The 71,478-nt window shown below is 44.0% G+C and overlaps 2 protein-coding genes across 2 annotated transcripts; one reads left to right on the forward strand and one right to left on the reverse strand.

The window, feature by feature from the left end:
* Positions 1–9,081: 9,081 nt before the first annotated feature.
* Positions 9,082–25,735, reverse strand: MTPAP (mitochondrial poly(A) polymerase). Its single transcript, XM_086614585.1, has 9 exons — positions 25,567–25,735; positions 22,977–23,149; positions 22,200–22,433; positions 21,640–21,864; positions 14,894–15,105; positions 12,681–12,907; positions 11,409–11,501; positions 11,230–11,303; positions 9,082–9,452 (listed from the first exon to the last, which is right to left on the reverse strand). The coding sequence occupies exons 1-9, from the start codon at positions 25,733–25,735 to the stop codon at positions 9,114–9,116; spliced, it is 1,746 nt and encodes a 581-aa protein (XP_086470711.1). The 3' UTR covers positions 9,082–9,113.
* A 2,135-nt stretch (positions 25,736–27,870) lies between these two features.
* MAP3K8 (mitogen-activated protein kinase kinase kinase 8) lies at positions 27,871–48,125 on the forward strand. The gene is made up of 9 exons (XM_086614648.1): positions 27,871–27,892; positions 30,813–30,937; positions 31,871–32,231; positions 35,010–35,174; positions 36,710–36,971; positions 39,543–39,649; positions 43,379–43,531; positions 44,142–44,388; positions 46,736–48,125. The coding sequence occupies exons 2-9, from the start codon at positions 30,903–30,905 to the stop codon at positions 46,867–46,869; spliced, it is 1,464 nt and encodes a 487-aa protein (XP_086470774.1). The 5' UTR covers positions 27,871–27,892; positions 30,813–30,902; the 3' UTR covers positions 46,870–48,125.
* The last annotated feature ends 23,353 nt before the right edge of the window (positions 48,126–71,478 follow it).

Raw genomic sequence — 71,478 nt, forward strand, 5'->3', positions numbered from 1 at the left:
AAGGAAAAGTATGATCAGTAGACAGCATCATGTCCAGCCATCAGGATTTATTTCCTTCTTTCCAGAGGGAAACAAAAGAGTGCATGATCTGATCCTGGAACACTGCCTCCAACTGCTTCAAAAATCTATTCAGCTCTCAAGATACGGGACAAAGAGAGCAGATTTTCCTTGAACATGCATGGTGTGGAACCTAAACCAGTACAGTTTTGGCTGTAATGTTTGCCATAACATATTCGATGGATGTTGTAAGGCATTGCACACTCTTTCCCACTGGTATGAGAAGAAGCCGACAGTCAGTTTCAAGGAGATGCTTCCATTGGGAAAGAGTTATTCTCCCCAGTACGTGCCTCAGCTTCTCCTATCTATAGAGCAATATTAGCTTAGTGCTGCTGTTTATGTAGATAATGGTAAGGGAGGATCAGAGGGACAAACCTGAAACTAGAGCCTGAGGTGCTTGCATGGGCACACATGGAGACAGGCCATGCTCTGAAGAGTGCATGATACCATCCCAACCTACCAAACAAAACCAGCCCCAGGTCCCTCCCTTGAAGGACTCACATAGGGAAAGACATAAAAACTTCGTTCTTCATCTTCAATAACCAGAGGCTTTCCTGGAAGGAAGAGATGTCAGAAGAGAGCTGGTAGACTCCCACAAGAAGACCTGTCGCCATGATGTGCAATGGGATGTCCAATCAAATGTTGTAATACGTTATATAAAATTATGTCCCTGACAACTTCATCTACTGCCAATTTGCAAAGCCCGTGTTGACCGAATAGGCAAAACCCAAACTGACAGGTGAACAAGTTTCTGAAGGACTGTTACAGACATTAAAGGCACAGGGCTGCAAGAAGAGTCCTGAGCTAACCAAGTTACCTGCCATTCCCCTCTGACTCTTCAGTACAGGAAATATCCACGTGAACATAAACTGCAGTCAGGAACTCATTCTGGGACAGCAGGACTGAGTATTTCTAAGGGCCTTCTCCTTGACACAGACCCAGACTTTAATCACAGAGCTTGGGTAAAGAGTAAACGAGCAGTTTAATCTGAAAAATTAAACCTCCTGGTGTACAGACAGCGTCCAGCTATGCCAGCTAGACAGCAACCATTTGACAGCAAATGGTTTATAGCCTACCTCTGCCAGGGGACCAGTCTAAGTAGTACCAGAACAGGGTTTTTCCTCGTCATGCTTCCCATTCCCAGACTTACTTGTAAAGTCTGCAAACAGAGATGCCAACATACCCCATTCTGACCTACATAGCAAACAATTGGACTTGTGTTCCTGCTGCGTTATCACCGAAATGAATCATTGTCGCATCTCCTCAACGGCCTGGCAAGACAGAGAGTTTTCTGCTGGGAAGTGTCAGTTGAATCCCGCACCTACTGCTCTCATGACACCAGCTGCGTATTTTGTGTTTATCACAGAAAAGAAAAACACCCAGCAGAAAAAGGCTCAGCTTTAAATTTTGCTCTTTGCCAGGACAAACATGGGAGCAAGTGAAGCACAACTCCGAAAGCTCTGGCTTATTACACTCCAGGGAAAAAAAAAAAAAAAATTGTTTCATCAATCTTTTTTTGAAAAACAGAATAAAAATGCTAGATAAAAACGTCCGCCCTCCCAACAAAATAAATTGCACAAATCTGAGGAATAGAAATGGCATGCTGTAACAACATTGTCCACTCTTTCTGTATCTGAGCAGAATTTTAGGGTTGTGTCCTGCTGTTATTGGAGTCAGGAGGAAAAAAACTTGCCAAGAACGGGGCACGAGGATGACAAACCGTTCTTTGCCTTCTCAGGCTTCCCAAGTCCCTGGGTCAGCCTTGCAATGAAAGGTCCCCACTGAAACAGAAAGATTAACTTCAGGGGAAGGCATCCCTACCGGAGGGAGCAGCTGGCAGTAGTTAATATTTATAGTCTTCTGCTGCAATGGTGAGTGGGGTCTAAAAAAGTGCAGGAGATTTGGACTAGGTGTCTTGGAATCAAATCTGCCTTAAACTATGTGATCTGAAGCTTCTCTCTTACCAGCATTTGGAGCATAAAATCCTATCACTTATGCCTAACTGCCACATACTTGTAACCCTATACATGTGGGATAAAATTAAATCTAGACAAACTGAGACGCCTGTATTCTCCCTTTATAATTTATAAGGATAAAAGGCAAGTTTTTTGCCAGGGCAGGGTTCAGGAACTTCAGATATCCTGCTAGAAAAAATTTCTTCTCTCCCCATTAAGAGATATCTTTCAGAGTTTGTCAGACATCCAAAATATTATTTCTGCTCTCTTCATTAGAAATCATGTTTTGTAAGCGATACAGACATACTCTTCACAGACCACCATTTACTTAAACAAATTATTAATCATAAAGTGATGCTGGAATGCAAGAAATGCCACATCTCCAACCATGACTCAACAGCAGTTGGTTTGACCTTTGTTTTGTTTGGAAAATCCCCAAGGCTAAAAACCTCTGTTGGGTGAATTTAAGCGGGCTGACAATCAGGGTGGCTTTCTCAGGGTTTTGTTCTCTTGCTCTTTTTGGTGAGCTCTATAGACATAGTTCCCTGGATGCTGAGGGGTTCAGAGATCAACAGTTCAAAACCACTGCTCTACGAAATACATCCTCATTCCAGTACGTAACAAACCTCTGCCCACATCTGAGGAAGGAAAGCACCAGATATTTTATTCTTTATCTCATCAAAGACTTCAACAGCACAATGGAACAGCAACTGACTGAACAAATACAGTGGGGATCTCTCTTATTTATCTCCTAGAAGAAATATAAATTTAACTGCTGCAAAACATTTCAAAGATTGAAAATATTATCTACAGTAAAAAAGGGAACTAAAAATCACAGAGCCTAAGTGGGAGAAGTGTGAAAGTCTGTTGCTATCTGTTAAGTATTTGCATTTTTAGGATAACTAAAAATGATAATATTCCACATTCCTAAGCCAACTGCGATGCAAACTTCCTTAAACATGGATTTCAGGGCAGAACTGTAATAGCTAAGGTCTTTAGTGTCTCGACAGAACAGATCATGGCCATTTCAAATGAGACCCTACTTTGCAAGCTCAGATGTCACACAATTATAGCAAACCCTCTTCTGACAGATGTCCAAAGACAATTTCCAAATGGAAGAAGTATGAATCACCTAAAGATCCACAGAACAATACTCTGTATTTTATTTTTGGAGTCACAAAATCTCTGAATCTCATTTCATGATGGAGTCAGTAATGCTTCTTTTTTATTTACTGCAGTGGCTAAATACTCACCCTCCCATGTACTGGATATTGTAATTTCCATTCAGTATATTCCCCAAATCCTATCCTTTTATAAAAGTAGTGTACCACTGGGAGGACTACAGAAAATTAAGGGAAGAAAATTGGTTCAAAGAGACAAGGCGGCGTTCCTTGTTATTGCTGGATTGTTACATGTATTACTTTCCACTATATAAATATTTTTTATAATTAATCTAATAGTAATTATCATTTATCTAATTGAAATATGAAGTCTTTAGGTATTCTCCCAGTTCTTTTTCTCCTCCTGAAAATCTTTAGCAATAGCTCCTAGAGAAGGCCTTTAGAAAACCAAACTTGAGATGTAAATACTCAGAAAGAATTGAAATAATACAGCTTTTCAACCTAACAATCCAACTTCTTACATACATACGTTTTCTCTGCAGGAAAGCCGAGTTTTGCCTGTGTCCCACATGAGAAAAAGCAATACAGAATTACGGGAATTGTTCTGTCCTGTAGAGTCAGTAACACAAACGAGAGGCTATGCCTTAGTAATTTGTGGGGCTTTTACCTCCCCTGTTGGGCTGCAAGGATAATACCTAGAAGACATATTCTGGGAGTTGTTCCATGCAAGATTCCTGTACAGGGCTGCATTGTTTACATTGACTACGAATCTGTATGCGCAAGAGAGCTCAGCATGGGAACAAAAACCTCTCTCTGAAGTCTTTCTGTGAAACAAATTGAACATAGTTTTCCCCACAACGACAGGGGAAAACAGAAATCATTTTGAAGGGTAAAGCGCCTCTCAAAAAATCTGCAGAGAACTTCAGCTTTCCAACACTGCGGACTGTGTTAAATAAGTCTCTCAAATGACCAGACTTCCTAAAAATACATTCTCAGTATCGGTGAGGCACATCAAGTCCAGCTAATTGAGCTCTCTATGAGCCATGGAAAAAACAGTATGGAGACTCAATCTACACAAGAAATTAAGCAGTCAAATAAAGTTGCATTGCAATGGGAAGAGCACAATTTAAAAACTGCTCATTTCTGAATGCAGCTGTATTCACTGTTGCTCCACAAAATACGATGGGTCAAGTGAAATACTATTTTTTACAGATCAGATGAGATGAGATATGATAAAAAGACAATGGGGAGGAGGGAAAAGAAGCAGGAAGTTCCTGCAGAAGAAAGCAAAACAACCCTCTACTTAAAGAAAGTACAAGAAACAGGTCTGCAAAAGCAGCGGATCAAGACTTTCAACTCACAAGGACTTACGGAGGAAGAGATTTTATCTCCAGGCACAGGTTAGCCTTGTATAAATCCTAACCTTTGTTTTAAACTAACTGACCCCAAATTTCCCATGATGTTTAAAGAATATTGTACTAGAAGAGAACCTTGGTGGTAATTTTGCAATAAAGAAGACAAAGCATTTGGAAGTGAGAGCTTTCCAGTGAACAGGATGATTTCACTTTGAAAACTTCCTAATTGTTGATTCATCAGATCTCCAAAGCAGCCCAAGCTGGAAATCCTAAACTTGCTTCAGTTGAACTTGGCACGGACCTTTTAACTAGCTTGTTGGCAGAATTATTTAAATAAAGGTTCTTTGTCTATCTTTCCTTTTTCCAAAGGTACAAAATTGTGTCAAGTAAAAACAGCTCATACCCCCCAGAGGGTATAAACTAAATTGAACTTAGAAATAAATGTGCAAGAATGAAGACACGCTGTTGTAAGAACATGTTTCCTCAACAACCACAGACCTAGCACAAGCACAGAGTACAGCTACGTTCAGCTGAGAGCCAGGCTGCTCTGGACCCAGAAGTAACAGAGCACCAGCAATGTGCCAAATCCAAGCTGACAAGCTCTGCTGGGCAGCAAAGTCTTCTTCCACACCTGCACAAGTGTCTCTGCGTGGTGTTATGTTATGGGACCCCAGGAGCAACAAAAAAGGATGAACAGTACCCACCTCAAGTGTACAGATACAAATGTGTGGCAGCCTGGGGAACAAGCAGGAGGAACTAGAGCTCTGTTGAAATAACAGATATGGTGGGAGAGCGTGCATGTGGTAGGAGCACTGTGATGGATGGATACACGCTCCTCAGGAAAGACAGGCAAGGAAGAAGGGAAGACTAGGGGGGCTCTTACATGAAGGAGCAGCTTGAACATTTGTGATGGATGGCAGTCTAATTTGAGGATCAGAAAAGAAGCCAGTAAGAGTGACAAGGATGTGGCAGTGTATGACAGACCAGGCCATTGGGGTGATGAGGACAGTCAAGCACTGGAACAGGCTGTCCACAGAGGCTGTGCAGTCTCCATCATTGGAGATTTTTGAGGCCTGACTAGATAAAGCCCTGAGGAACTTGGTCTAATCTCACAGCTGATCCTGCCTGAAGAGGAAGCTGGACTAGGTCCAGAGGTCTTTCCCAGCCTGAATCATACAGTGATCCAAAGTCCAAAGGACAGAATCCCAGGCAGGAACTGTAGTTGAAATTGAGGCAGAGGAATAGAGCATCTGCTACCAGCCAGTCTCAGTTTTGTGACTGTCTTAGCCATGAGCATCACACACAGATGCTCATCCAGCAGCTAACTGCAGACCAAGGCTGCAGATCCTCAGGAAGCTACAGAGGAATGACGGAGCAGTGGGAGTTGCAACAGAACCCAGTCCTGCAACTCTTGTGAGCATCAAACATCTAGAAAATAAAAAAATATCCCTGGCAACAAATGTTATTGTCCCAAAGAGCATATTCTCAGGGCAAGGAACTTTCAAATGTTTTCATTTTCCCTAACCAGTTAAGAGCCAGGGAATGTGAGATTGCACTAAAAAGTATTCCCAGTGAGGGGAAGGGGCAGAGGTGCAAAAATGTGTTTAATTCCCTGATGTTCCTTATGTGTGGCCTCTCCAGCAGTATCCTACAATATAGCACATCAGTGCCAAGTTTGAGAAGTAACTAAAACTTAGTGCCTCACTCTCACCAAGACATTGTTTACATGTTTTTGGACGATATGAACAAGTTCTGAAGTCCAGACTGTCACTATAGTGCTTTCTTGACAAATATCCAGCCTTTGTTTTTACTGACATAACCATATTGATTGTTTCTATCCATCTTCAATGTGACAAGGCTGCTGCCCTCAGGAAATTAGAATCACACCATCTCTCTTGATTTGCTAAATACACCCCGTCAAATCTTGGCCCTGCTCTTCTCTGTCTGGTTCTCTTCCCACAGGTGGCTTCAGTTCCACTAGTGTCACACAGCTCTTCTCCCAGACACAGCTCAAGCTCTAGAGAAGTTTATGGTTGGCTCTCCACCCCCAGCTCGCAGCCTACTCTATGAAAGCTGCCCGCCAGGCTTATTTATATCATCGATGACAGCTGCTCTTCAAAGTCAGCAGCTGGTCTCCAGATCCCTGGCCTTGCAGACTTCCAAAACAATCACCTGTGCATTTCCATTGCTACAAAACTGCTTTTGGCTTGTTTTTTTTTCTTTTCAGAAATTGGCCTGCAGCCATGACAGGGGTTCAGAATTATTCCCAAAAGGGACAGGCAGTCTGAACAGAAAAGTGATGCTGAAAGGCGCTGCACGTACTGTAACCAGGTTCTGCCCTGCCTTTTAGGGAATACTAAGCAGCTTGAATGCCTACACACATTTACACATGAAGCATGTGATTCAGCGTGGCTCAACTGTATAACCAAATTACAAAGTTTATTAGTATTTGACTACAAGTGTCCTGTGTCCGTATGTCAAAATTCTTATAAAATCTTTCCTACCTATGTCAGAGTGAACCACCGTGAACATAATGCAAGTAGGTCTACTCTGCCACAGTTCTGCTGTATGCTTCTGTCCCTGTTAACCCATTTTCTTATTATTGCACTGCAGTATTACCCATTTTGTTTAGCTGGAAAAAAGAAAACTCACACATACTCAAGTACTGCCCCAATCTTCAAAAAGCTTCAAAGTCTATTGCTGAGGAAACAGCAGAAAATGTACCGCTAGGTTCTGTAAAGATTAAGGTAGCAACAGACTCCTTAAGCACCAGTGCCAAGCTTGTTATCAAAGGCTTTGGGTTAGCACCAATAACAAGTTACAATAAACTTCATACCAGCCTCCAAAAAGAAGTTCACACACTAGCACCAGGATTTAGGTATAAAACTAAGTTTGAAATTCAAGGCTTAATCTTGTAGAAGTTGATACGAGAATTAACTCCTGTGACCAAGATAATGATTATGTGAGTCATTATTTGAAAAGAACATTTATGAATTAGAAATGGACACATATGAATATTATTTTAAATTCCACATAAACTAATAATGGAATTCATCTGTAAGAGGGTCTTCCTGCCACTCAAGGTCTAACTCTTTAGTCTGCCAGCTCCTGGAAAACACTTTTCTTTGTCCAGTTTTTACAAGTACTTTGGAAGTATGCATTACTGCCCATAGTATTTCCAACAAATAATACCTCAGGGAAGACACACTTTTTAACTGTTCAGACTACACCATTAGAAAGAAAGTCTACACAAAATCATATACCACTGCAACATTATAGAATCTATTAATACTAAAATGAAACAGTAATCATCAACATCGATGTTGCATCTGTATGATAATCTCTGAGTTACACTAATCTCCTGCATGGCATTTCTGTCAAGAATAAAAACAACAGTCTGTGGAGTTATCATCACCATTGCCATTTAGTTTTAATGCACAAGTGGCTCTCAAACTGGACAGGTAGAATACTCACAAACATACCCGGAAAATCTATCTGAGATTTGCCTTTCTGACTTCCTTCTTTCCTTCCTTCTTTCCCCTCTTCCTTTGAAAACACTCTCATTTACGGCAGATGGACAGAGAACTAGATGCTTAGAGTCAACGAGAAGCATTGACTCTCACTGACTCAACTGATCTGGAAAAAAGACAGTCTTCAGACTGTTCTGCTGAATATCTGAAAAACAGGGCACGAATGGGAACGGGACTCCAGCATGATGTATGATTCCCTATGGATCTCTGCAAGGGACAGATCCCTCTGCAAGGGACAGTGAAAGGAAGGCTCTGGTGTTGCCTAGTAGGCAGCAACTTTGAGGAGAGTGATGAGGCAAGAATGGTATGCAAAAGCCTCTGCCCAAACCTGAAATACAGGTTTAAAGTGAAGTTAAAGGCAAAATGAGAAACGTGAGTGTATATACAAGTGCATGTGGGAACCAGCCCCATGGTACAGAAAACAAGAGTTGACTGAAGAAATTTGAGATCAGGTGGTAAACACAACACCAAAATCACTTTTCCAACACAAAACAGTTGCACTATCCTTGGAGAGCAATACTTTATAAAACTGCAAACCTTACTATCCAATTCCATTCTCTTTATTTTGTCTTGGCACTATCTACATGAATGGAAAACAATTGCAAAAATAGATACATGCACTTTGATTTTACTGGCTTCCAGATCATGACGGGAATGGAAGCAATGGTTCTAACATTCATTTTCTTTTAAACTGTGGTTTCACTGAAAGGTGGCTGTTTCTTGAGCTTTTACTTAGACTATCAGTTGTATGTCAGCCAACAGAATCCCCAAAGGCTTTCCTCATGCTGCTCCTGTCAGTCTTTCTCTTTGTTTTTTTTAAAGACTGCCCAGCTGAAGGTTAGTTCCAAAATGTATCTGTAAAACTTGCATTTCAACACTCTTCATTCATAAAACAGATGGAAAAGTGAGGAGTAAGAAGGAGAAAAATGTACAGAAAGAAAGCAGATCTGTACAAAAAGCATCAGAATGGAAAACAGAGGTCATTTGACTCTACATTTCACCATAATAAAAATATTAAAAGTAACGTTCTTCGGACTGTGTGTCACATTCAATTCCTAAAACAGAATACCAGCTACTGTGTTTCTGTGCTGAAAGTCACTTTCCCACTGCTTTTTGTAGACTGTTTGGATTATTTAACTTTAAAGAGTCCAAGAGGCTTCTGATTGTTTCGCTCCCTATTCCTTTCATCCTATTCTTCATCTTGCTGGGATTACTTTTCCCAAATGGTATCAGCAGGGCTGCCAGTCCCCAAGGCTCTTTATTGATCATTCGCTGAGTTTTATCTTCCTTCTGTAAAATCCAGGCACTTTCTCTGGCCATAGCTACAAATTTCTCCAGCTGTGGCTGATTAACATTCTTGCTGATATTAAGGTCTTGTTCAAAGGGATTCCAGATATAAAGAGGAGACGACTCAGGTTTATTTACTTCCTTTCCCTGCAGACAGTGTAAAGAAAAAGCCAAAGTTGCATATATACATTACAAGCTGAGCAAATAACAAATCACTTGAGTTATTACATGAGCATTAAAAGTATTTTGACCTAGTAGAGAACTTTTTTGGAAAAAAAAATGTCATTATTAATCAAGTTAATTTTCCTGTTAACTTGACAGTATGACTCCTGTTCTCTGAATCCTCAGTGGTGGTTTTCCTTCCCACATTCAGCTTGGATTTCCTTCAAGGCAAAGAACACACAACTACAGCTTAGCTTGTCTTTTTGGCCATTCTCCCATTTGCTTTTCCACAAACCTCAGACCTCACTCATTGCAATCTTCTACCCCTATCTCCATTTGTGTATGGGTAGCATGAGTGTGTCACATTAACCTGCATAGCCCAGTCTGAGAAACTACTACAAGCACTTAAACTGTTCACACCATTCCTCCTACAGCATTCATGAAGAGCTGGTATAACAAAACAAGATTACTCACTTGGCTGAAATTCCTCCCAGTTCAGCCTTTTAAGTATAGAACTATTCAGGTCATGGTCCACTTTTGGGCACTTGGTATAGTACAATGCAAGTTGTTGACAACTATGTAGTTTACTATTTAAATGCACTTCCATCTCAGCACTTATCAGTGCCCCTTAGATGACCTGCTCTGTATTACAGAACCTCTGCAAGCCTTCCACGGAAAGCTCTAGCACGAACCTACCAGCTAATGCTACTCCAGGAAATGTCCATGTATATTCTACATACTCTTGCCCCAAGGCCAAGAGGACTGACTAGTTAAATAGGAAAACATCAGCAGCACAGACACTTCTCCTGACTAGCTCAGGCTCCAACGTGTTATGTTTTTGCTTGCCTTTTTTAAGGTTTAACGGCAAACAAAAGTTCTCTAGCTTAATGAATCAGTTTCTAGGATCAACCTGCAGCGGCAAAAAGAGCTCTTATGCCAGTAATCCATAGCGCCCAAGCAGGAAACAGAACACAAACAAGTGTCCACACAGCAACGTGGCACTGAAACGCCCCATCCTGTAAGCAGTCCAGCAGGAACAGGTCCAAGTTAAGGTGGTTACATTTATACGTATTTCTATTATACCTGTATGCGCACACACACGTATCCATAAACAGTATGACTTCAACACATAAAGTACAACAAAGTGACAGTGCAGACCCCTTGGCAAGCACAGAATGATCCTGTTATCTGTCATGCTTACTGAATTGTAAGTACGCTTACTGTAGGCTGATGCAAACTGCAGTAGGAAACTCAAGCACCAAAAGTGCTACTCAGCACACTAAAACCTACTCAGTCGTAAGTTTTAATGCAGACATTGTTTGGGTGTGGACTTCCAACTTTAAATGCAAAGCCTGTTGGTGTACAGAATTTGTCATAGACTTTTGCTATGACATACCTTGTGACATTTAATTCAAAAGTTTTCCCCTCACAGAGGGGAAATAAATAAATATTTAAAATAGTTTCTACTTTTTAAAACCGCCATTTTTATTACAGAGTTGTTAAGAAAAATCATACAGGCTTAGCATCAGAGTTTGTGCTTTCCAACAACTCCAAGTAACGACTCCGTAAATGTTCTTAATAGCGCTGTAAGTGATTAGGCTCCAAGAGGAAAACTCTCTTCCTTCACGGTAACTGATACAACCAATTTAAATGTACTTTGTATATACAATTAAAAACGACAGAAATCGTTGCTTAGCGTATGTAGTTCGTCTAACGACAGACAGAGAAATTCAATTCATAATGAGAGATTAAATTCATTTACCTTTCGAAGATTTATGGAATTCTTTCTGAAATCAAAGTTTCCAAAATATTCAAAAAAGTCACCCAACAATACATCTAAGGGAAAGAAAAACAATAGTCACCAGTAACATTAAACAAAAGTTTGTTTTAAATATGCTTATAAAACCTAATAAATACATAAAAAGTTGACGATTTACCTACCAAGTGTTTCTGTATTTTTTGTAGGTTTAATCTTGCTTAAGTCACTAACAAATGAGCAATCATATCCTCCAATTACATGCTTGTCTTTTTCATCTGAAACAAAAATCGTAAGCATGTTTTGAAGTGATAAACAATAAAACGCCATCGTATTTAATAAAATTCAGATAGACATGACTGAATTCAGTGAATGCTATCATATTAAGTAAATCAAATTGAGAGTTCACAAGCGAACTTTCAGGTTAAGATTCAACTTAAGTGTTTAAAGATTTAAAAGAAAAAATGTCTATGGGCAGGCAAAGGAAAAGAAGCATAAGTAAATGGTATGTTTTCAAAAGCCTATAGGAACAAGGTATATGACATCTTTGTATCTCTGAAGTTACCTCTTTTAAGTAACAAACCTGATACCTCTGCATAGAGAGCTTTATTATATACTAAACAGCACAAATTTCTGAGGTTAATACCTACAGGAGGGTTTCAAAAAAAACTCAGACCCAAGTGTCTATTGTCTTTCTCTGAAAAAAATAAAGAGAACTAGGAATACTCTTGTAAAATTTTAGGACAGGTGTTTTGTTTTATGTTTAAAAATTCTATAGAATTCTGATGGAAATGCCTAAGACTGATTTTAAAGCAACTGAAAACATACCTTTTTCTCCACTCAAAGCTTCCAAGGAAGCATGTCAATGAGCAGAAGGCATGAGTGAGGAATCAAAAACTTGAGGTGTCATTCTTTATACTTTCATTAGATTTACTGAAAATAATACACCCTAAAAGCTATGTATGAAATAGCCAGAACAGCTTGTTTGCAAAGATATACGAATTATTTACAGGTGGCTTGAACAGTCTCAAGAATATTACAAATTGTGACGGAAAAATATAGCCTTTCTTTTAAGCATTTGGTTTCTATAAAACAATATGCATCGTACCAATCTGCACAAAATCCTTAACAACTGCAGAGACATTTGAGACCTTACAAGTCTTTTAAAAACCAAAATAGAACAAAAACAGCCAGCATGGGAGCACTGAGCAAATAAATGACTTTTAATTATCTCTAGAATTTAGTATTCTACTGAAAAATTATTTACTTTGCCTTTAAAAATGCATTATTTTCACAAAAAAAAATCCAAGTAAAACTTCCGTGTTCCCTCAAACTTAAGGCATACGTAATATGCATTAGCATTTAAGAGCATAAAGAAATTGCTGGGGTTTATTCATCACTTCAGAGAAAACAAATGTGAGAGTCACTTCAACAAACACACGAACAGCTGTCCTTACCTGCCAGTTCTTTAAGTTGGTCTAGTGTTGGAATGATAGGTGGTGATCTCTTTTGAAGAAAAAACATGACCATCATGGTCAGGGAGAAGTTTGTAATCCAGTTACCAGGAACACTATTTGTAAGTCCATGAACACGGGCCCAACACCGTACAGTGAACACTAGTGCTCTTACACGGGAATCAAGACAGCCATAGATATACAAGAGTTCTGAACTTTTTATAGCAATGCTGAAGAAGAAACAAAAAGTAAAAGACATATAAAAAAATAAGAGAATTGTGAAGCACCAGATGCAGTGTTTGTTCATTGTTCGTCCCTAGAGCATCAGTTCCAAGGGAAGAGGATATCCACAAAAAAATCCACAAACCACCAAATTTAACTTTTATGCATTTAAAAACGTAGAAGAGAATAGCTGAAATTGTCCACGATGAAATACCTGGTGGTCTTCCACAGTAAGGAGGATACAATTATGGCTAAATAATAATACTGCATTTGCACCATTTCCTTGTTCCATATCACAGTGGGAGAAAACAAAACAAAACAAAAAAGAAAAGCAAACAAACAAAACCCACCAAGATCAAGTACTCAAGAGTGAAATGTCCACAAATTGCCTTTCAGGTACATTGGATAACATCTCTACCCTAATATATAATAAAATACAACTAGAACTTCTTTCACAATTTTAATCTAAAAAGTAATAAAATAATGCACTGAAAAATACATAACATGCAGAGACACAATGAAATCTGCAAAACAAGTCAATCCAGTAATTTTCAAATGACTAATGTTTGGTCCTGCTGAAAAAACAACTAATCTTGAAGGATGAAAGTTTTCAGATGGATCAGGTTTTGATCTGCCTCATCATATGGTCCTACAAACATTCCATGTCATGTACAAATGTGAGGGCAAGAAAAAGCAGAAAATAAGAAATGGAAACATGGTGTGAGAGCAAGACTTACTTTGGGGTCAATTTTAGTCTAAAGTGCTTATGGAACTACAGTTGCACGAGTTTTTACTCCAAATCTTACACTGAATTCTTCTAAAAATTCGCCACGGTTATCTGGGGAAGTTTACCATGTCCAAGTTTTGTCACACGTGGACTTCTAAAGCTTCAACTGTGAAGTGCTTCCTTGTGTCCGCGGAGGTTTGTTAATACTCCAAACGATAACAAGACAACACAGAGTCCCAACCAGCCAAACCACCAGCAGAGAATTACAAGGAAGTTTGCACAGAACTGCATGCAAACTACAAACTTCCACTGCAGCTGCATGTACAAAAGTAATTTTTTTGTAAGACGTTTGCTCAGTATTGCCTTAACAACTCCTGCATATTCTGAAAGAGAACTTCCGGTAATTCAGAAAATTCAGCCTAGGATCTGATTATATCTGATGTAGACAAATTACAAAATTCTGCACTGAAAGTCGTATTGGAAGTATTCTGAAAGATAACAACTCATATTTTACTATTCCCTAACAACAATCAAAAGGGTTAGTAACTCTTTTTGATTATGTAGCCTTACACCAGGGCTACGGATGTATACTGGATCAAGGTGGGTAATTCTTAACAAATTAAGCGACAGCAAAAATATAAATTATATGCTTTACTATCAACCAAATGAGAATAAATTGGAAGAGGAAAAATAGATGAAAAGAGAGGTATTTCTAAGAGGCCTGCTCCCTCTATCGGGCGCTGCTGTGAAAGGTCCTAAATGACAGTAACACTTTAGACTGTTTTCTGATGCAATGAGTTAATTCAGCATTCAAGATACCTTGCCAGCAAACAGGTGTATGCAGACCCTTAAGAAGAAAACAAGGACACCAAAATAACTAGAAGCCCTGTTGCTAAAAATTAACACAATGGAGCTGTTAATCTGAAAAGCCATCAAAAGAAGGCTGTGCATATACCCATACACATGAAGGGAAGTAATGACTAATGAACACTGACTTCTTTCAATCCCTTATAAGCCAACCTTATAGTATAGAGTGGTTTTCAAAGTCTCCAGCTTCAGCTAGCAAGTATTTCCTATGCTGGAGAAAGATATCTGAAGCATATTAAAACCTAAGCTCTGAAAGTCAAAAATATCCTTCTTACTTTCAGAGCCAACATTCATATTTGTAAGGAACACAGGAAGGAGTGGACTAAACAGTTTTCACTACAGGTTTTCAGAACATAGGTACATTAGTATTCTTCCTAAACTTTTTAAAACCAGGTCTCACCTGTTGCTCACTGACAGATCACACTGGAATCCTGTTGGTTGATGGGAAAATTTCACCAGCGGGCAGCGAGCATTGAGTATCTTCTGTACGCTCACACATCCAGGACCAAAATTATCAAGGCAATCACCAATCACAGAAAGAATTTTCTGAGTTGCTAATCTTTCAGATGGTAATCTTTTCATCTGATATTCCATTTCGAAGGGACCTTTTTTCTAACACAAAATTTTAAAAGTAAACTGTTAGTTCTGGAACCAAAGACGCATTTAAGAATACTTCTGAAAGATCAAACCAATTTGTAAAAGAGTCCGTGCAAAGACAGATTGAAAGACAGGAATTATTCAAAGAAGCCCACAGAACTTTAAAAAGGTAAAAATATGTTGCCTTCTCTTTTATACACTTTTTCAGTGATTCAATTTTCCCAGGTTAATAGTGATCAACTTACTGTAAAGTTACTTGTTCAGATGAGGGTATAATACTACTACATCTCACTGTTGCTTAAACCAAGTAATTCTTGAATTCCCGAGAGAGCATATATGCTTTGACTGAAAAGAGGGGCAAATAATTAAATTAAAAAGTAAGAGGGGCAAACCACAACCAAACCACCATTAATTTCAAACTATCAGTAATTCCATTTCAAATCCTCAAAGAACAATGCGTTATTAGAGAATCAAGTAGCAGTGTAAAGAAAATGTCTTTTTCATTTAAAAAAACCTACAAATTTTAGCCTGCAAATTACTTAACCCTTCAAAATGGAGGTAAATTTCTGTAAGACTTAAAATATTCACTTTGTATCAGACAGTTTTTCTGACAAATAAAAAAAAACATGGAGATGTATTTTGATATCATCAGACACAAATTTTCCTGTAGGTCTTTGTATTCTGAATTGTCGTATGTGTAGTTTATACCTCAATAAAATAACTTCATACCTATGAAATCTCAGTTATCTTCACAGTCTCTCTTTGTTTTCAAGCCTCAGCTAATTTTGCTTGTTAATACTTGACACTGACTTATCCTCCCCCTTGGAACACGTCGCGGGTGAACTGTTTGTACAGTATACAAACTATTTGTATAGTATACAAACAGTATTATGCAGTGACCTAACTAGTCCTCTGACACACAGAGGAGGTTATTTTTGTTGTCACCAGGTTAGTGGAAAAAAAAAAACATGCACTCACAGACAGGTGAAACAATTCAGAAGTTTGTAACCTTTCTCCTAAACTCATTTTAGGTGCTGAATTTCTGAGTTGCTCTGGCAACCACTGAGGTGACTGTTCATCCTCTCCTCTTGCCAACAGTTCTCCAGCCAGTTCGTGTGTTTGAATGTACCAAGACAGAGGTCCCTGATGTCATCTGGCTGCGTAGCTGCATGCTACAGCAGGGCTGGCTCAAAGCGAAAGGAGCCTTTAAGTTTCACTGAGGTAGGTAACAGGAAAGAAAGGACAGAGACTCAGCTGACATGTAGGTGTGCTGGTGTTCAGACCCTTATGTTTGTGACAAAAATCACGATGTGCCTTCCTAGACAGCAGCTCAATATCTCTCAAAAGCTGAATGAACACCTGCTGAATGAACACTGAATGCCAGCTGGGAAGACAAAGTACTGATACATTTGCCCAACCCTGTGGTTCTCCCCCTATTCTTGTCATGTTGCTCAAAACAGCAAATGTAGATAAAGTAAACTATTACTTTGGGGTAATTTGATATAGTAGCCTAAGCAAGAAGCATAGCTGTTTTAACACAAAAACTGTTACTCTAAAAATACCACAGAACTCTGTTTTAAGTCATTCACACTAATCTCCCAAACCACTCACATGTTAAAAACACTGTATCTGCAGTCAAACCTGTATTGATAATCCACACTCGGTAAAGAACGCTCCCACTTTTGCTGCTTTTTTAATTCACAATTAGTAATCGGTTTGCCATTAAGACTCAAAAAATGTTATTGAATGTGAAGAGGTGCTGAAATGCCTGGTCCTCCTCCATTGCTGGTACCTCCTGAAAGGCTGCAATAGTGCAGAAATCTGTTCATCACTGATATATCATCTATAACTAAAGCTACCTCCCCTTGTCTTCACTTCGAACTAAGACAGTCAACTTATGTATACTAGTAATACAATTTGCCAGGGAGAGTATCAATATCCTTATAAATCACACTGCCAACTACACAAGACTTTTACCTTCCTCTGAAGTATTGCCTGTTGCCTGTCACAGGAGATACGTCCAACATCATCTTTTCCTACTGTATTGGGTTTATGTGGCAAGGTTTTGGTAGCAGGGGAGCTGCAGGGTGGCTTCTGTGAGAAGACACCAGAAGCTGCGCCTCATGTTGGACATAAACAGTTCCAGCTGGCTCCAAGACAGACCAGCCGCTGGCCAAAGCTGAGTCCATCAGTGAAGCTGGCAGCACCTCTGAGATAACATATTTAGGAAAGGGCAAAAAATGTTGCGCAGCAGCTGGGAAAGTGAGAAAAATGTCAGATAAATAACTTTGCAGACACCAAGGTCAGTGAAGATGGAGAAGGTGCTCCAGGCATGAGAGCAGACATTCCCTAGAAGACCAGAGGGATGCAGGGTGTCCTCATGCTGCCCATGAAGGACCACAGTGGAGCAGATATCTACTCTGCAACGTATAGAAGATCCCACACCAGAGCAGGTGGATATGCCCTGAAGGAAGCTGCAGCCTGTGGAGAGTCCATGCAGGAGCAGGCTCCTGGCAGGAGATGCAGGCCATGAAGAGGAGCAGGTTTTCTGGCAGGACCTGTGACACCATGGGGAACCCACACGGCAGTAGTTCATTCCTGAAGAACTGTACTCCGTGAGAAGGACCCATGTTGGAGCAGTTCTTGAAGAGCTGCAGCCTGTGGGAAGGACCCCACACTGGAGCAGAGGAGCAGCATGAGGAGGAAGGAGCAGCAGAGACAAAGCTTTATGAACTGTCTGCAACTCCCATTCCCCATCCCCCTGCGCTGCCTGAGGGGAGGTGGTAGAAGCGTTGGGAGTGAAGTTGAGCCTGGGAAGAAGGTGAGGTGGTGGGAAGGTGGCTTTAATTTTTGGGGTTTTTTTGTTGTTTTTTTGTGGTGGGGTTTTTTTTTTTATATCTCACTATCCTACTCCATTATTAACTGGCAATAAATTGAATTAGTCTTCCCCAAGTTGAGTCTGTTTTTCCCGTGACAGTAATTGGTAAGCGATCTCCCTGTCTTTACCTGAACCCATGAGCTTTTTCATCTTATTTTCTCCCCTCATCCTGCTGATGAGGGGGGAATGAGAGAGCAGCTGGAGGCCAGCCAAGATTAACCCACCACACCTACAAAGCACAAAGCTCTCCAGGTGCTAGCAGCTTAGTCTCCTATTCTGACTATGCTTGAATCAAAACAGAAAAGTTGCACTAATGATTTTTAATTTTTGCACTTCTTTACAGGACAATGCTCTAATGTACCTTATTTTTTGTAAATACTTTCACATTGATACAGCACATGGGCCTGTGTTTTAATGCTCAAAAACATCAACAAAACCAACAAGACTATAATCTCTGGTATGTGAAGACTGTGCTTGCATGCAAGACAAAAAACTCACTGCACCACATAGAGTGTAAGTGTGCCACACAGCCTGTTAACCTATCGTTGCTGTGGTTTAGCCCAGCCGGCAGTGAAGCTATCATCATGAGGTTCCTTGCTCACTTCTCCCCCTCTGTGGGGTGGAGAGGAGAAAAATGTAACAAAAAGCCTGAGGGTCAAGATAAGACAGGGAGGGATCACCCACCAACCATAGCCCCAGGGAAAAACAGAGTCAGCTTGGGGACAAAACAATTTAATTTGTTAACAGCTACTTGAGAGGACAAGAACAAACAAAGCCAGATCTTAAAACACCTTACCCCCACCCATCCCTTCTTTCCAGCTCTCTACCTCCTCCCCCTGTGGCACAGGGGGTCAGGGAATTGGGGGGGGGTCAGTTCATCACACATTGTTTCTGCCGCTACTTTCTTAAAGGAGGACTCCTTACACTCTTTTCCCCTGCTCCAATGGATCCCCTCCTCATGGGACAGTTCACAGACTTCTCCAATGTGAGTCCTTCCCGCAGGATGCAATCCTTACCCATCAGATTGCTCCAGCGCGGGCTTCTGTCCCACAGAGTCATGGCTTCTTCAGGAACAGCACCTGCTCCAGCGCGGGAGCCTCCATGGACTCCAGATGCATCTCCACCCCCTTGGCAGGGTGGCCGCTGCTGTCTCACCATGCACTGCAAGGGAATCTCAGCTCCAGCACACCTCCTCCTGCTCCACCTTCACTGGCCTTGGAATACGCGTAGCTGTTTCTTTCAGATCTCAGTCCTCTCTCTGCTGCAGCCCTGTCGGGCCTGACCAGCCTGACAAACCTCAGCAGGATGAACTCCGCCCAGCGGGTGCCCCGGGAGTGGGCACTTTGGAGCTCTCCAACCTGCGCCGCTGCGGCCATCTCCAGTTTGGTAGCAGCGACCCAGCGTGGGCAGCTGCCTGCCCAGGAGGCCGGGGGACAAGCCACCCGCCTGCCTGCTCTCATGACTGTAGGTTCAGCCCTGGTTCGAGCTCCGTTTTTCCCCGTCTTAAATATGGCATTTGCAGAGGCACTGACTGGCTCAGCCGTGGCCAGAGGGGATAGGGGTCCCACCTGGCCAGAGGTGGGTCTGACCGGTTTTGGAGCCGGGGAAGCTTCTTGCAGCTTCTTACAGGGGCTCTCTCTGCAGCCACTCCCATGCTACCAAAACCCCACCACATAAGCACAGCACAATCGTGTAACATGAAGACATATGCTCAGACAGTATCCCTGCTGGCTTTTGCTGCAGCATCCCCACGCTCAGATGTCTGTCAACTGTCCACAGGTAACGAAAACTGCTAGTAACCCCGTCCATCACTGAATAACTCTAAAGTTCACAACAGAACATATACTTCTACAGATGAATACTAAAGAAAACAGCTAGTTACAATACATGGTTTGAAAATAGACATTTTATACTTGAAAGATTTTTCCCTCCAAATTTAAGAGGCAGCTTTACTGTTCAAATGTAAAGGGTTCCTAGATTTTAACACTTCCCACACACACGACGGTCCTACTCTTCAGCTGACATGTTTGCTTTCATTGTGTTTGATCACTGCATTAATACTAAAAACTATATATGTTTGAAGGGATATTTCTTTAAAAGTAAAATACATGGCAATACACAAATTGTACAGAAAAGCTGAGTGAATTTTCAATCTTCAAAAGCTTAAGCCTGTTGTCTTTTTTTTCCCCCCCTAAGGAAAACAAAGCTGTTTTTTCCCAAACTATCTGTCATCACACAAATAAAAAGAAAAGTTTTCAAAACGCCAGAATCACTTACTTAACTACCTATTCACAATCCATGAAGAATCTCAACTTCACAAGGCATTTCTGATCCAACTCTCCCTTCTTCCTATCCTGATTTTCATCTCTTTCATATTCCCTTCTTCAATCTGAAAGGATATTTACACTGCCCACAGTCCAAAAACAGCAGCAAGAGACAAGATCCTTATCTAATCTCTTTGCATTCTTTATGCCTACACACACAAGGACTGAGACACAACCTACTCTAAATAACCATTATCATTTGAAGCTGCCCAAATACCAACACTAAACATGGGAACTTGGTTACATAGTGCAGATTTCTGAACCATAGTATGGTAGGTAAAGATATGATTAACATGAAATTTAATATGTGCATTGAAGAAGGCAGTACTGTTGACTGCATATTGCTTACTGGCAGTCTTGTCGCTCTCCAGCTTCTCAAGGTAGTGACACAAATTCTGTACTTTGCTCAGCAAATTTAAGTGAGTGTATTTCAATTTCAAGCCTCTACACTTGCTTAGTAACCACCAACTGTCTTCGTGCTTACTGTTGTATTATCAATGAGGCATTCAAATAATTATGAAGTATCTTATGGAAAGTCCGACAACTTAAACTATAGGCATGATTGATCTGGCTCAGTTCTTGTTTTGATCCTGGGTCCTGGTCCCCAAAACATCTACAGTTCGCATACACCATCTTATCCTTAGGTTCCTTTCAAGAGTGAGCCAACTAACTCCCTTCACAACAAAAATCAGGTGCTGTTAACATGGTAATTATCTCTGGACAGACAACACAAATATCAATGTGTGCCACCTGCAAGTATTCACCAATACTATCCCAGGTCTTACACTTCCACACGCTCTTGTGTGTGTGTGTATATATATGCACCTCAGTATATAATTCAGTAACTTTTCTGTAGTATGAAGTCAACTCTTTAAACTAGGGAAAAGAACCTGACAACCCTCCCAAAATGCACATGCACACACATGCACAAGATTATTATGCTTTAGAACAGGGGACCCTAAAGATCAAAGCCAAGCTTTAAAACAGCGTGGATGAAGCCCAGCAGCTCCAGAGAAGAAAACACCACAGCAGGATGGGAAGGACTGACATTGCTGAATCAATTTCAGAGGATGAGGGTTTTTTTTCACAGTGAAATTCATCCTAACAGTACAAAGTCTATGGAAACATCAAATAATTTTCTTCCTACTGCAAGGAAGATCTCTCTCATGTCACATCCAGCTTTTGAAAGTCTTCACATCCAAACATTCAAATAAACTTGCTCACAGTCTATAGTATGAACTCATGTAAAACCTAAGTATAAATAAACTAATTTCTGTGTGTGAAACAGTAAGTGACCTGCTCTGTTGAAAAAATCCAACAGACTGAAGATGCACAGCATAATCTTACCATTTTTGTAGCATGCTTTCGTACATCATGGAAGTCCAGAAACATGTCCACATCACATCCCAATTTGCCAAAGGTGTTGACTGAAGAGCCAAATGGCTTTACTGTGCTGTCTGGAAAATATGCACGTGTGAAATCTCGAACCAGAGAACAGGCCAGAAATCGGAGCTTGATATTTTCTTCTGTAAGCTGATACTCATTCAGTAAAATGTACATTTGACTGCTTACCTAGTTAAGAAAATAAACACTGTAAAAATACTATGACCCATCTTCTATCTATTAACATATCTTTTCATCTACTTAATATCATTTCAATTTGAGATTTAAAAATAAAAAGTCTTCTAACAGGTTTATTTCACAAAGAAAAAAATATTTCGACAATTAAATTGACTAATTTCATCTATTTGTTTCAATGTAGGAGAACTAGTCACACCAAATCCTAACAGAGGTTACTTTTTATTTAATAGAAATAAATTGCTTTATAAGTTGCACGTGACCACCTACAAATCTGAAATGGACATGGTTCATTTTTAGTTGAGAGAGCTATAGAAACCTCTACTTACACTGTCTGCATGACAAAGCTTTTGAATAAGGTCTTTCACTGGAATGTGAGTCTGAGGAGAGAGGTGAACCGGTGTCTCTTCAGCAGCTTGACTCACTGGGTTTTTCAGTGTGAAAGTAAAGAGCCTAGATTTAAACGGGACAACATGATGCTCTGCACCACTTGGGATTCCAACAGCATCCTCCAATGAGGCTATACTTTTCTTTTCCGAAAATTCTATTAAAGCATGGATACCCTAAACATTAAGAATGGAAACAGGGTTAGACAAATGCATACAAGCCTTGAATTGATTGTACTGATATTATTCAGACATTCCTGGGAGTTTTGAGACAGTTTAATATGACAGTCCTGAAGCTGAACGCCACGTTTTACACATCAACACTTTCTGGACACTTTTTCACAAGAGGTCAAAGATATGCTATTCTCGGCAGTAAGCACTAAACATGAAAATTCTAAAATCTATTTATCTTCATAAAATGCTCAAGAAACACATAAAAAAAGAGTTAGCTCTATTGTTAGAACAAAGAATAGTGCTATGTAAAAATCTCAAAGATTTAGTGCAGAACAGGACACAAGCTATCCCTTACAGGTGTTGCTTAGCTGACATACAAAAATAAATCTGTTGCTCAGCAACTTGCAAACATTAACAAAGCTAGAAACTAATTTAATATACTAATTATATATAATTTGCTTAACTTGCATGTATGAGGCCTTGATCAAACGCTGGTATTTACTTTTGTCTAAGTCTAGATTTTAGTTCACATTGTTAATTACTTACACGATTTTCAAAAAAGAAATGACTCTTAATGTTTCCATGACTGGATAAATACTGCAATAATTTTTTTTCATTAAGTTTTGGTGGGCACTTAATTAAAACAGTCCGTTCTGCTTGCTCCAATCGTTCTGTTTGGACCTCAGTGAATGTCTTCTTTCTTGTATTGACTTCAGCATCTGTGAGAAGAAACGAGCATCAAGGCTTTCTATAAAAACAAAGATTTAAAACTGATTTTAGTACACTTAATATCTTCCTATGGATTGAATAACTGAAGAAAGGTTTGACCAGGCTCTCTAAGAGGGTTACAGCAGAAGAGAAAACAATCAAGAATGAATGATAGACAAAACATCACTGTATTTCTCTCATGAATGCAACCATTTGTAAGAACAAGGAATAGGAAATGTAGGAAGAAAACAATACTGACTTCCCTTGATGCCAGAGGAAGCTTGATGATACAAGGAATCTTTGCTTTGTTGTTCACTGTTGAAAAACTCAGCAGCACACACAGTCAGACTCTACAGACGAGTCTGGAAATACCAGCTGGGGTACGAGGCAGAGCTAGAGCTTTGGCAAGTTGCACTGAAAAGATAATCTCTCTCAGCTACCACAAAACCAGCACTTTCACCTTTGGAACAATTCAACGCTTTCTTATTTTTACAACTCATCACCTTCTTTTACAGTAAACTCCTACTCAAAATTTTGGTTTAATACTATACTTTCATCTACTCCACTACAACAAACCCACGGATCAGTCATATCTCCCCACATTACTGGCAATCTGTATTGTTGCTGACAGCCTACAGAATTAACATGGAAATAAGACATGCTGGAACATCAAGAAACACAGAAACTTTTTTCTTGATTGCATAAAGGCAAAGAAGCCATGTTCCAAATTTGAAATCATAATCACTTCCCTGCATAACTTTCAAACTTATCCATTGACCACATGACATTACCAGAGCCTGTGAAGATGCTCCCTGTTAATACTGCCACTCATAATTCAGACTGGAAAGCTGGAGCACATGCAGTTATTTCCCTGCAGCTACTATCTGCTACAGAAAGATTCAACAGAGAGCTCTTCATTCTACGTTTTTGATTTTGAGGAACCCATGGGATATTGTGATCTCAAGAAAATCTTAACTGTCATCTAATGACACTTGTTAGCATTTATTATTATTTCTAAAAAATCTTTTATTTGACAAGTTTACTGCGCTTGCATACAGGCTTGTAAATAATAAACGCCCAAAGTAATTCTTTCAATAGCTCAGTTTTATATAGGATTTTTCATCAGAAGACCAAAGAAGCACTTTATGAAGATGATAAATATCCTATTTCCTGTGGGGGCAGAGAAGTGTCAAATGACTGAGATGCAGAAAGGACAAGTCCCATGCACAAGTGACACAATCAAGAGATGAACCCAGATCTTCTCACTCCCACAGCTCTTTGTGTTAGGCCTCAGTGGCTACGTGATTCTTGCCTGATTTACTACCCGTACCATGCTTAGTTCCTAGAGCAGAAGACGTGCTGACACCTCGTCCCGGCTCCGCTGCCACTTGCACAGTCTGAGCCTAGCACAGACACAGATGATCACATCCAACTGGCAGCTGTAAGCATTTTAAATGCATGAGAGGCAGCCTACTCTGCTTTCTTCTCCTGTTCCATACGATATTTCCAGTTAGTGCTAGAGTTTAACAATTATTTTAAACAGGTATACTCTTTAAAAGGTATACAGCACTGTTGCTGGAAGAAACAGCTCCAACCTCCACGTGGTGCTTGTAAATATTCTGGTGCTACCCTCTGCAAGCATTCACACGGTCACGCGGCAAACCAGGTGCGACCAATGATCAAATTTATACACCAAAACAAGAACGATTAACTGAAATCTGGAATTGTTCCTTAATCCAACTTTCTGCATATATGTTAGTACAAGGATATTACCAGCAAAAGATGTGGTTGTGTGAAACAGTGATAGTACAGCCTGATCTCTCTTTAACAACGACCTAATTTTTTTTTTCAAGCCCTGAAGCATGAACATAAGGCCAGGCCTCAGGCTCACAAACGCATGAAGCGTAAGTTTCACAGCACACCTACTCCTATACCTATCCCCGTATCAACAGCACATCAGCGACGGACAGTCCTCGCTTCTTTTTGGTTTGTACTGGAGACACAGCGCCAACCAAACTCTTCCTGTCTCTTTTTAAGGGGGAGTGGGCGTCTCTCAGGATAATCACCATCACTTCATTTACCTCTAGCCGGTATCCACATTTAATAAGCCAAGTCCTAGAGAGTCCTAGGATTCCGGCCTCCTGAACTGCACCCTGGCGCTACGGCCGGGAAAGCACGGGCCGCCCTCGCTGCCGCCGAGACCCCCGCCGGCAGCAGCTCCCCGAGCTGCTCCTCACGCCCGGGACGCCGGTAACGCCCAGGCGCTTCTGCCGGCGCCGAACCGCCCCCCGCAAACACGACAAGCGGCCCCTCCGCTCCTCACGCCCTTCCCTGACCTCATCGCCCCCGGGAGAACCGGCCGTGCTGCCGCGGGCCCGCACGGCAGCCAGGCCCCGAGGAGAACGCGGGGCGGCCCGACAAGCCCTACCTTCACCGGCCTCCTCGGCGACGGCTGCCCGCGGCGCCCTCTGCACCGCGGCGCCCGAGGAGCCAAGGCGGGCCTGCCCGCGGCCCGCGCAGCCACCGGCCGCCGGGCCGGGGAGGCGCAGGCGGCCCCGCAGCAGACACAGCACCCGCCCTCCCGCGCGGTGCGCCATTACCGGGCAGCGCCGCCCCGCGCCGGCCCCGGCCTCTGCGCAGGCGCCGGCCGCTGCGTTCGACGGTGGCCGGCGAGGCTCAGCCTTCCTCCGCGTGGCGCGGCGCGGTTCGCGGTGTGCTGGGCCACCCCCGGGTTACCGGCAGGAGGGTGAAGGTGGGCGTGGAGGCGAACCCGAAGGGGAAATAAAACGTGTGTCTAGGCCCGTGGCAGGGATGCGACAGTGGCGTTACTGCGGAGATGGTAGCGTGCACGTTCTGGAGGGTGAGGCAGAGCTGCAGGGCGCCCGGGAGGCGGTTGTGGGCCTGCGGTGTGCTTCCCGGGATGTGGCATGGAGAAGCCATTGTTTTCTTTAGTATTTAAAAGCGGTCATTTATGTAAAACTCGTGGGTACATCTGTAGTATGCGTGAGGGGCCATGCGACTACTCGATGTGTTAGCAGCTTGGCTGCTGAGCTACACTCTTGGTAGGCTCTGGGTAAGGCAGGGTCTGCAGGTGATTGCTCTGACCTTATTACCTTTGGTTTGTATCCCGATGATCCAGAAGACAGAGAGTAGATTGTTTTTGAAATAACTACATTTTAATTTATATCCTACGTACACATGCCATGGAGCAGAAGCTTGTGTTTCCTCCATTTCTCCACGGTAAGTACGCAAGTTTCCTCTGGAATTCTATGACTTGTCCTTCCTAAATACATTGATGTGGAGAGAGAGAAACAACTCCTTTTTTTCCCTTTGAAGCTGGTCTAAAAAAGGAAAATGGTTTCATTAAAATTAATTGTGGGTTTAGGAGAACTAATAACCCAAGCAAGTTCCTGAAACAGGATACCTAAGGTATCCTAGCGTGAGAGCTGCTGCAAGTTAAGGATGTGTTAGTCAGCCTTACCTCCCACTTTCAAGGTGCTGCCAATTTTGCCCTCTCCTAGGTTTGGTCTCTCTCCTTTTTACCTCTCCTGTACCTTCTTCCTAAATTCCCTTCATTTCCTTCCTCTATTTTTTCTTCCTTTAATCATTGTCAACTTTCTTGCATTTTTTCCACAGACATATCTCAGCAAATGCACTGAATGGTGCAATTGAACAAGGTCAAACTCAATGATGAAGGTACATATTTCTTTAGGGAGGTTTGCCAATGTATTTATCATCTGTATGTTTTGGAGAAGAAACCATTTGTGAACAGAGGTCAGCCCTGCTAGCAGCGTTCCACGTGTTAAATTGTGATGCTGAGGAAAACATGTTCAAGTAGTGAGTCTGAATCCCTGCACATTTCAGAATGTTGTTTGTGCCATACTTTGGACAGTTTTGAACAACATAGGAGAGGAGCCTTTAAACAAGGGACTCTGTGTCTAGATTATATAAACAGAAAAGGAGTTGTACATACTGATGGTAAACACCGAAGCCTAGGGTGTTTGTCCTGAAACTTCCTAGCAGGCGTTTTACCATTGACTGCAGTAAGCCAATATCATTATAATAAACAGAAAATACAGCTCATGTCTCAAGAGAGGTGGAGACAGGTTGAACTCATCATCCCCTAGTGCTGCGGGAACTGGTTTTGGTGATCAAGAGGTGCTGCTGCTTCTCTCCTTAATCAAAAATGAATTCACTGAAGAGGAGCTATTGGGCAGTGCAGTCCTGCGAAAGTTACTGCCTTTTGGGTGAGAAATAAAAAGTAGTCCTGCCCAATTTTACCATTTTCAAACTCAGGCAACTGTCTCCCTAGTTTCAGCTAAAGTTTTACTCGGGTAACGCTTAAGCTAAGCGTGCGTAAGAAGCTGGTGGGATCCCCCCTAGATGCGCCTGGGAGCATCGGGGCCCGTAAGAGAGGGGTTCGCCGGTGCCACCAGCCAGTGACGCGCAGCTGCCGCCAGGAAACGCCACGGCCGCGCTGGGGCACGACGGCCGCGCTCGCCGGGGCCGCGCGTCCCCCGGCCCCCCCCTCCGCGCCCGGGGCCCGGCGGCGCTCGCTCCCGCTTTCCGGGAAACCGAAACAGAAACCTCGGCCGGAGCCGCCCCGGTCCCCCGCCCTCGGCGAGGGCCGGGCGGGCGGTGCTACCTGCGCCCTTCCCCGCCCCCGGGAATTTCCCGCGGGACCCGGCCGAGCGGCCCCGGCGCTGGCTGCGTGCGGACGGGCGGGCGGCGCGGCGTGTCCCGGCGCCCCGCGGGTAAGCGGGGCTGGGGAGCGGGGCTGGCAGGGGGCTGCGGGCAGCGCCGGAGCGAGAGGGGGCCGGAGCGGGGCCCCTGCCCGGCAGCGCTAGGGAGGCGCCGGGAGAGCCCCGACGGGACGGGATCGGACGGGACGGGGCTGCCGGCCGGCCGGCAGCAGAGAGGGAGATGCGCGGGGTTACCGCTGGGCGGGCCCCTGGCTGCCCTCAGCCTCCGACGAACAGCGCCGTGTGTGCAGCTGGGGTCCGTGTCTCCAGCAGCTGTGCTGTCCCCGGGGGATGCGGGACAGGCAGGGGGGCACTGGAACATCTCCCCGCTCGACGTGAGCTTTGTGCCGCGGGCAGCGCTACGAGGTTTGGGTTTGTTTGTTTGTTTTTTCTCAAGTGCGAATCTGAAATGATGTAGAAATTTAAATTGTTTATGTTTCTTGTTCCTTAACGGCAGAAGTGTTTTTTTTCAAAGGGATTGTGTTTTTCAAGGTCTATTGATAACGTTTCTTAACAGCTAATAAGGACTTTTTCCATCACTGGTGGACAATTACTTGCCACTTTGACTAGAAAATTGTTCCCTAAAAGCAGCACAAGAAATCTTTATTATGAGTGTGTGATCATGTTGAGCCATTCTGTGCAGTTTTTAGTTAGTTTCTTGTTTGTGTTTGGTTGTTTTGTGGTTTTTTTTAAATTATTTATTTTTATTGCAGTTTTTGTTTGGTTTTTTGCTTTGTTGATCCTTGGCACACAAAAATCCCACAGAGGCTCAGAAGTCTGGTATCCAGTTACTCCTGTTTTAATACAGTGGATATACGGATGCTCTCAAGCAGCACACTTCCCAGAAAAAAAGAGTTGAAGGAAAAGCTACTTGTGATAAATAGAGAAATAAACGCTTGGCTTGCAAATTACTCATGTGATGATGTTGAAATAATGGCAGAACTGATGAAAGAGTCTTGTGCTTTAGCAACTGACTTGAAGTGCTTACATTTAGGTTTATTTTTTCCACTGTAGGTAAAACCAGGTTTTTAACTGAGAACTTAAATAAAGTATACTTAGTGATGTAATTTCTGCCTGTACCTGGGTTGTATAGAATGATTTAGAACATTACTTGAGTGCCCACCACAGATACTAGTACAGAATTTTAGGGATAAAAAGGAAGAATGAATTCCCTGTTGGCAAATGGACACCTTTTTTTGCCAGTGGTGGCAATATAATGCATAAATTGTTGCATAATTTAAAAAATCAGCTTTACATAGCCTAGACACTGCTCTTATTATGTAAACATTTAGTGTTTAGAATTTGATAGATATAGGGAAAAATTAAGGGTCTGCATCTTTTCTCAAGCGCTAAAAGCACAGAGCTGAGAATGCTGCAGTCACTTTTTCTTGTTATTCAGAGCTTTTTGGGTAGTAGTGAAACTGTCAAGAATATTATTGGTATAGTGCTGTAGTTTGGGAACATTTTGAGGAACAGAGCAGAGCTTGCACTTATGGAAAGGTGCCTTTGGTCTAAACTGTACGCATGCCTTATGCATGAAAACGTTATCAGAGAATGAACTAGTTTAATCATGGTACGTACTTATCTTTATCCTCAAAAGACTAGGGCATCTAGAGGCTCATGTTTTTCTTCAGAAAGTCCCTCAGGACTGGTTTCTAAATTTGCCTGACTTTACACATGAAGGCTCTCAGTTCCTTTTATGACTGGACTGTTTCTTTTCTCTCCACCCCCACTAATGCAGCACCAAAAAAAAAAAAAAGGCAATGAACACAAGTCCTGCTTGTGGGGAAAAATAGAAATCTTACAATAAAGAGTAAACAGTTTTAGGCTTTGTTAACAGCCTTTAGCTTGGGGATAGAGCGGGAAGACAGGATGCCAGGGGTTAGAAAACACCACTAGCATCTTTCATTTCTTGTGTAGGTTGGAAAAACCTGACCTCTCTTATCACCCCAGATACAAAGCCTGAGTGCTCCTCACTCGAATAGTGGTCATGACCGCAGGGTTTCCTACACGGCTGCTCTAATGCTAGGGGTGCCGTCAGGTTGACTTGAGGCTGAGTGAACTGGTGTTGGGTGCTGGTGAAAGTCGCTGTGTCTTGGGGGGATGGAGGGGCACAGTCCTGCTCTGCCACAGTTGCCCCGGGGTTTTGAAAAGGAGTGCGGTGCACCACAGGAACTCCTCTTGCCTTTTCCTATGCTGCATCTGCTGAGCTATCCTGTCCTGCCTTTCGAACTCGCAGCACGTGGTCTCAGCTTCTTTGCCAAGTCAGCCGCGTCATTTTACTTGGTTTTCTTCAACGTTAGAGCTGACGTAAATACTCTAACCCATGAGAAATATGTGCCACAAAGCTTCCATGTCCTTGCATAGGGTAAAAAAGATAATGATCATAACCAGAAACTGTACCTGGGTAAACGGCATTGCTTTGTGGCCTCAGGGGACCGAGTTGGCTGCTTGTCCTTGAGATAAATAAGTTGTGCTTGCTGCTTTTCTTTTTTCCTTTTTTTTTTTTTTGTAAGTATCTTTTTGTCTGGTTGTTATCTTTTGCCCGAGATAGATGGTTTCAGTGAGTTATGAAAAAGGGAAATGAGAGCTCTCTAAACAGGCCATGCTTTACTCAGTTCTGCTAGAGGAAAAGGAGATCTTTCTCTTCTTTGCTATTAGCAAACATAAGGCAGGGAGAATAAAACTCAGGACCTAACCATGGACAAACTATTTTTCACTACTACTTGGAAATCTGGATGATCATATAGTAGCTTGATTCTTTTTTGAGCTGTCATCTTTTTCTACAGAAAAATCTCCTGTTATCTCAGCCTTGTGTTTACTAGTTTTTCTTTCCATGAAGCCTGTGAAGCAAATGATCATGTGAGTATAAACCAGTCCTTCTGCTTGAGCTGGTATGCCATGGCTTTATTTGTTTTGCTGTTTTTAATAGACTGCTACAGAACGCTGTGAAGTTATCATCAGTGGTAAATACGGGTTCAAAGAACATGACGACTTTAAGGATTATATTGAGACGTTTTTGATGGTTTTGTGTGATGTAACCAGGATAAATACAAGGTAAGTGCTCCTAGACGTTTGCATGTTGAAAACTATTTGTGTAAGTATTTTAATGACTGACCATGATATGTTTTTAACTTGAATACGAGTAACTCTCTCTGGCTTAAACTAGGAACCTGGGATGGGAAAGGACTTCTTGGGATGTTGAATCCAGTTTCCAGTAGTGAAAGTCCACTTCAGCGAAATGGTCAAGATTTATCTTTAAAAGTTATTGTTAGGAATAGTGAGGGTAGAACAAACTACTGGAAAGTGCTTCAAAAGCTCATTGCTTCTATGGTTAGCTCCATTTCTGACTTTCTTGTGCAGCTGGTGAAAATTTGAGTTCAAGTCTGGTTCTGGTCAGTTATTTGCAAAAAAAAAAATAGGTTGTGTATCTCAGATGGTGACTTATGCTTTATGCAATAGTATTAATGGATTCTTATAACTAGTGGAATGATCTTGCTCCAGGACCACCTCCTCTTTCTGAACAGATCACATAAATTCCTCATAAAAACTTGGGGATAAACTAATTGAGTACGTTTATGTCTCTCTCTGTCATTAATTTCCAAATAAGTAATTCCTTCATTTGTGTTGAGGGTGCTCCTTCATTTTTGCATATCCAGCAAAATATAACTTTATATATATAATATGTGCTTTCTTATTGTGCCAGTTGCTCTAATGAAAAGCTTTATCAAAGGAAATTCCAAGAATGGATGACAGGGGTGGTTCACTAATAACTTCTAAATAAAATTTCACGAGCAAAGACTTTTTCTCCATTTCCACTTCAGTCAGTCTACTAATTATGATTTTCTTTGTAATACAAATTAATAATTTTAAATCTAACTGTATAATGGTGGGCTGTCTATCACCCTGATTATTTCTTTCCATTCTTACTTTGCTAAAACAAATTCAGTTGAAAAGTTTTTTCAGGTTTCTTTCTTTCTTTTTTTCCAGGAGTGGTTTTGCAAAGTGGACAGTAATGGAGTATATGAGCACGGGTAGTGATAGCAAAGAGGAGATTGACTTGTTGCTAACTGATTTAAATATGTCTGAGGTGATAGACATCATGGAAAACCTTTATCCAGGTGGAGACCTTGCAGTCTATGAAGACAGCTTAATTACAATGTGTGAAGAAGCAAATCAAAATGAAGACCGTGAGGAATCTTTACTGTTTTGCGAAAGGGAAGTTTCTTTTATGTCCTCTGTCAAATATGGGACTGTGGAAGACCTGCTTGCGTTTGCAAATCAGGTGTCTAACACTGCAAAACAATTTAAAGGATGCAGACAGCAAGAATCTGGAATCCTCTTGAATATGGTATGTCTCTTTTATTGAAAATTAGTAGACCTTAGGAGTTAGAAGTTGTTAATGAAACTAAGTAAAGATTACCCCGAGTCCCAGCAGTAACAGTCAGGCTGTTGTTCCCTGTGCAAACGTGGGACTGGAGGGGATCTCTTGAGGTTAGCAAGTCTAGCCTCTGCAGTCTCAGGCAGCTCTGAAGAAAGGTCTTTTGCTTAGAAAGATCCACTCTATGTTGCCTCTTGGTATCCTTGGAGATGAGGAAACGTTTCCCAACATTGAATACAAACTTGAGACATGCAGTAAGAAAGCAAAAGCCACAACTGTGATGGCTTACAGGTTTGGAAGATGGTAAGGGTTTTCCAGTGCCTTGTGTTCATGCAGTAAAAAGAATTTGTTATGCGAAACTCCCAAATAAAGGTCTAGGATCTATTTTTGTATAGTTGCTGAATTCACTCTATCTGCATAAAATATAAAAAGTAGTAATGAAAGGAGAAAAAGCATATAGCGTCAACGGTGACTCTCAGAATTAAAATATTATGTAGTATCACGCGCTGCTAAATTCAAGTATAAATGTTTTGAGATTTGAATCATTTTTTTCCCTAAAATGAATTGTGTTCTGCAAGCATCTAGATATTAGTGTCATTGGACTTCTATTTAAAATCAGTTGGTCTGGAAACCATCGATTCTGAAATGGGCGTTTATTCGTGTATGTTTGTGCTGCTGCTTTATTTTCTTAAGATGTTCTGCATCTATCATCTCAGATATCTTGTATGCAATATGTTTTATATGTGAACATTGGTGGCTTGAGACTTGGTGGTTACTCAGATGTGCATTAGGACAGGGTGTTGGTTTATTCTGATTTGGAGGGAGCATTGCAGTATTGCAAAACAGTCACTTTTTAAACTCTAACATTGAAATAACACTTACTAGCATTAAATGTTTCCTATACTTGGGATAGACACTGTTCTACATACTCACAGTTGTTTTGCTTGTATGTTGTTTCTATAGATGCATATAATTGGTATGAACCAAGTACTATTAGGTGCACGTGATCCATTGAGCAACGGCGGTTTGGAGGCAGGGCATTACCCGTACATGCATTTCAGCAGGTGCATCTGTACTGTAAATATCTACAGCATTTTAGTTAGAGTCTGGAGTGTTTCTGATTGCCTGGTGACCCCCGCTGACTGCAGCACCATGAATTGCTTCACAAAGGATCTTGGAGTGCACAAACTGGATTTCTTTCAGTTGAAACTAAACTGGAGGATGCATTACAGCCATAAATGAGCATTCACTCCACAGGACCAGGCTAGGAACTAGTCCTGAAAGCCTTCTCAAAATATTAACTATGTGGTGGTCGTTGCTCTCTGGCTCTGCAAATCCACTCCACTCAGTCTGTGTTACTTTCCAGGGTAGATATAACCCACTTGGATTAGCTAGTCTCAACCTCTGAAATGCAGAAGCGAGCAGGCGAGATGTAGAGTCTTTGTCTTCGCTTTGATAAGTAGAAGGGAGGCTCGTTCTGCATATCTAAGCAAAATACTTTTTATTAAAAGATGCTCCCCCCAGCATTTAAGAGCTTATCCTCCCCCAAATTAAGAACTTATTAGAATTAACTTATTTTGTGTACATACTAGTCACAAATGACAGTCTAACAGTCAAGAAGATGCTTTCCTAATTGAAAAACATGAAAGTTGTTAAAGCACAGAAGGACTGTGTGTTACATCTTAAAAAGAAATCTAAACCAAATAATCTTCCTAATATGCTGTTATTTTAAAAGGGGTAGCTGAAGAGGTGAGTACATGAGACCATGTGACAGGCTTGAAGTGATAAATATCCTTGATCTGCTTTTACGTATCTTCAAGAATCTTACTAAAGTAGCAGTAAACAGGTTAATGATATTCCAGATACTGACAATACTGCATATCCCTGAATCAATTAGAAGCATATTCACAGGAAACATTAGTAATTCTTTAGCTGAGAGAATATTAAGATACTGAAGAAATAACGTCAAACCTCAAGCAGTACTCACATGGCTGTAGTGAGGAGTTTGGTCTCTCTCTGTCATGTGCAGAGGGAGGGAGCTGTTTCAGAGGAAGATTTAGAGCAAGATACTGACTTAGATGCTCTGAGTTGCTTCCTGGAGGAGCCTTCCTCGCCTTGTTGGCTACCATCAACCAGAACCAAAGCTCCCAACATTACCCACCTAAAGCAGACAGTGTGGCTCCCGCTATTTTTTTTGAACTATGGTATGAAACTAGAAGGTGGCTGGTAAAATCGCAGCAGACTTCTTCAGCCTTTTGCTAAGCAGCAGAAACTCTGGTACAAGATGGAAAATTAAAACGTATTCCCCTAGCAGTACATGTGATATTAGGAAATGCTGAAACTCTTGCTCACATCGTATAAGATAGCCTGTGAGTAACAGGTATGTGGCATAACAAGTTAGCAGATTACAGGAAGGACAAACGTGCAGGTAAATCTAATAACAAGAGGTGGGTAATTTCATTAACCCAGCTGCTGTTGTTGTTGTTGTTTCAAGACAATTAATTGCAACTTACACTTTGTAAGTTAGTCACTGAAGAGAAACGTGGATGCCTGGGCTGTGAACGAATGCCACACCTCACACACTGTTCCCATTTGGTGTTTCTAAATAAAGACTGCTGCTGAACAGATTGGATGCATCATGCACATATGAGTGTTTTTTTTTTTTTCCACTACATGTATAAAATTAATTAGGCTTGAAGTAGTTTTAACTTGTGATTTTTTTTTTTATTTTTTTTTTTAACTCCACAGATCACACCCAAGAATGGACGCTATCAGATTGACTCAGATGTGCTTCTGTTTCCGTGGAAGCTGACTTACAGGAACATTGGCTCTGATTTTATTCCTCGGGGAGCTTTCGGGAAGGTGTACTTAGCCCAAGATAGAGAAACCAAGAAACGAATGGCATGCAAACTGGTATGTTAGTTCAGTAGTTTTATCTCTGAGCAAATACTGTACGACGTAGTACATACAGTATATTTTCAGATATGTCAGCATGAAATTCCACTGTTAGGCAGATGATAATCTTGGTTTTGTTGGCCTACACAAGATAGGAAAAATGCATGTTCTTAACTGTTAACTTGTTTTAATTTTTTGACTCTGAGACTGCAAAAGCTTCAGCATTTTGAAAGCATCTGGAAGTATGTGTAACTATCATGTGGGCAGGCCTGCTGCGGTGTAGGGGCAGAAGAATTTCTACTTGTCCTGCTGTACTCACAGTGGTAAAATATTAGCATGAGATCACGTCACTGCTGAAGGTGATAGCAAAACCCTGTTGCTGCAGATGGTTTTAGGATTTCGTCCTTTAACTGGGTCTTCAGACATAAGTTTCCTTTACTCCAATGCCGTTCGTGTCCCTGAGAGCTCAGCTTACATACAACTGTCATTGTGTTTTGGACACTGAGCTTATGGTTGTGAGATGTCTCAAAAAAACTACTGAGCACCTCACAATTTTTATGCAAGCCAATGTTGTCTTTCAACTTTACCTTTCACCATACTCTCCTGAATTAAGCAGTAAATATTTAGGGCCAGTAAAAGCTCAGCTGGGACACTGATCTATATCCTTCTGCTCATGAATAAGTACCTGTATTACTTCTGTGTGCAAAAGAGTTGGGGAGGCAGTTGTATGTCCTTCCCCTGCAGCAGTGTATCCACATGGGGACAGATTTAGTTTGCCGCTCCTGCATAACCCACTGCAGAATTAAAACATCCTAATGCTTCTGAAAATACAAACAGTATTTGTCGTTAAAAGAAAAATATTAGCCTCTTATTTGATTCACAGCCACAAGTCTGAGGGAAGGAGAATAAAAAGAGTGGTAGCAGCGTTTCCACGTGTAAGCAAACACTGCTTTTTATGTCTTAGCATCTACTGTCAGTACTTTTTAAAGAAACATAGTGCTGCTGGGTGCTCGCTTTAAAGTAGGTTTCATTTCTTGTAAGACATAAACCAGTGCTGATAAGGACTGAATAGGCCGGTAATGGTCCTGAGCATGGTTAGTCTGTAGACTGTGCTGAGCGCTGCAAGCACTGATCCACATGTCGAGCGCTGATCCACTTGTTGGGCGGGTGTATAGTTCTGGTAGAGCAGAGGAGAATGCAGAAAGCTAATGAAAGAAGCAGAGGGATTTTTATCTCCTTCACCAGGAAGTTTGCATAGAGCTTTTGCATAACCACCAGATTTTGACGGGAATAACTCTTGCTACATTGCTTTTTCTGGAAGATTGCACTTTTTATTTAGGCATGATTCCAAAAAACTCTTTCAACTTTAAACAGGATGTATCTCAACTGGAAAGGAAGAACAAGTCACAGGATCAAAATAAAGCTCCGTATTTTAATGAGTGGATAGGAGTGCTGTACTTCCTTCTTCCGTTTTAATCTATGGAGTAGCTAGTGTTAGTACAGGTAACTTGTTTTTTGAGCTGCTTTTCTGTGGTTTTGTTTCAATGTCCTAGGTCCCAGTGGAACAGTTCAAACCATCGGATGTTGAAATACAGGCATGTTTCCGTCATGAAAACATTGCTGAATTATACGGTGCTATTTTGTGGGATGAGACGATCCATCTCTTTATGGAAGCCGGAGAGGGAGGATCTGTCATGGAAAAGCTGGAGAGTTGTGGTCCTATGAGAGAATTTGAAATCATTTGGGTGACAAAGCATATTCTGAAAGGACTTGACTTTCTCCACTCCAAGAGGATTATCCACCATGATATCAAACGTATGTGTGTGGGATTCCTTGGCGTGCTCTTTGGTCCAGGCTGGGCTGGGGCTCTGGTGGAGAGCCTGGGACTGAGCTGGGGCACGTAGGCTCACGGGAGGGAGGGATGGATAATGCTCAACAAATGACAAGGTCGAGTTCTGGAGATAATAGTTATTTATGCTCTATTAATTCACTTCAGTGGAGAGGATGATTGGAAAGTCGTAGTTCCTTTGCCTTTCTTGGAGCAACTCAATTTGAAATAAAAACCTAGAGAAAATGAGTGAAATTTTCAGTCTATGTTAAGCCAGAAGTTTCCTTCTTTCCATGTAAGTTAATGCTGAGTGCTTCCGTGCCCACTTGCTGCACCTTCTTTTAGGTTTTATGTTTCTACATGACTGTTCCTCAGTTTGAGCCACTTTAGAACTAAATACATAATTTGTATTTTGTTTTTATTTTCAACAGTTATTGCAAGTTTTATTATATATTTGCTTTTAAAAAGCTCTGTATAAATAAATAATCAAAACATATTGATATTAAACCTAAATTTAATGCATTAATATTAAATTGCTTTAAAACTTGATTTTAATGCATTATATTTAATTTAATATTAAATACTGTTTCTCCCAGCCCCTGTTCTCCCCGCAAACAGATAAATTCTGCCTTTCTACTAACAGTGCTTCTAATGAAGACATTTATCATCTATAAGTTAATTTTTGCTACTTGAGAGTTTAACATAGAAATATTCAAACTGAAGTGTTATAATAAATAGTTGACAGAAGATGATTATCAGGAATTGGTGAATTTTTATCTCAGTTTTGTGTTGTTTTTTTTTCTACTTAATGTGGGTCAGTACCTTAAATGTAAGCCTTTGAGATTGACAACCATAAAAATGCTTAATTTTCCTTTAGTTGTGCTTTCTCATCTGTAGTAGGAGTCTTTCCTATGAGTTTATTGTAATTGGCAGTAACAATAACATTAATTAAAAGGTTTAAAAACCAAACCAACCAAAACCCAACCCACTACATCTAGATAGCGGATAGGAGAACCAGCCCCGATGTGAGTGTGGTAGATGTGAGCACGTTTCACTTTTCCCAGCGTTTCTCTGTGTTCCCGGATGCCCGCAGGGAGCTGTTTTGTGGGAGAGGGTGAGCTGGGGAACCCGCGCCCCGAATGGCAGCTGTGGCCCCGCTGCCTGGCAAGGCGGCCTCCACTCCAAGGAGCCCAGGGATGTGTTTTACTTTGCCAACCGGAATCAATAGAAGAGGCTGTTAATCAAATGTCTCTGATGTCGTCCTGACCATATCCGCTCCCGTTGAGTCTCTGTCCTGCTGACGCAGGAGGAGATGGGGATTTTAGTGAGAGAAAGACTCCCTTGAGCTGGGAAGGGGAGGCGGATTTTCTCTTGGCTCTTAGGAGTAGCTCAGTGCTGCCAGTCATGTAACCCTTGGTTGGTTAAATCTAAGCTTATTGGGAGGCGGATGTGTGTGGAAATTCAGTCCAAAACCATCCGAAGCTGAGGCTGGTGCAGTCCGAAACAGGCAGCAGAGCTTGCTGCGCTGTGGCAGTGTGGCCCTGTGCACCATCCTTTATGTGATGTTTAAAATCCATATCTTCAAAGTTATCCCTAAAATTACAAATTTATTTACATAGTTTTGTAGCACTGGTCAGGAGGCAGGTATGTGAAGGATTGCTTCAGGAACTAGTACTGCTGAGGTCAAAGCCTGCACCTCCGCTCTGGATGGTCACGGTGGGCACTGTCAAGATGGAAAATGACCCCCAGTTTCCTCTGGGAGAAAATGTGTTTCTGTTGTATAACTCAGAGACTTCATTTGTCCACGTCTTCTGAAACAGCAAACAAGAATTTCTCAAGGCTTACACAGAGCACTACCTTCATAAATATTTGATCAGAAATACAACTGCAAAGAAAGCCTTTGAGTAAAAAGTTGTGCCTTAGGCAATGTTTTATGAAGAAAAGTGAATTAAGCTCCTAGATACTGCTGCAATTTGGTGGGAGTTTGGAACTCGCTGTCTTTTATTACTTTTGCAGCCATAGTCTCTCCTCTGTTGTCACTCTGAGCTGCTCTCGCTGGTGCATGGGACTGGTGAAGCTGCTGTGGAGGGGTCTCAGTTCCTCTGTACTTCTGTCTTCGTTTAAATTGTTAGAGAAACCTCTTGGTGACCAACAGTTACATTGTTTATAGCCAGACCAGCATAGCATGCTCCTCACCTTGGACACCATTAAACATCTTCAGAGCAACCCTCGCTGTGCCAAGGTGCTGCCCACCAGTCTTCCACCTTCCTCCCTTACCCTCAGCTGTTTTCTCTCTCTATTTTTTTAAGCTAGGAAAATGACCAAATGTTGATTCTTCTTTTACGTAAACCAGTTCAGTTGAATTTTTAAGATATGATTTAAAATTTGACCCAATCACTAACAGACCTATTTTGCCTAGGAGAAGGACTGTGTCAGCCATAGAGATTGGTTGTGCTAATCTCCCTTTTCAGACTAACATCCGAATGAAACAGACATGTTGTAAAATAAAAGCCTGATGTGCTATAACTTAAATGTTGCTATTTTTGTTTTTCTTTTAGCAAGCAACATTGTCTTTATGTCAACCAAGGCTGTTTTGGTGGATTTTGGCCTAAGTGTTCAAATGACTGGAGATATTTACTATCCCAAAGACCTTAGAGGAACAGAGGTAAGAAGTTGGAGGGACAAAAGCTTGTTGTATTACTCCCATGGTTGTGATACTTAGGCTTGGGCAAAAAGAGTTTTGTAATAACTTATCAAAAAGTTATAAACAAACAATATAATCTCAATTATATTTTTATTTTCAACTTGCTGAATGGAGAATCAGGTGTTACACTTTGAAAGCCATCTCACCTTCTCTGCAGTCTCATTTGTTAGCAGTTATTAAATCTGAAGTCCAGTGAAATCGGAGTTGACTAAAGTCAAACAAAGGAACAGTACTATGGGGAGGATTGTTTGCAGTGAATCAGCTGCTGGTCAGAGATGCTTCAGACAGGAATTTGTTCTTTGCTATCTAGCAAAGATTTCTTCTGAGATACCAGCTATGAACTGGAATGACCTGCTTAACACAGAAGTTTGACTCCTCCTTTGAAACTGCAGAAATTGCAGACCTCTGGGTTTCAACCCTTAGCATTTCTAAGCTCTGTTCCCTATCTACATGTAACCCTCTTGTCCTTTGGGGGGTTATGTATGGCACGGTTGATGTTTATCTGGTAAACTGATTAGGCATTACAGTGATGGGGGCAAGGGCCTCTGACCGTGCACAGAGGTTCTGCACTCAACTTGGGCTACCCTCTTGCCGAAGTGTTTCCCGGGCTGGAGCTTTAGCAAACAACGAAGCAGCAACGATTAGCTTGGATAGCTGCTGCAAATGCATGCTCTCTGTCGCCAGAGGAGGTTGTTTACTGGAAACGCTTCAGCTGAAACGTTGCCACTTACCATTTAGATAGTCTTCCACAGTACAGGCACGTGCTTAGAGGAGATACTTGTATAGCTAACAAAGAGCATTTCACTCCTTGGAAGGGCGGGATAAACCGAGGTTTCACAGAACATCAGGCTTGTTTGCTTATTTGTTTTCAAGATATTTGGGAAAGTACTTGAACATTTGTTTTCACTGTGTTTCTAGTCAGGGGACTTAAGAGCTTAAAGTGCTTACTGTACTGGAAGCAACATGCTTCCTGGCATTTAATATATGAGCTTTGTGGGTTTTTTATTTTGATTTGGTTTGAGGTTTTAGTTTGTTTTTTTTGGAGGGGGGGATTTTTGTGTGCTGTTAATAAGAAAATGGTAGGAACGAGGTGGAAGCCCTGGTAGGATGTTTCCCAAGGATGGACATGTGTGTAAACAGGAAATTTCCAGGTTTATGGGGTGGACTTGTGATGATCCACTCCTGGCTGTTGGAGGACAAGCCAAGTTCATGTTGGTAAGAACAACTGCAAAAACGCTTAGTTCTTCCTTTAGTAGGAAGAAAATTATTTGCTCTGTTGAGCACCTGCAGTCATGTCCTCAGATCCCTCTATTAATCAGTCTTAAGAAGTGGTGCAGTTGTCCAGGAATGCTGTTTCTGCACATAGTTGTGCAGCTCCTTTTTAGGACTCTATCACTGCCATGTGGCACCGCGCCTGTGACCTGAATGGTTTCTGTTATATCTGGTATTGGCAGGGACTGGTGTCCATGAGGGAAGTGTCAATTGGAGTTATTCTTCTCCTGTGCATGTTCTCCTCTAGGAGTGTAGGGTTTTTATTTTCTTCTATAGCACAGAAAGTCTGAATGTAGTCAATCTTCTTTGTGTTTATGAGAATGAATAGTTGCAATTCTGGGCAGAATGAGATTGAAAGATAGTTAAATTTTGTTTAGTAGCATGAAAAACCTGGATTTTCTGAACAGCATGTGTACAAAACATGCAGCACAACATACCATGGTTGTGATGAAACTGCACTGCAGGAAATACTTTTTCTAGGCATTTGCTACACTCTCTGTTATGCTTCTGTCACTTTATTAAAATATGTAAGCTTCAGTTAGAACCATTTGAGGGAATGAAAAAGTTGTCTGCTAAGGTTTATTGAATGTGGAAGGTGTGATTCATTTGCCAGATTTTTAAACTAAAACTAGCACAGCACAAAGAAAGGGACTGGTTTTCAGCTGGGTTGTGTCTTATGTCTCTGGTCTGACTGGCAGACAAGTGCCAGCCCAACAGTAGGAAGGAATGGGAGTGGGAAGGTTTCAGGGGCTAGGGCTGCCTACTCTGGTGGCAACAGAGTCTTAGGTCGGTCTAAAACAGTCTGAAATCACAGCTTTGGTGCATATCTCATTTTTACTTTTTGTCCCTGTGCAATCAAGGTGTATCCTGACCATTTTCACACTCTGACTATAACTGCAGACAGGTTCTTGTTCCAGCAGCCTTTTTTCCTCAGAAAGGTAGCTGCTTTTTGTTTATATAGATTTCACTCAGTTGCGCTTTTTTCTACAAAAGTAGAAATTCTGTTCTTTGCTTCTTATGAGGCTTACAAGCGGCAGGTGCAGATGCCCTTATTCTATCTTAGCTCTGAGGAAAGTGATGGATAGGAGTAAGTAGCAGCTGTAGACACCTGCTGAACCTTTGCACACGCTTCTGATCTGAAGCTTTGTTTGCAGATATGGTGTGTGATTTACTGGGAAATATTCCTTGGAATTTGTGTGAGCCCTACAGCCGCTCTCAGTCTGCGGTAATAAGTAGTCAAACCACATGGTGATGACTTAACTTCCTGCTCTTCTGTCAGTTAATGGCTTTTAATGTGATTCTTCGTGGCAAGATGACTTGAACTGATTAAACTTCTGTTTGGCTCCTTTAGAGGGAAATTGGGTGAGGGAAAAGTAGAAACCAGAAGCAAACAGGGCAACTTGCTAATATAGGGTGTTGCGGGCTGTGCCCATGTTGTGTTGAAACCTACTTCCTCGGCTGGTGGAGGCGGCAGAGCTGTATGGGCAGCTCCTGCCAGGCACAGGGTGTGCCTCCTGCGTCCTGCTGGTCTGGTTCTCCTCCAGCTGGGCTCTGAGCTGCCTGGAGCTGGCAGGGGCTTCCCACCAGATCCTTCTTGACAAATCCAAACGTTTCAGTGAAATGTTTGGGTGGAAACTGTATTTTGATTTAGATGAGATTAGAATTTTTGTTTTTAAAAGGGGATGGAAGAGGAATGCTTGCCTTAATAGCTGCTCTGGGGGTAACCTGGTGGAAAGGGCATGCAGCAGGACTTTAAGAGACCTGGCTTTTAATTTATGCATTGCCTTAGACCTTGCTTGTTCCTCATCATCCCATTTCTTAGGGTAATGCCCCAACATGCAGGTTGTTGGATAAGGGGGGGAGAGGAGAAGAGTAAGGAAGATAGGAAGGTGCGTATCTGTCAGTTCTGCCCAGAAGAGTTGTGTAGTGTCCAACGTAACAGGGATTTGAGGAGCGGATCCCCAACTGAGTGGCTAGCAGTGGGATCACCCTCTCTCTTTAGCCTAGTGCATGCCCATGTTGTTGAAGCAGAACAGAGGAGTCCCAGCAGCGCCCAGCAAAACAAACTGGCAATTCAGGAACCTCCTTTTGCTGTGGAGGGGTGAGATTCCTGCTGAATGAAGCAGAGTCATGGCTTGAAGCTCAGCTAAGTCCCCTAGCCACTGAGCTGTGCCTGTCTGATGAGGGCAAACCTGGAGTATGAGTTTGTCCATGTGCCGGACTAGAAGATCTCTGCGATTGTGGTAATGTGCAAAGCAGAAGATCTACTTCCCCAGCTGGTTCTTGGTCTTTAGGCTGTGGGTACTAGTGAGATCCATCCCTTCAGAGAGGGGTTGCCCAGATCACAAAATGTCAGATTTGGTCTTTACTTGTTGTTTTCCCCTATTGATTAATCTTTTTTTTAACTGTTTTTCACAGATTTACATGAGCCCTGAAGTTATCCTCTGCAGAGGCCACACAACAAAAGCAGACATCTATAGCATGGGAGCTACTATTATTCATATGCAAACCGGCATCCCACCCTGGGTGAACAGATATCCTCGTTCTGCATATCCATCCTACCTCTATATTGTAAGTGTCCTTAGCTCAGTTTCAATTGAAGGGTTTCCTGTACTCTTTTTGGGAAAGCTCCAGTCATATAAAAAGTATGAAAATATTTGTCAGAGAGGTGATATCCTTTTTGCTTTGGGGAGGCAGGGAAGAAGTGGGTTTTGATTGTTTAGGGGAAGACAGAGGTTAAGCTGGAATCCTCTGTGGTTTGTGTTAGAATTTACAGGCTTTGGGTTTACTGCAAGAACAGGGTTAGAACAGCGTGAAACTTGATTGAAACAAGCCCATCTGTGTTCTGCTTGTCTGTTTTGCTTAGAAGTTGCAGATAAACTGGACCCTGGCAAATTTGATTAGTTCATCCAGTGTGGTACAGAAATCAGGTGAATTTGCATTGCACCAGATTTTAGGGTTGCTTGGAGTCGCCTTGAGTGTTTAAAATTTTTGATAAATCTAATTTCTAAAAAAGGTGGATTTTGTGCAGTTACATGTTCTGTTCCAATTGATGAGCCCAGCTTAGGGAGGTGATGAGTTGTAAGTGGGGAATTCCCAGGCCACTCATGTGGTTATCTGTGACTTCCTCTTTCATTGTTTTTGGAATAATTGTTTCAATGGTCTTTTTTTATGCCAACAGATACACAAGCAAGCTCCCCCCTTAGAAGACATTGCTGAAGACTGCAGTGCTTCCATGAGAGAGTTGCTAGAAGCAGCTCTAGAAAGGAATCCTAATCATAGGCTGTCTGCAGCAGACTTACTGAAACATGGAGCCTTACATCCACCCCCAGAAGAGCAGCCGCGGTGCCAGAGTCTGGACTCAGCATTGTTTGAAAGGAAAAGACTACTAGCAAGGAAGGAGCTGCAGTTGCCAGAAAACATTACAGGTAATGATATCAAGCTTACTTACCTTTCATTTTGTGTCAAAACTTGATTTGAGTGTTTAGAAACTAACGAAATTCAAAAAGCTTCTGGAAAGAGTCCAGTAAAAAATCTCAATCAAATGAGATCAGACCCAGATCATTAAGCATTAATGTAAAACACCTGTTGACTTCAACAGGGGAAGAACTTAGCCTGAATTCATACACTCATAGAATGCTTTGGGTTGGAAGGGACCTTAAAGATCATCTAGTTCCAACCCGCCTTCCACTAGATCAGGTTGCTCCAAGCCTGGCCTTGAAAACCTCCAGGGATGGGGCAGCCACAACTTCTCTGGGCAACCTGTTCCAGTGCCTCACCACCCTCAGAGTGAAGAATTTCTTCCTTACCTCTAACCTAAAGCCACCCTCTTTCAGTTTAAATCCATTACCCCTTGTCCTGTCACTACATGCCCTTGTGAAAAGTCCCTCTCCAGCTTTCTTGTAGGCCCCTTTAAGTACTGGAAGGCTGCTAGCAGGTCTCCCCAGAGCCTTCTCTTCTCCAGGCTGAACAACCCCGACTCTCTCAGCCTGTCTTCACAGGAGAGGTGCTCCAGCCCTCAGATCATCTTTGGGGCCCTCTTCTGGACTTGCTCCAACAGGTCCATGTCCTTCTTATGTTGGAGGCCCCAGAGCTGAACGCAGGACTTCAGGTGGCATCTCAGGAGAGCAGAGCAGAGGGGCAGAATCACCTCCCTCTACCTGCTGGCCACACTTCTGTGGATGCAGCCCAGGATACAGTTGGCTTTCTGGGCTGCAAGTGCACATTAACGGCTCATGTTGAGCTTCTGATCAGCCAACACCCCCAAGTCCTCCTCAGGGCTGCTCTCAATCCATTATCTGCCCAGCCTGTACTTGTGCATGGGATTGCCCCGACCCATGTGCAGGACCTTGCACTTGGCCTTGTTGAACTTCACAAGGTTCTCGCAGGCCCACCTCTCCAGCCTGTCAAGGTCTCTCTGGATGGCATCCCTTCTCTCCCGCACATCGACTGCACCATGCAGCTTGGTGTCTGCAGCTTCGAAAGGGCTGGCTCATGAAAAGGCCCTGGGAGTCATTCAGGGCACTTCTTCATGAGGTATAGGCTGCTGTCCCAAATTGCCTTAGTTTGTCACAGTACTAGAGATGTTTTATTGATACTAGTGATTTGTTTGTTAAAAAAAATAAAGTCCCAACAACCACCACCACCACCAAAACAGACACTTTTTGTGTTCTTAAAGACACACACAAAACCATAACTGTAATGTTGCTCAGTGTCAGCAGTACAAGCCCTTTGTTTTAAAAACAAAAATGGCTGTAGGAGAGAACACATTCCCCTTGTGTATTAATAAGTGCTTTGTGAAGCATAATACACAAACCAGTTAGAAAACTCAGTGTGTCCTCAGATAATAACAAGACCAAGGGAGATTTGTTGCCAGCAACCTGCTAAAAGGCTTCAAAATGCTTCTCTTCTACTTCCAGAGTATATTTGGAGGGTCCTGACAAAAAGAAAGAAAAAAAAACAAACAAACTTGACCTCAGAAAAATGGTTTATTTGATTGTGATAAGTATATGGAAAGATATGTGTGCAAAGTTTAGAGTGCTGTAATTCATAATAGTTGCAATGAATCCACTTAACATTTAAATCAATCACAGCCTTTGCATCTAGAATGTCATTGCTCCTTCTGGATTTTGCCTTGTGAGTGCATAATCCTTTGACAGGCTCAGGCCATCTGAATCAATTCTTTTGAAGGTGAAAAAATGTGACCATTAAACTGAAACTTTAGATACTTGAGATTCCAGGACACTTGTTACACAAGTATTCAGGGGAGTTCAGACCTTGATTTAAAAGAAAAAAAAAATTGAGCCTGATGGTCCCATATTTGTTCTGTATTGTCACACCCAGCCACACAAAGAGGATGTCATCTGTTCAGATGAAAATTCCCCTGTAATGAAGGGGAATTCTCAACTGGCAGAAAGCTAGAAGAGTTTTCTCTTGCAGCAAACTCTCCTTTAGCACTATGGCTCAGAGGATGAGGAAGCTCTGTCCAGCTATCCCAGCTGATGGAGGGTGTTTTGAAAGAGTTGAATACGTTTACTGTTCTCAGTAGCAAGCTGCTTACCTTGCTTTGCCCCAGAGTTGTGGATCAATTTGATATCTTTTATTTTATTTTATATGAGGTTTGTGTTATATTGTCCTTAAAAATGAATCTTTCTAAACCACAGATAAATGAAAACAAATATTAGGCCAATAGTTCCAGTAATGTCTGCGACCATGAAACTGAACTAATGTAGCTATTTGTGCAATAAGGACATGCTTTGTCTCTTTCCTTTTTAGATTCCTCGTTGTGTACCGGGAGCATGGAAGAGTCAGACCTGCTAAAGAGGCAAAGATCACTCTACATAGATCTTGGAGCTCTAGCTGGTTACTTCAATATTGTTAGGGGACCACCAGCCTTAGAATATGACTGACACAGTAATGTTGTATGCCATCAGATCAGAAATGGACCTCTACCTCTTAAAACTTGATTTTAAGACTTGATTTTCAAATTTGTACATAAAAATATTGCCATTGTAGGCTGTAAAATGTGAATAGTGTTCAATTGCACAGAAGATTAAGCTAAACCCTTATGGGCTCTGATAAGCTGATCCCAAGCAACGGTATTTGTGCGTCTGCTGATTGACCAACAAGAAGACGGCAAAAAGAATGCTACTGGGAATGTCTTAATCCGGGATATCTTCCTGTGCTGGCCCTTGCACTTTTTTAAAACTTATAACATATGCTTGCAAATGCTGCCATGGAAAAAAAAAAAAAAAATTGAGCATGTGTGCTGTGAGATTCAGTCTATCTGAGCTGTCCTTAGAGAAAACCTTCCCCCCCCAAAAAAATAGTCCTTGATTTAACCAGTCAAAGACTGATTCAGTCTTACTCTGCCTTTGCAACTTGGCCAGTCGCTGGTCATTCTTAATGGAAAGCAGGGCCGCCCTTAAGCTGAGCTAATTTCTATCAGCTCTCTCTGGAGCCAAAGCATCGCTTGCTTACAGATGTGTTTTAACTTTGCGTCTTCCCTGGGCTGTCAGTTTCAGAGTTAAGCAGGGCACTCTTCCCCTGCTTTGTGGGTATAGGGAATCCTTCACCGGCTGTAGGGGTTAGCTTTGGGAATAGCACAGCAAGCTGGCTCTGACAAAGCACGGCAGTGACTCTATCTGCTTCCTATGTTACTGCTACTGCAGGGATATCTTGGGTAGTTTTCAAAGGCAGAGCAAGTGTTACTCGTTATTGGTAACTGTGGGCAGGCTCCAGACTCTTGCTTTTTAATATTTTACAATTGTACACGTGTATAATTGCCGTGAGCGCTATGGTTTGGAAAGCGTGTCATTAGTGACAAGCTGTGTTTATGTTCCTATGGAAATGGAATGATATTGTTCTTGCTGTGCCTCATACATTTGAAACATGATGTTTTGGATGATAGTAAAACTATGTAAACTGCATAGTTCTGTACATCCCATGGGATGAGAACGTAAACTTTTATAAAACTGTCTTGGATGCTTAGGATGACTCTTTATAAGCATTTGTGTTAAAATGGCATACTGTGTATGTTGTACACTGAATCTTTTCTGAAGCACAGTCTCTTTTTCATACGTCTGTTATTTAATGCTGCTCCTATCTAACACGTGATGTTGAACAGATGATTTCTAGTTTGATACTGATACGGTCAAATGAATAAATCCAGCTCAGTGCCTTGAGACATGGTCACTCTGTTCTGTCATCTTTGAAAACAGCATGGGGCTGTGACTCTTTTGGGGCCAACCTCCCCTGCTATGGCCCAGGTACACTACACGCATCATTCCACTTATTGGGGAGTTGGGTGAAGGTCATTGTTGATGGATTTTGAACTGAGTGAGTGCTTCTGACAAAATCTCATTCTTAGACCCCAACATTCCTCAACTGCATGGATGTTGCACAGTGGTTGTGTACAACATGCAGTGCTTCAGTCCTGATGTTAATTGCTGCAAAAAATCCTGCTGGGAATAACCCACCTGCTCCAGTACTTCGTGCAAAATCTCTAGATGACTAGCTGCTTTGAGAGAGCGAGCTGCGTAGAGGAGCTCTCTTCATGTTTATCCTGGCTGTAGCAATCAGAATATTTGGGGATCAGGCTTTCAGTTAGCTGACTCAAAGAAAACATGACCTGACAATTTGGATGTTCACTTTTGCCTTGAGACACCTGGGTTAAATTTTATGGTCTTTTGCTGTTGGCTTTTGATCTTTAATGAGATTCACAGAATTAGCAGGAAGCAGCTTTTCAGGTAACTGGAGGTGGGCTTAAAATCTCTTCCCCAGTTTCCCTTCTATAAAATTAAGGTGTCTATCCCCACCAAATAGTGGCGAGATGTTATGCAAATGCTTACCAAGTGCCTAGATACTTCAACAATGAGATCCATGTAGGAATTATAGGCTGCTAGGAGACTTTTACCATTGCTTTAAAAATGTTACACTGATTTTTCTTCTTTTGTTTTTCCCTTTAATGCCATCATCCTCTTCCCTGCCCAGTTAAATGATTTTAATATGGCAATCTGCATATGGGAACAGGCTCGCTATTTAATATTTGTTCTTAGTATATGGCTGTTATATATCTTCACACTATGCAAGTAATAAGTGTCCAGGTTATCCAAAGTGATTACAGTTTATATATCGCCAGAGATGGGTGATAAGGTTTGGCTGAGTGAACCAGTGGCTCTGTATAGGCACATGCACAGGTCTAAACAGGTATGAGGCTTCATGACCAATACTACTTCAGAGGACAGGTACGCAGTCAACAAATATCTGTTCAGGTACACTGGACACCAAGCATTGCTACCAGCTCTGTGAGCTTTATAATACCTAGAAAATAGTCCTCAGCTGAGCCTCAGGCTGCAGCTAAGCAGGGATTTCTCTCTGGAGCAATACATCATATCCAAAACATATCGCATCTCTCAAGCATATCCCACCGTGGTTGATCCCTGCTTTGTGTAGGTTCACCTGTTTGTGCCACTGCCTGGAGAATGAGGTCAGGGAAATGAGCTGGGTTAGAAATACCCTGGGAGGAGGATGGTTGTTTCTCTAATCTGATTGCCTGAGCATCTGTGTACTTGGAGAAATCAAGGCTGGAGGTGAAGGGAAGGGAATTAAAAGGATGATGGGAAAACCCTGCCAGCACAAGCCCCAGGGGGATGGTTGGTCTGCACCCAGCTGTGGGATTTTGCAAATGGTTTGTCTCCATTTCTGTTGATTTCTGGTGTGTGGTTTCATTTTCTCTTGGGGGAATACTGAGACTCATGCTAACTACAAAGGAAAATACAAATGTGTGGGGAAACCCCTGGCTTGCAGTAACTTGTGAAATTAGGGAGCGAGAGGTGCCTTTTCTCCTCCTGGGCTTAGCAGGTTTCTGGCCCTCAGATCAGCCTGAAACTGAGCCTACCACCGTGCTCCTCCGCAGGGCTTACATGAGGGAGCACCCCCTACCCCCCTCCTGTCGCCCACACCTGCTGCAAGCGAGAGGGTTTCGCTCACTGCCTGGTTTCTGCAGGTTTGTTAATCCTTCTAAATACAAGCTGCTTCCAAGGCAGGCTCAGATACCGGGAGCGAGGATTTTGCTTCCTCTGCTTTGCTTTGCATCCCGTGCCCAGGGAGGAAAAACTTTGCAAATTCCCAGTAAATGAGCACCAAAGCACTGTTTAGAGCCCAAACATCCTTTTCTTTTCCTTACAGGAAAGGTCCAGCAAACTGTCACCATCCAAAGCTAATCATTTGGGCAGAGGGAAAACAAGTCCTTTATAAATGGTGCATGCTGGCCAAACTCAGCAATGCCCCAAAAAAATCCAGCCGGTCCTTGGGAGTGGTTCATGCCAGCCCCATAGGCGCACTCACGCTGCTTCAGGCTGGCCACCAGCAACAGCCCTGCCGACAGATACTGGGGCACGGTGACTCACCAGGGAGGAGGCGAGCTGCCACGACAGCCATGAGCCTTTGCTCACCCGCACCCCACACCTCCCGCGCGAGGCAGCACCACGTGCCACCTGAGCAAGCGGGGTGGCACAGCCGCGAGGTCAGTCTGAGTGGTGCCTGGGAGAAGGGGAGAAGGTGGGTTTGTCTGGAGAGAGGCTGTCAGGGGGAGGAGAGCCAGGGATGCTCCGGAGAGAAGTGTGCAAGAGAAAACATCTGTGCATAGCTGATCCTCGTCAAAGCGACACGCAATGTCAGTGTCATGGTCACCCTTAAATCTGGTCTCAAGTGTGAACCTTGTTCCAGGAGGAGCTGGTTTCAGAGGAAGGATCTATCCCAGTGTTCATGGACAGCAGAGCAATGCCCCACTTGCAGGCTATGACATTAAGCATGGCTTTGCCAATATGAAAAAGTCAAATAAATGGTTATGTTTGAAGAGTCTAAAATCCCTTTCGGTGCTGATAGCAAGTCACATGCTGAAGCAGCATGCAGCCAAAGAAGGGATGGAGTTGAGAGACAGGCAGGGAGGGATTTGGTGAGGTGTCTGCAGAGCCCAAGAGGTGGGGTGGCAGGAAGGCATCCGTCGAACCTCCGGAGTCGAAGTGCTATGGAGCCAGCAAGCAGCCTGGGGCCTGTCAACGCTGCTGGCGGAGCGAAGGGTCACCTTCTCCTGTAACTCACTTGCAGTAAGCCAAGGTCAACTTTTCTTCTTCCCCTGCCCCCCCCCGAAAAAGGAAAATAAAAACACAGTTTGCCCAGAGAGAAAGTCTTCAAAACTGGTGTGTGAATTCCCAGTGCAGGTCTTTTCCCTTTGTCAGCTCCTCTCTCCTATCTAAATCATAAGTGAGCAGGAGCTGCTGCCTGTAGTCCTGGTATACATGAGCTCCTGGCAGAGCTGACCCTGAGCAGAGCCCATGCCTGCATCACACCGTCACTGCAGTTGCTGCTTCAGGAGCCTTTATCGACCGGTGGTATAAAGATCCCCTCCAGCCTCTGAGCTGTTGTGCATTATTTTTGTGCATAATGCTAGGAGTTTCCAAGCCAAACTTGGTGTCTCCATCGCTCGTGCCAGCTTCCCTTCCATCCCATAGCATTCATTCTCCCTCTGCAACGCTGTCTGGTCCCCGCGCATCGCCGTGGGCACAGCCCCCAGTGCCAGCCAGCCTGGTGACCCTCTGGCACAGGCACAGGGGGATGCTGGGGGAGGCTGGCACCATGGCTCTGCCTCTGTGCTTGGTCACCTGCTGCTTGGAGGAGACTTGGCTGTCGCTAGTGGCACAGAAGAGGCTGTTTGGGGATCCCAGCTCCTTTACCCACTGAGCTCCCACCAAGGTGCCTGGAGGTGGTGCGTTTTGGCTACTGCCCTGGGCATGGCCAGGAGCATGGGCATGTTCCAGGGAAGGGATGACAGCAGCCCAGTGGCACCATGCTCCCATCCCCCAGGTGCCAGTGGCCCAGGGACAACCTGGACCCCCAGAAGCATCTGATGGGCAAGTTCCCGCCAGGACGCCAGGGCCAGGCACCATGGGGACCATGGCTGTGCTTTCTGGCATACAGAGACGGCAACACCAGGGATGCTGGCAAAGGCTTCCGCTAAGGGATGTGTTCGAAAAATGGTCCAAAAACCCGTGTAACGTCTGGTCTAACCGGCTCCCTGCTCACCCTGCAGACCTGCTGCAGAGGGACACGTATGCTGCATCTGTGTGGCTTTGAGGGTAGGTGGTTTTGAAAGAACAGAAAACCAGGTGTCGTTGCCTCAGGCAGAGTTAACCAAGCACCATTTTCAGTATGCACTGGGTTATTTTCAGGGAAAACTGAACCATTTTAGGTGTAAGAAAAGATCTTTTCAAGGAAGCAAGGAGTACCCTTTGACATTAAGTTGGCTCTGCCACAGAAATATGAAAATATCTTTGGCTGTGACACATCAATAACTCATCTTGCCAAAAAAGCAACATTTCAGGGAAGGGGAACGACCCAAATAATGTTAAAAAAAAGGAAGGTATGGCTTCCTTTCTGCACTGTCTTATGCAGCTACCACCCCAGTTAGGTTTTATTTTACAGCCTTGCAGCAAGACTCTGGTGTTAATGGTGGCATCTTCTCTTAGCCTTCCCTGTGGTGCACGCAAACAAGTGCAGATTTGATAAGAAGTCAGAAATGACCTGGAAGGAGGAGGCCTCGAGGTGTGTCTCTGAGTGTGCATATCTTAAAGAGAGGCGTGGTATTTCCTCCTGCACCTCATGAAATTTGTAAATGAGGCCAGAATCATTCCTTCTTCCATGATGACCGGGGGGTGACTTCCAGTGCTGATTTATCAGGTGGACACTTGGGCAGCATTGCACATTCATTCACTTGAAGCCAGGGTTAGCACATGTGCCCGGCCCATGTGCCTGGCACTGGGCATCCCTTGCACACCTCATGTTCTGGCCACCAGAGGACTGGAGGGACCAGAGAAGCCCTCCGTAAGCAGGTCATGGGCAAGAGCCCACTTACATGCACACCTCTAGACCACTTTCATCTCCAGGACACACAGGAAATGAAACCAGTGTGGTAGGAATGCCTGCTGGAAATGGTCAGCAACAGAGACCTTTCATCCCTCAGCTGCCTGAGGAAAGGAGGAAAATTCTGGATTTAGGCAAGGAAATGTGGTGCTCCTTACAAACTTCATCTAACTCCAAATGTTCTAAGCGGGAATTTGCCTTCTGTTACACTTCAATATTTTGCTGCCCAGTCTTCATATTTCAGTAGATACTATTCTAGATTTTGCAATAGTGATGATTGTATTACTTCATTGTGCCTTTTTAATCAGGAAGGGTCTTATTTATATTTAGGAAGTGGTTTTAGTGAACTGGATAGTGCTGTTCTGTGAAAAGCCATCACAACAGATTCAAGCTTCTCACCAGGGCAGTTAGTACCAACAGCCATGAAGACAGATCGTCTTTACCAAAATTATATTGTCAGTGTTGTGTTTGTAAATGTTGTCTCAGGTAACATCACCTATGCCCCTGAAAGATTACAAAATGAGACAGAGGTTAGACACCAGGGAAACATGTCCAGCTATTAAATATCGGCCTGTTGAGGATGACTCCTCTTTATAACACTCCCTGCTGAGTGCTCCTCTCCCAAGGCCCATGAGGCTGTGACTATTAAGCTGAAGTCACACACTTACAGTGACATAACAGTTTCAGACCAGAGTTTTGAAAACAAGAGCACCCAACTAAGTATAAGATATTGCAGGCACAATTTCAAGTCTAATTATGTGGTCAATTGCCTTAAGTTTGTAAATTGTGGTTTTTTACAGATACAGGGACACAGTTTCAGAGTTGAATGGGACAACCCAAACAACCAGGTGTGACTTTACTGTTGGTGCTGCACGGAGAAGGGGTTGCACTAGAGACATCTTCTGCACCCTGCAAACCTGAATTTTTGAGGGCTGCAGGTGGCAGGGGAAAGATGAGCCACCCTGCACCCCACTGCCAGCTGACTCCTGTTTTGAATGGAGAGCAGAGGCTGGTGCACAAGCTGTGGCAAACCTCATCTCCTTTCAGCATCTGCCTGCACCCTCATCTTCGGCTGGTGTCCCAGAGCCTCCTGCGCTTGCTTACCTCACCTCCTTTCCCAGATGACCACCTTGCACTGCAAGGTCTCAGGAACAGCTTTTATAATTTCCACCTCCTTGTGACACAGTGTCTGTTACTCCCTGTCCCTGCACTTCTCCCAGACTGTTCCTTGTGCCTGGGAGAAACTACAGAAGGAAGTTATTCAGGCAACTCTTGATGTGCTACAGGGCTGGGCTGTCCCTCCCCCCATGCTTCCCCCCAGCTTGACTCAGTTATCTTCTTCTCCCTCTCCTCTAAAGTCATTGGGAGAGGGACTGCCAGGACCTCAAGTACCTTTCTGAGAAAAAAAGTCTACTGAGGCACTAACGCTGTGATACAAGGGTCACTCTCCTCTCTCCTGCCAGCCTCCACGAGGGAAGGTTTTGCTGGGAGAAGAGCCAAGACACAAATCTTCAGCAGAGGACAAGACTTGGCATAGCTGCACTGTCACCAGAACGTGCTGAAGAGCAGCGGTGGCCTGTACACTGGGCTTGCCCTCGGCCAGTGCTGGGCTGGCTCAGACGTTAGGTACTCTGGGAGGCCGACCACTGTGGGAACGGGTCCTGTGCTACACACCAGCCGGTGCTGAGCACGGCACCCGGCATATTGCCTCTTGCGCGGCATATTGCTCTATATGTACATGTACATGTACATGTATATGTATATGTATATGTATATGTATATGTATATGTATTTGTATATGTAAGCACTGGTGTATTGCTATAATACAGAGTGGAAAGATTAAAGATTATTTCCCCTTTCCCAGCTATGTCAGTGTCTCCACCTTGCCTCCTCTCAGGACATGAGACAGTTAATCCAAAGCCATTCCACTGCCAACTGGTGAGTCAAAGCCACAGGGTGATGCATGCGCCGAAGGGGCGCTGGGGAGGCAGAAGCTGACCAGAGACACGGGATGTAGTTTCATTAATTAGCCTATTACGTTTATCCATAACACACACAGAGGTTTCTCTTGTGTTTGAAATAAGTCTCTTCCAGGCCTTCACCTCGCACACACGTGGCTGTTCTGCAGGACACTCGCCAGCTGCTCACCCTCTGCACCCTGCCGAGCAGGCTGGTGTTTCTGGGTTTAAATCCCCGGTTTCCTCTACGCAAAGGAACAGGCTGATTTGTGCCACCCTGCCCTCAGGTAATCTAAGACCCTTGCAGCTTTGCCAGGCCGATGCGACCATGCCCCTTGCCTTGTGCCTGCCCAAGTCCCATGCGGTCTGTACGGAGCTTGCGGGCAAAACAGGAACGCTCCAGCCCCAGCCCAGCCACAGCAGCTGAGCTGTCTGCTGGGGCTCAGACACTTGAGCTCCGAGCTACTCGTTTATGGCAGGGTCCTTCTAATTATCTCCACCTCCTCCTCGGCAGCTGGTAGCATAGTCCCAGCCGTGCACTTCAGAAACCCCATATGGAGCACGTCCTGCATCTGCTAGGACAACAGGCAGCCACATACATTTAAGGAGCTGTGTTACTTCTGGTGATGAGCTTCACATAGCTTTCCATCCCAGGGCGATGTGCGCAGGATTACTCACAACCTCCACAACTCCCACGGCCTCACTCCCGGCATGTAGCTGACTCCCGGCATCACGCTGCTGACTGTACAGGCGTGCTGCGAGGGACGGAGTACCTTCCTGCTTTTGTCCCACTTAGTACATGACTTCTCAGCCATGTGCGCTGGAGCCCTTGGCTTATTTCCTTACTGTTGAGAGCCAAGCATGGTATAATGTTTATTTATTTGTTCCTGGAACTCATCTCACCTTTCACAGGTGTGGGGAGGAAAGGCTCGTGCCCGGAGAGCAGTGTGTCTGGGTACTTCGTGTGAGGCAGCTCTCAGCCCACTTCAGTCCCGGACAGCAAAGCTGGGGCCTCTGGGACTGCGGGAGGGAATGTGGTTCCTCCTGATTCAAGTTGGGCATTTCGACAACAACACACCCTGTTTTGCACCTTCCTCCACTGTGGTTCTCCGGCCCTCAAGGTGCTTTCCACAGCCAGGTTTTGTGGAGTCCCTGTGGGGATGGTGGAGATGCTCCAGGGATCAGACCTTGCTGCAGACCAACTTGGGCAGAGGAAAAAGCTTTAGTGTGGGGCAAAAGGAACAGAGCAAACACATGAGATAGAGAGCAGAAATGATTCAGAAACCTTAAAACTAAAAGGAGTAATTATCATCTGTCTAACTTTTTGCATGACACAAGCTAAGGGACTCCTTGCAGAAACTCACCCAGCTCCTGTGCCCTGCCCCACTTCCTGCAGCAGGAGAGATGGAGAGCAGTGGATGAAGTGCTTCAGAAATGCGAGAAGACCTGAATGCCACAGTTGAGTGATACCAGCTGTGAAATCTGGCCTCACGGACGTGAGCTACGTGGGTTTCTGCAATGAGCAGAGGAGTGCAGCGGGACTGCTGAGTGGGGTTGGGCAGTGTGGGCACTGTGAGCACCCCTGAGCTGGGACACCTGCGGCAGAGGATCCTCTCCCATCTCTGCTGGTGGTAGAGGGGAGTGCTATGTCAGGACACAGGAGCTGGTTACTCTCTCTGATCCATCCCATGCCCGCATGGTGGTAGCCACCCTAGGAGCCACATCTCTGCTCATGCCTTCATGCGCCTTTGCAATCCCAGACCTGCTCTCATCCTTCTGCACAAGCCAATGAGCCCCAGGCTTTGCTCCCTTCCCTCCTGGGCTGCTGATCGGTGTTCCCATGGTTTTTGGTGCCCTCATGGGTTTTGGTGCCCTCCTGGGAAGTGGAAGGTTCTGTGTGTGCTTGCTGCTGGGTGAGACACCCCAGGAGCACCCATGGGCATCGAGATGTTGGTATTCCCCTGCTCACCTTCCCAGTGACTCACCCACCCCAGCCTCCAACCCTCCTTGGGCACTGGCAGCCCATGTGAAGGCAGGGACAGGGAGGTGACCCCTCGGAGGGAGGCTGCTTCTATTTCGCATCCTCTTGACAACTTTCTTGGAAAAGTCGGTCTCAGGCTGCTGTTTCCTTCTGCACGAGATCAGTGCCGAAATGAGCTGGCAGTGGGGAAAGTTTGCTTTTAAAACCATTTTCAGACTTCACCTGAATGCAGAGAAAAGCTCTGTTTTTCTGTTACATTTTCAGGTGCTTTTTTGTACTCTGGCAAACCTAAGCTAGTTTTATTTTCACTCCTTCTAGCTCGGGGATTTCCTGAGAGCTTAAAGGAGGAAGGTGTCTGGAGCCAGATCCTAAAAAGGACATAGGAACTGAAGTCCAGCACCTGATCAGCTGATGTCAGCCCTTGATCATGTCTAAAGGCTCTCTATTTTTTCTTTATGCCCAGACTTCCCTAGAAACTGGAGGAAAACTAGAACTAAGGAGAAACTGAGAGTAAAAATACTGCCAGGGAAAATGTCTGCACAGTGATGCTGGTTTTCTAAACACTCCAGCACAGCACGGGGGCATCATGCAGCAGCCCTTGTACAAAAGAGGAAGAGTTCCCGCAGTGAGTTCTAGCTCCACTTCATTTAACCCATACTTTGCTGTTTGTTTTGATGTCCTTTGACTAAATCGGCTTGCCTCATGACAGCTCTCACTTTCCCCTTGTGCTGTGAGAAGTCCAAGGCATGACCTCAGTCCCTTTTCCCAGCCCCTGTAGGCTTCTGCTCACCCCTGGAACCCTTACTCAGCCACTAACTCATCCCCTTAGGGATGGAGCCTTTCCATACCTTTCTCTTTCTCTTGAGGGGTGTTTCTCCTAACAGCCACTGCATCTTTTGCTTGGCGGAGGTTTGGATAACGTATAGCCCATAAACTTGTCAACACTTAAGACCTGGACAGGGAATTGCCTGGCCAGTCCACAGCCCATTCCCTACTGCTCTGGCTACCAAGGGCTCTGTGTTTTTTCTCTCTTATGTGGCCTGTGTGCATCTGTCATGTAACCAAACAGAGACCTTTTGGGCATACAACAGCGACACAGCCATCCATACACCTGGAAGACGTGGGCGAGCATGCCGCAGTCCCGTGGGGGGCACGTGTCTGGTTCTGCACCAGGGAGGGATGTCAGATGCTGGCCCTGCACCTTGGTGCATCAAGTCCATGAGGAAATAGCCTACTGGCCTCCAAAACTGTCATTGTTATCCCCTCTCTGGAGAGTGCTATCGCCATGCAAATTTGACCTTAAGGAATTTGTAAGAGATTCCTAACACCGCCCTGCTAGTGCTTCTTTACGACCAGTTCAACAAATCGATTTTTACACAGATCAAAATTGTTTGCTTTCCCATTCCCAAAGTGAGGAAAGCTTTCCATCCTCTCCCATGATACTATTCTCTTTCCTAGTCGCTATAGACCCTACAGCCCCTGGTGACATCCCTGCTGCTGTTATCTCTGTACTAGCTGATTTCACATCTTTCACTGAAAGATCAAGACGCTTCTCCATTTTAGTACCTGGGCTGCCTGCATTTACATACAAATCTCTTGTTTTCTTGAGGTTTTTTGTTCTTTCTTTCTGTCTGACATCACCATATTTCTTAGCGGAAACTGGCACAGTTCTCTCATTTACTGCAATGTTTCCTTAATAACTGTTCTTATCAGCACAACTACTTCCTTTCTCCTCAATGCATTCTCCTGTCCTCCAGACTTCTTGTGTCTCCTACTCTATCTTACTTTTCTCTTCCCTTCTAGTGAGAGTAGGCACGACAAGTGAAGTTTTTTCAACTGTTGAAACTTGGAGCTGAATGGGAAGTTGCTCTGATCATAAGTCATAGGCTGCAAGAACAATTCCCTGTCCAGATCTGTTTCAAAGGTTTCTTTTTTCTTTTTTTTTTCTCTTTTTATTCTTTTTTTTTTTTTCTCCCCCCCCCTCCAAATGTGAAGTATCAACTGAGATCAGCTGGGCCAGGTCCGACCCCCAAAGGTCACACTTTCAGCTACATAGATTTCATGCAGTGAATGTCTCCCTAAGGTCTCACATCCCCAAATTGTCCTTATAGCACAAAGTCTTGAAACATCTGTTTGTTTTCACTGTGCAGCCAGGACTTTGCACTTCTTTTCTGCTGCCAGAAAACTCCACTGGACTTCACCTGAAACTTCTTCACTTCAGGCATCTTCCATAGCCCACTGCTGTAGCTGTGCTGACCTATTCCAGTATGAATTGCTCACAGTCATTTGGTCTAACAAAGAAAAATCCATAGGCTCTCACTGCTCCTAGACGATCTTTGCAGTTTCAAACCTTCATAGTGTCATTGCTCTTGGCAAACATGTTTGCTCTGCAGAGAAACTTGTCAACTTCCCTCGTAAGAAGTGTACAGGTAGATAACCAGATCTGGAGCTCATCTCTCTATCCTGAGCAGATATTTTTTCCTGAAATCTCTTCATTCTTCTTTAGTTTCTGGTTCCAGGCCATCTCCATTGCATGGCAGCAATGTACACACACAGCATTGACTAAAAGCAACAAGAACAAGAAAAATTAGAGCCTTTCTCTTGGCTTTTATTCCATCATTTCTCACGATACCTGAGTGACTGAAGAAACAGTGGCTGTAGCAAGAGCTGATCCTCCCCATGCATCCTTGGTGCACAGCAGGAGGACAGCTGGGAAAGGCAGATGAACTGCTGCAGCACAGCTGCACCTCGGGTTAAGGGACTCCAGCACTGTTCTCAGCTCTGCTGCTGCCTCCCTGGGTGGCTAACACCAAATCTGCACAAAAGAGTGACTACAAAAAAGTGGCAGTTAGTACCTATGTGAAAATACGGCCACTTAGTGAGGAAAATGTGAAGAAATATTGCCTACTTAAGGAAACAAGATTGCTGGGCTCTATCCCAGAACCAGAGCATAAGCTTGGACAAGTAAGGTAAGGCCTAATGTTCAGAGAATCTGTTGTTTCTCAGCTCTTACTTCGGGAAAATAAAAATTTTGCAGTTATTTTGAGACCTTCAGACAGGAATTCTGACTGAATAGCAAAACATTATTACTCATATACATCTTCTGCTAGGCAAAACTGGAACTGAGCTGTGGATGCTGATACCAAGTGGGTATTTCAGAGGCAGGAGAAAGTACATGGCTGGCTCACAGGCACAGGCAACCGTCAAAATTTGGCTTTCCTGTAGCTAAGCACAAACCGAATTAGCTAATAATGCTTCTGTTTTATTTTCAAATCCTCCTGACTTTGCTTGAACCTACAATACCCTGAGAATGGCGTTTCTTGCAGCTTTTCGCTTCTGCTTTCGGTGGTAACTGGAAACCAGAAGCTTCAGCACACACGAAAATGGTGATGACATAAGAAAGAGAATTACGTTTACTCCTTTAAGCTACCAATGGAAAAAAAAAAAAGCAAAAACTTCCCAAATCGGTCTGAACTTTCGATGGAGCCTGAAGGGAGGAGGCTGATGCAACTGCAGTTACTTCTGCCATGGCATGGGGTGAGGGCCAGGCTACCTGCCTCCAGCCTGGCTGGGGGCTGCCCATCCAGCTGCAGGAATCAAATATGAATCGCTGACGTTGACTACGAATGGCTAAAACGCAGCATTGGAGCTTGTGGGAATTTCTTTTTCCTGGTTTTCCAGGTATTATGTGTCCATTGGGGAGGAACTCCCAGGGAAATCCCCCCACCAGGAGCTTGCCTTGACTGCAGAGAGGGGGGCATTTGATCCCAAGCCTCTTGTTTTGGCAGAAAACCATTTGCTATCTCAGCCCAAGGCCTGTCAGGGTAAGCAGGGCTTTGTGAGGGATTTCCACCAGTTGGAGAAGCGGGTGGTGCAATCCTGACCTTCCCTCAGACAACACCATGGGGAGTGCCCGGCAGCACCAGGTCCTGCCCTTGGAGGCAGCCCCCTGTCATTGCAGCCACACCAGATGTGCCCCAAGGGCTTTGTCCTCGTCTCCTCGGTGCTCCCCCCACCAATGGCTCCTGTCCCACACACAGCCCTCGCACCACCTAGCCGTGCCTCTTCATGCTTCCCTTTCGCGTTGCTCCTGCCTTTCTGCTCCCGTTACCAGTTTAAGCGGTATGGCAGGAAGGACACAACGTGGTTTCATTCTCTTTCCATAACACCACCTCGGAAACACAGAAATGTGCATTAAATGGCTTCTGTGATGTTCCAGGATTTCCAGCACTTAACCATGTCACAGTGAAATGCTTGGTGGATGCTGACACACTTGGACTGCCAAAACAAAAGAGAAATGGCACCAGAAAAACCTACAAAATTCTCTCAAATAGTCCAACAGTATGTTTTCTGAAAGACATCTGGCTTATGAACGGTGACAGAGGGTAGAGGAGTTATGTGGTTTGGGTTTTCACTTCTGGGGAAAAACAGAGCAACTATTGGGGCTGTCACCTGTGAACACCAGCCTGACCCAAAGCTGTGCTGATACCAACCTGGTGATAACGGCACATGCCAGGTTGTCTGCCGCGGCATGGCAGATGCTCACCGATGTTTCCCCGGCGTGCTGCAGGGCAGTGTCCTGCCTACTGAGCCTTGCAGTGGTTGAGCAGCGTTTGCAAGGGGCAACGAATCTTCTCTGCTCTCAGCTCCACTGAGAAATTCTTTTTGCTGAAAATGACCCAACCATGACTCAAAGGGTTGCTCACTGGCTTGGGTAGCAGTGCAGCCCTCGTGCAACTCTCTCCTATGCTGCAGGCTCCCCAGACACAGGTCAGTTGCTCCTGCTTCTAAGAAGGTGAAAATTTGGAAGGCTGTGCAGATACACTCTCTGCCCTCTGGCTGAGAGTTAGTAGTTAGAAACCAAAAGGCTGTCATCTAGACCATGACCTGTTCTTTCTGTATATCTCACAGTGTCCAATTTCATCCAGACTTTCACTGTGTGATGTGGGGCTGCAGAGTGTATAAAAAACACACAACATTTAGGGAGTGGTGCAAGACTGTGAAGCCCATGGCAAAGTGCTTTTGTCCATGGTTTCACCCTGGCACTGGGAGGACTCATTTTCATGCTGCAGAAAGACCACCAGGACCTGCCCATACCTACATTCATCCTTGACTCTCAGGAGAAGATGACAGGCCCACAGTGAGGTGTGCCGTCTCCTGAGTCACTGGGGCAATCTGGGGCGTGGGCACATGTAAAGGCCATCAAAATGTGGCCTTGCAAGCCCATGAAGAGGACGTTGAAGATGATGTGCTATGGGGTCTGGAGGAGCAAGGGACAAGTTTCAATGCCCCAACAGTTACTGCTGTCCCTGCTGTGAGGCAGAAGGATGCCATCACTTTTGGGATGCCATCACTTTTGGGATGCCATCTCTGCTCCCCTAGCAGAGCACAGCAAGCAGTAGCAGAGCAGAGGGCAAACAGAAACACATGAGAATCAGATGTTCTTGGCCTTAGAAACTTTGGTAATACTCCAAAATAGTTTCAATAATTAACTGTTTTGTGACTTCATAATTTTGCATCATGGGCCAGAAAACACCAACAATTTGCTCAATCCTTTTATAAATTCAGCTGGAACTGAAACTCTGTGCAGATTTCCTGACAGCAATGATCATAGGGGTCATTTATGCAGAAAAACAAGTAAATCACGTTTGTGGCACATAATAAGGAGATATGCCTCCCCCAGCTCCCCCAGCAAGTAGCTTAACACCCAGAATGACAAGCAAGTGACTGCCTTGCAGAAGACTTTTATTGTATATAAAGTTAAATTTAATATGTCTTGGCCTCTCCTCTTTTCACCTCTGTTTGTTTTTTGTTGTTGTTGTTTTGGTTTGGTTTTTACTCCATCTTTTTGCATCAAATTAAATTAAGCCCAAGCCCAAGTGCAGGACGGTGATGTGCTGGGGCAGTGCTGGGGGATGGTGAGTGATGAGAAGGCAGCACGCTACAGCCTGGGAGCGAGCCCAAATGCTTTTATTCCTGAATGACGTGGCAAACGCAGCTCTGGGCACCTCAGTGTTATTATTCTGGTTTGCTGACCAAGCTCAGGTTACTCGGCCACGCTCAGGAGCTGCGGCGGGTGCAACGGGACATGATCATTCCCACTGCCCTGCTGGCAGACAGAAGCTCTCCAGCTGCCCAACTCTATCTCCAGCCCAGTGTGCTGGATTCTTGCCTCGAAATGAGGGCACAGCGTAATGTGGCTTATTGCCTCTCCGGGAAGGAAAGGGGAGCTAACGAGGCCCATCAGCAGCCCATGCGATAGTTTGTGCCCCACAGGGTTACATGCAGCCAGGAGGTCGGGATCGCTTTGAGCGGCAGGGCAGCACTAAGGCGGTGCCCCAGCCCTTCCCTTCCCTCTCCGGCTGATGACTTTGCCGATCTAGCGGAGGGCAGGAGCGATGCGACCAAAGTCAGCCTCGTTCCCCCTGGTGCTGGGAGAGGTTTTGGGGCGTTAACGCCTGAAACCCCCATCCCTCAGCGTTGTGCGAGCCCTCCGGAGACTCCAGCTCGGTTTGAAAACTTCTGTCGCCATCTAGTGACCTCCTTGTGAGGGGCACACACGGCCCGGACCCAAAACGCGACGGAGGAAAAAGCCGGAGCAGCGGGAGGCGGGACAGCCCCCGCCGCCTTCCCCTCGCGAGTGAACGGTCGGGTTTGCCTCAGAAAAGCTCCTGCCTGTCCTCTGGGAATGCCGCAGGCCCAAAGGGTGGCTGAGGCGGCAGGGCTGGCCGAGGGCACGGGGGCTCGACGGGTGGCCATCAGCTGCCCTGCGGCCGGGGCCGCCTCTGCCCGCCCACCAGGGGACAGGTGTCGGCGACGCTCAGTGTAAATCCCCAGGCGCAGCGCGATCTCTCTTGTGTTTCACAGGTTAAATTAGGGATATAAATGTCCTGGTAATTTGGGGTTGCAAGCTTTTTGTGGGTAGTTCAGCTTTACTGCCACAAAATACAGGACGAACCTTTAAAGTGATCAAATGCGAGAATTAATGCGACGCAGAGAAGAAACACGAACCATAGGGCACGTAAATGTCCTCTGTGCAAAAATAAACTCATTAAACTGTTCATTAGAAAATGGCAAGCACCCGTCAATTCACCAGAGATGTAAATTTCATCCACTGCAGCTGAATTTTCTTGAACAGAAAACTTTTAAGAGGTGACCCAAAATATTGGTCCAGCAGGAGCAGGAGGATCCAGATTCACAAGATGAAAAGTAAAATACACAAAAAAGTTAAATAGCACCATTGCTAGCTCAGTGGCTCTGTCCTCTGTGTGGCAGTGCAGCAGCCACAGGTTGCCACCTCGCCTGGCGCGTGTCGCACAGCTGGAGTCATGCGAGTGCGTCCCTGCTGCAAAGCTGGAACAAGGAGGTCTTTGCTCCCTCCCAAGCACTTGTTCCCATCCTCGTGCAGAGTATGTCTCCCTCTCACTCCTGTCTGGGACTATATCTGGCTTAAAAACAATCTCACAATCAAATTTAATAAATTTGGGAGTGAGCAGGCAAGGATGGGGAGCTGGAGAACTGTCTGCTGCACTGCGGCTGAGCCTCCCATCCCAACGCTGCAGTCTCAGTGCCATGTGGAAGGGCACCGTTGACAACTGTCGCTTGCTTTCCTTTCCATTTTAGAGCCCAGTTCCATTTTCTTTTAATTCTACTATTCTTCCATTCCATTTTCTTCTTTCTGCTACTTCCCCAGGGCCAGCCCAGTGCAGCGGTGGGTACTTGCTCGTGCTGGTAGCCAGATGGCACCGAGAGGTCTCCAGGCATGCTGGGCACATTCACACCACTGGTTCACCATGCTGTGAAAACGCCACCAGCACTTTCCTCTCTCTGCACCTCTGCTGACACGCAGCATTTCTACTTCTCCCTTTGGTACTTGGTCTCACTTTCATTCAAACGACTTTGCCTCCTTTAATAACACCACCCAGAAGTTCACCAGGCTCACTCAGCCCTGGGCTGGTTCCCGGGTTGTTTCCCTCTCTGCAGAGCACAGGAGGAAGTAGATGTTTGCTCTTGTAGGCTAAGATCAGACCAGCTGCTGCATGTTCCTGGCACCTGAGGGGCCCTCAGGACTGCACAGGCTTCACATCGGTGGCCTTGGTGACCTGGCTGCAGAGGTCCAGGCTGGCCCTTCTGATGTGCATTGGACTGCCCTGATGTGCATTGGACTGCCCACCTTTCAGCTCTCCAGGCTGCGTCCAGCCTGTTCGCCCATATCTCTGTGCTCTCCCCTGCCCACCTCACCTCAGAAGGTTCTCATCTACTCTGACCTTACACCATGTCCAGGTTTGGGTGGTTTTCCCTCCACAGTGGTGGCCTGGCTTTCTCTTCTGCAGACCACAGCTCTTGTTGTGGACTCTTTGCTCTGAGAAGCCTTCAAAACCCAAGGATTTTGTGATTTTACCAGGGTTACTTCCCTGACACCTGACTGCCTCACAGTTTCTGGTGCACTGAGACAGACCTAATTGACATACATCCACAAAACCATCCCAGGAAGTGAGGTTTCGCATTTGCTAGGTTTGTTTAATGACTTCTTAAAAGAAAAGTGTGTGTTTCACTAAGAGGTGACAAGGTTGGTAAAGCAATGCAATGAATGATGCACGTTTAACTCTGGGAGGGGGAAAATATAAAATACAATCAACATTTTGTTTAATGGCTGAGGCTTGGAGAATGTTTACGGGTACTTTACCCCAGAGTTGGAGCTGATGCTCTTTCCTAAGAGCATCAGCACTGGAAAGAACATTTATGGGATCACATTTTATAACCAAATGGGAAGTAATGTTTTTTTTTTCTTGCCTTGGGAGAATTCACAAACTTTATGTTGAGGCTTTCTTGGACTTTCCGGTGAGGTCACTTGTGGTGGAAGGCAAGGGACAAAAACATAAAAGCTGGGGTTAAAATAAACAAACTGAGGGAAGTAACCTTTGAAAACAAGGAGAGATACAAAGCGATATAGATTTGAAGGAAAAAAAGTTTATTCATCATTACCAGAGCTGAACTGGTTTTATTTATTTATGTTTTAATCTTAGTCAGAATTTTAAAACAAGGTCTTTTGGATTGTTCTTAGTTTGTGCATCACTTTGAAGCAGTATTTTAGAAAATGAGTTCATGACCAAAAAATGCCCAATAGGTGCAGGGGATTTCCAGTGCATTTCAAGCCAGCAGTGCAGAAGGGTTGTAAAAAGATAGCTTCGCACTCAAAAACCACAACCCATTTACCACTGAAATCTCTTTCCAAAATCTTTGAAATCTCTCAAAACACACATGTTGACTGTTGCTGTTTTGCCCGAAGAGATCAAAAGCTCGGACATGGTGTATTCATTCTGAAATACATGGGAAAAAACCCTACAGACCAAAAATTATTCAGGATCCCTCCTCCAACATTTGGCCAAGAACCTCAAGATATGAGAAAATACCCTTTCCCCACCAATTAGCTGCTTCTGGAGAATTTGTGATCAGAAAAAAAAAAAAAAATCCAAATCCTTCTTTGAGTATTGATTCAGTTCTTGTTGGTAAGGAGACAACTGGGCTGTCACTGGCTCGTCCCCTCCTGGCACACAGAAATAGTCTAATTAATCCTTCTGCTTGCAGAACAATGGAGCTGTGCAGGCATCTTGCAGGGCTGCAGTACTTTCTTGTGCTATGATATAACTGGTTTTTAGAGCACATGCCCTAGGAGAGGATGGAAAGGCCAAAAAATGGCATAAGAAGTCAGTCTGACTTTTCTCACTAGTGGCACACATCGTGGTCCCCGCTCTGCATCCATCCTGCTGCAGGGCTATGATGTGCAGTGTGGGCCACTCACTCCACGCGCGGCAGCCAGGAGGGTGGACAGCACCCAGGGACCTTCTTGGAGGACCCCCTGCCAAAACCCTGCTGCAACCAAGTGATTCTTCACAGGCAGAAAACAAAAGGAAAAACATTGCATCACTTGGGACTTCCAAGTTTTCAAAGACTTCTTCAGCACTTAGTAAGGACAGGATTTTATCAGAACGCTCGTTGTCAAACTTTAAATTTTTATGAAGGAAAAGTAGTGTACAGTGTGTTTTGAGCAAACATGAAGACATACAAACTCCTATAAATGGAATTTGCTGGATGAATTGGTCTTCTGTAACAAAAGCATGCCAGTAAGGAAAAATTAAGTCAATACCTGTGCTTATGGCTCAGATGGAAAGATAATATGCCCAGAAGGAATCAGAACTTATCCCATCAGTTGTTATTATCACTACCCAGCCATATAAAGATCACCTTGCTTGCACAGGCAGATCCAGTCTGCGCAACACTGTTAACCTGTTAACATACTAAAGAGGAACTATGGATTTCCCAGAAGCTCATATCACTTCCTTGACAATGGTGCAAGGACTGAAACGTATATGCAACATATCCTGCTGTCTCTTGCCTTCATCTGACAAAGGATTTTGAAGGCTGAGCAGAGCCAGCTTTGCTTTTGTTGGCAAAAGGTGAAGAGAAACGATGCAGTAAGGAGAAGATTAGCCGCCCTCTCAAAAAACTTTATTAGTTTATAAAAAATGGCCAGGAAGTTCCTCCCTGCCTGGCTATAATACAGCTTCCCTCAGCCTGCAAATTAAAAAATGCTCTTTGGCTGCTCTGCTCTGTATATGCCACAGTCCTTATTAAATAACATTTGACTGAAAAGGATTTGGAAAATCAAATAGTGTTTACAACTAGTTGATAGAGGAAACTACATAAAGATAGGCGCTTTCATCTTTCAATAACAACAACAAGACCTATAAAAATAATCATCAGTATACAATGTCATTTCCTTGAAGTATAAACTGCTGGTCCTGTCTTCTACAAGCCTGGAACTTGTATCTCAATAAAAGTCATACACAAACCACTTACTTACCACTGGTACCTTAGCAAAAGCTTGAGCTTGCAGTGGTTTCCGATGAAAAGAGTCCTCAGTCACTTGCGGTTTTTATATTTTTTCACTATTAATATTTTCTGTAACCGTGTCAGTTTAAGGGCCTCTAAGTCTGTCGTTAGCAGCTGATTCTAGAAGTGGCTCTTAAATACGTGCACGTTTTTACAAACTTTACCTTGCTGAATCTTTCAGACTGACATTTCCTGAGGTTTGGGGGAGAGTGGCTAGTTTTTTTCATAGTTTGAGCAAAAATGGTTTCCTTCTATTTAGGACTAAGTGAAAATCATACATTTGCCATTGAGATTTTTGCTTGGGATTGAGGTAGGGATGAGCTGGCACTGGGAGGATGGAAGGCTCTCCAGTGGTTTTCATGCTGAATCTTGTGGGAACAGCGTATTGACATTTTTTGCATAGGTGAACTCACCATCCAGGCAATCTGGGTTTGGGAATTGGTTTTGCAAGGATGCTTGTGCGTCACTTTTGTATACTTGCATTTACAAAACTAAACATTGCTAATGCTTTCAGTAAAAAACCCTTACAAATCTCTAACTCGAATTAATTTATTTTGGAGATAAAATAAAATTTAGTGTCTGCTTATTTAACGTTATCAGCAAAAAACCTTGTCTTTTGTAACTATGGAGTGAAAGTCCTCAGATGGGGAAATTAGTTATTATATTTAAAGACACTTAAACCCTCCTCTAAAACACTTCATACGACTTTCCTTCCTCTTTAAATAACAGTACTTCTCTATTTATGTCGTATCAACACTAATGCTTGCAAATTACCTCAAATTCTGCAATAACTTGTTTTTTCAGACTCCCCAACTCTTGGAGTCAGCAAATATTTATGAAAATTTTGCTTTTCATTAAAAATAACCTAGTCCCAATAGCTGCGAGATAGGTCCGCTGCTGTGAAGTCTGTGTGCCTTAAGCTGTCAGAGGCTGGAAAATAACCTCATCATCCTCATACTTATATTAGGAAACTTTGTGGTTCCTCAGAGAGTTTTAGGTCATGGAGGGAGGCAGGCCCGACTCCTTGTTTTGCAGCATCCCAGCACTGGCCCGGCTTATTTCCCAGCGCCCAGCTTCCGTCTTCCACTTGCATTTGGTAAATACCACCACGTGTTCCTTCTGTTAGGGGTTGTCTTCTCTCTTCACTTTCTGAAGTGAAAGTGAATCTTGGGGATTTCTGAACATAGCTCTGCTCTCACGTGGGCACCAGCTCCCCCCCCCCCCCGCCCCCCCCCTTCCCCAGTGGTTTTCCACGCAGTGGTTTGGGAGGGCGGGAGAGTCTCTGCCCTCGGACTCCTGACTTTGGTCGGGGTCTGTCCCACCGCGGGGAGTTTGGGAGCGGTGCCGGCAATGGTGCCGTGCTGTGGCGGCCAGAGCAGCCCGTTCACGTCGTGGGAGGCTTTTACAGAGAAATTGGGGGGATTTGTTTCTTTATGCCGGGGATGTTCTGCATCGCCCGGAGAGATCAGGGCGTTGAGCCACGGCGATGGGTAACCAGCTGCCGGGGGGCAGCCGCCCGCCCTGCACAGGGGGCTGCAAGCCCTTCGGCACCCCGGCCCGCCGCAAGCCCTTCAACACCCCAGCCCGCCGCAAGCCCTTCAGCACCCCAGCCCGCCGTGCCCCCCTCGCCCCTTCCCCGCGGCCCCGCGCTTCCCGCCGCGCCGTCGGCAGGTGGCAGCGCGTCCTCGGCCTTCGGGAACGCTCCGCCCGCTCCTCCCGGCCTTGGCGCCGGCCCCTCGGCACGGAGAGTGCGGGGTGACGCTGGGCCGTACGGAGCTGCGGGGGCGAGGAGGGCGGCGTGGCTCCGGGTGGTTTTCTCCCACGTGTGAGCGCACGGCGTGGCGGGGAGGGGGGGGACACGAAAACGGACGGCTGGGCATAACGGGGGGGTGGGGGGTTGTTTAATGTGCTGTACGAGACGGGCAGGGAGAGATAAGCGGCGTATTTGATAGCGTTTGGGGAGAAAGAGCCCCACGCAGTGCTCACCCGTCTTTTTATTAGCTGCGTTTGCGTGGCAGGAGGTAGGCAGCCTCAGCTAAAGGACACAGCAGGAGGCAGGGATCCCGGAGCCCCAGGTTTTCCATTGATTTGCTCTGTGACCTTGGGTGAGTTATTTAAACTTTGTGTGCTGGCTCCTTGCTGAGTTATTCTGGGCACACTGGACTTTTCTGTGGTAGCCTCCCACCCACACGAGCCTGATGGCGATGGGATGTGGCGAGCTGGGATTCCTCAAGGCTGTCTGCCATAGGAGCTCATTGGGATGGCCCCCCCAAAGTCTGCTTGACTGGTTCTGCATAACTTTAGGGCAGGTTTCTTCATTCCTTCCTTCTCCTGCCCTCTTTCTCTCCAAGAGAGCGACCATGGTGACAGAATCAACGTATTTCCATGCCAAATAATTGGTGCTTTATGGGAAGTACAAAAAGTCCTGTAATAGGCAGTTATGGAATAATCTGACTGACTGATAAGAGTTTATCGTTTAAAAAAAAGGATTTCCCCCCCCCCTTTTCCCATTCTAACAATATATGTCTTCATATGGATCTAGTTTATCCATATCTAAGCCCTCTTGGAAACCTGATATGTGCTTGGCTTCAATGAAATCATGAGGCAATAAGTGCCAGAGATAACGTGATATAAAAACTCCTTTCTTTTGTTCATTTTAAAATTATCCTTAAACATGTAACTTTTCCATTTCATTGAGTTACACAGTTCCAGTGTTTCCCATGGCTCTTTTTTCTACCTCTGTCATCATTTTCATTTCCTGTCTTTCAGTTCCCACTATCTCTGCATCACTTCTTGTGAAAGATTGACCAGAGCTGAACAAATTATTCTTGTCAGGGTAGACTTAGGGCTTATTGAATGTTTTCAAACACTTTTTCGTTGACTTTCAGTGAGCTGTGACTGTAGTATACCAGGTTTCAACCTGCGAACATCACAGCATTTTCATCAATCTTGGGGCAAAATCCCCAACCCTTTGAAGTCAAAGGATTCTCTGCCACTAACCAAGAGAAGTTTGTGTCTGGTTTTATGGGTGCAATTCAGCTCACAGCTGAATGTAGGTGTGTTAGGTTGTGAGGTGAAGCCCTGCCATGTCCATGCTGCAGAGTAAGAGGCAGATTTGAGAAGGACCATAAGCACCATAGGCATGTCATGATACTGCAGTCACTGTCGCGCTGTGAAGTGAGAATAGCCAGAGCTGTAGCAAGGGCAGGTCAGGAGGCATCAAGTGAAGCAAATACGTGACTTCATCCCTCTTTGCCACATACAGTGGAAGTTCAAGTCCTGCTGTCATCGTACTCTGTGAAGGGTGTTGACACCTGCATTTATAGCACTGGCGCGACTCGTGGACACACAGTGACCGCTGCAGATGGTGACTCGAAGGCTCAGCTCTGCGTAGCGTGGAGGGGCAGCATCAATCAGCACTGGAAAATTGGCACAGAAGATTTTTCTGACCTGGAGGGATCCAGCTCAGCAGTGTACTTATTCTAGACAAGTGCAGGTGTCTAGACTTTGTGCTGTGCCTTTAGGAGTTCTGCTGGATATAAGCATAATCTGGCATGTTTTTAAGGGGAGAGAATGACCAAGGCAAAGCTGTTCCTTCGACTGAAGGATATGAGAGGAGACACTTTTATAACCATCAGAGTAATCCTAAACAAATCCCGAAACTTTAATGGGAGTCATTTTAGCATATTTCCTGTAATTTGTAATATTTATTTTGATATATGTTCAGAAAGTTTATGTAATATTTTTCATGCATGAGCTACTTT

The sequence above is a fragment of the Tauraco erythrolophus genome, chromosome 7, assembly GCF_009769465.1.
Source record: "Tauraco erythrolophus isolate bTauEry1 chromosome 7, bTauEry1.pri, whole genome shotgun sequence".
NCBI lineage: Eukaryota > Metazoa > Chordata > Aves > Musophagiformes > Musophagidae > Tauraco > Tauraco erythrolophus.

Excerpts from the sequence above, each read along its gene's own strand:
- MTPAP (XM_086614585.1), bottom strand. The coding sequence starts at position 25,735 with ATGGCGCACCGCGCGGGAGGGCGGGTGCTGTGTCTGCTGCGGGGCCGC. Across the intron at positions 12,908-14,893 it reads GATCTGTCAGTGAGCAACAG|CATTGCTATAAAAAGTTCAG; the intron begins GTGAGACCTGGT and ends TTTCTTCTTCAG. Across the intron at positions 11,502-12,680 it reads CCAACTTAAAGAACTGGCAG|ATGAAAAAGACAAGCATGTA; the intron begins GTAAGGACAGCT and ends TTTTTGTTTCAG.
- MAP3K8 (XM_086614648.1), top strand. The coding sequence starts at position 30,903 with ATGGTTTTGTGTGATGTAACCAGGATAAATACAAG. Across the intron at positions 30,938-31,870 it reads GTAACCAGGATAAATACAAG|GAGTGGTTTTGCAAAGTGGA; the intron begins GTAAGTGCTCCT and ends CTTTTTTTCCAG. Across the intron at positions 35,175-36,709 it reads AACGAATGGCATGCAAACTG|GTCCCAGTGGAACAGTTCAA; the intron begins GTATGTTAGTTC and ends TCAATGTCCTAG.